The 72089-nt window shown below is 44.3% G+C and overlaps 1 protein-coding gene across 1 annotated transcript; it reads right to left on the bottom strand.

Annotated features, from left to right (window-relative positions):
• Positions 1 to 22871: 22871 nt before the first annotated feature.
• Positions 22872 to 60432, bottom strand: SNCG (synuclein gamma). The gene is made up of 5 exons (XM_040320530.1): positions 60119 to 60432; positions 49810 to 49851; positions 44924 to 45051; positions 25384 to 25455; positions 22872 to 23212 (listed from the first exon to the last, which is right to left on the bottom strand). Exons 1-5 carry the CDS (start codon positions 60237 to 60239, stop codon positions 23192 to 23194), a joined length of 384 nt encoding a protein of 127 aa, XP_040176464.1. The 5' UTR covers positions 60240 to 60432; the 3' UTR covers positions 22872 to 23191.
• Positions 60433 to 72089: the final 11657 nt, after the last annotated feature.

Genomic DNA, 72089 nt, shown 5'->3' with positions numbered 1-72089 from the left:
GGGTAACGATTCTTAATAGTAACAGCGTTTAACCCTCGATAATCAATACAGGGTCTCAAGGTGCCATCCTTCTTGGCAACAAAAAAGAACCCTGCTCCTGCAGGCGATGACGATTTCCGAATGAAACCTCTGTAAAGGTTTTCTGCGACATACTCAGACATGGCCTGGGTCTCTGGGATGGACAAAGGGTATGTGCGACCCCTGGGCAGAACTGCTCCAGGAACAAGGTCAATGGCACAGTCAAAAGTTCTGTGGGAAGGAAGCACCTCAGCTGATTTCTTACAGAACACATCCCGGTAATCGCTGTAAGCAGTGGGAAGATCCGAAGATACTGATGTGGTAGCAACTGGAAGTTCCCCCTTAGGAGTCACCTTGGAAAGACATGACGAGAAACATGAAGGGCCCCAAGCCAGAATCTGCCCAGAAGCCCAGTCCACATGGGGAGAGTGGAGCTGTAGCCAAGGAAGGCCCAATACAATGGGAGTGGAGGCTTTAGGTAGGATGAGAAAGGATATCCACTCCTGGTGGAGAATCCCTATCGACATCCTAATAGGTAGTGTCTGGAAGCGAATAGGACCCCCTGGGAGAATAGTGCCATCAATTGCCGAGACTACCAGCGGCGTAGTGAGGGGTGAAAGGGTAAGCTTCATAGAAGAAGCAGTTCTCCAGTCCATAAAGTTGCCGGCAGCCCCGGAATCCAGATATGCAGAGATCGATAGGGGAGAAGAGCTTACATGAAGGGACACCGGAAGGAGCAGACGGGAAGGTGATGTTTCTGAGTCCAATACTCCACCTTCTAAATGTATTAGACCTGAGCGTTTTCCGGGCGAAGCGGGCAGGAGGCACGAAGATGGCCCTTGCCTCCACAATAGAGGCACAAGCCCAGAGTTCTGCGTCTAGCACGTTCTTCGTGTGTTAGTCTGGTCCGGCCCAGCTGCATAGGTTCCTCAGCAGGCAGAGGATGGTCCACGGGACGAAGTGAGGGAAGCACAGACTGACCAAGACCTAGGGAGTGCTGGTGTCTTTTCTCAATGGACCTCTCCTGAAAACGAATATCGATCTGGTTGCACAGGGAGATGACATCGTCCAGACCGACAGGGATGGTTCTTCCCGCTAATTCGTCCTTCACTCGGTCAGAGAGGCCATGTTAAAAGGTAGCGACCAGGGCCTCATTGTTCCAGCTCAATTCAGCTGAGAGTATACGGAACTGAAGAGCATATTGACCCACTGAACGAGATTCTTGGCGGAGACGTAGCAGAGCACTGGCTGCTGAAGAGGCCCGAGCCGGCTCTTCAAAGATGTTCCGAAAGAGCTTTAGGAAGTTGAACAGGCTGGAAACTACCGGATCATTTCTCTCCCACATAGGGGCAGCCCAGGCTAAAGCTTCACCGGAAAGGAGGGAAATAATATAGGCTACCTTTGCCCGATCAGACAAGAAGTTTTGAGGCTGAAGTTCAAAATGGATGGTGCACTGGCTAAGAAACCCCCTGCAGGCCTTGGAGTCTCCAGAAAAACGGACTGGAGGTGGTAGCTTCAGCGAATGCGACTCTGCGACTGGTGCGACGGGCGCAGCCGCTGCCGCTGGTTGTACTTGGGGTTGTAGATTCGGGGCTCCCAACGAGGTCTGAAGCTGATCAAATCGGGAAGCCAGATCCTGAAGGAAACGCATCACCTGAGCCTGATTAGCTTCATGCGTCTCGAGTCTGTGAACAACGCCCTGTAATGGGTCATCTGCAGGAAGCGGCACGTCGGCCGGGTTCATGGCTGTTCAAACTGTCAGGTCACCTGTGGCCCGGTGACAAGTGCACCCTGTAGGGGTCAGGGATGCACCACAGGGAAGTGAACCCTATGGCCGACTACTGCTGGCAGGGAGGAAGCGTAACCCAAGATCACCCAGGGCGCGGAATCTAAGACCCAGTTTTGTATTCACCAGAGCCCTTGATGGTAGGGATGGTCTTTGCCGCAACTGGGTCCAGGTCGCGTTCCCGGGATTCCTTAAGTCACACTCCGCAGGGAGAAGGGGGAAGCAGCCAGCAGGACAAACAGTGGTGATGGACAGGCCGAGGTCAGGGCAACAGGCAGACAAGGATAACTGTGGAACATGCAAATAGTCAGGAGCACAGGCAGACGAGGAAGTTGGGGACAAGCCAAAACGGTACACGGAGAGATGATCGTAGCACTCTGCAAACAGGAACCAGCAATTACACTGCAGACAGGAACTAAGCATAGGAACACTGTTGAACAGCACTGCAGACCTGTAGAGCAAAGGTTAATATAGGCTTCCTGGGATGGACTAGGGTGGAGCCATACAGGAAGAGGAAGTGATAAAAAGGGAAACCTGAACAGGATCTGCCTTTAATGAACACATGGAGATCAGGTAGGCAGACAGACTTGATGCATATTCATGACATATACAGTAATTTCCTCCAAATTAGTTCCTGAAAGAGAGACTCTATCCTACTGAACCAAAACATTGCTATCCATATCAGGCTATTATGAAAGATATTCAATAATTGTGGAACCCAAATCATTTTATAAGGTTGGCTCTTCCAATCACAGTTAATGGGAGTTTGCACCAGCTCTGGCATTCGTCTTTAAACTTGAGTAATAATGGTCTGAGGTTCAAGTCTACATAGTCCCCCACATTTCGTGTTACCTCAATTCCTAAATACCTGACATTCCATCTTGTTTAAACCTGAAAGAGTAACTCAGGGGTTTACTTATTTTGCCTTTATTGTGCTTAGTGTTCCCATCAAGACCTTTCTATGGCTCTTCAATGTCCTTGAGTTTCTCTTTGTGACTTTTAGTAGAACCATGATTACCTGTGATGAATTTTCCCATTTGGTTTTGAAGTTTTTGGGGGGATTTGTGGTGACAGACCAATAGCATTCAGAGGGTCAGCCAAAGAGGGTATGCAGTAACTCTGGTCTCTGAGACAATGTGTTTTATAGCAGGGGTCATGAACCCCCGGGTCGCGGCCCACTGCCGGGCCGTGGCCTGTTTGCAGCTGGGCCGCAAAGGCTGCACTATCTGACGAGCGGCAGTGGAGCGAGCAGAGAGATGACATCATCTCTCACCGCCCACCCGAATCACAGCTGTTCCGTTCTCACAGTGGGGGCGCTATACTGAGGTGAACGAGCAGAGGGATGAGATCATCTCTCACTGCCTGCCCCCATCACTGCTCCTCCGCCGACACAGCATGGAAGAACACAGCGTGGAAGAAGCGAGCGAGCAGAGGGATGAGATCATCTCTCACTGCCCGCCCGCATCACTACTCCTCCGCCAACAACAACGTGGAACAACACAGCATGGAAGAACAGTGTATTACACTGCTGGAGGTTAAGCAGAGAGATGAGATCATCTCTCACCACCCACGCCCCCCCCACCCCCACAATTACCGCTGTTCTCACTACCCACTACTCCAGGTTTGCCTCTGAACATATGTGCACACCTGTGCTGCCACCACTGCAGTGACAATCTTCATGTGGTGGCAGGTGACAATCCACATCTGGTGGCAGACGATGTGGAAAATGACAAGCTGCATCTGGTGGCAGGTGACGTGGCAAGGGACAAAATACATCTGGTGGAAGGTGAAGTGGCAAATGACAATCCAAATCTGGTGGCATGTGACGCGTGGCAAGGGACAAAATGCATCTGGTGGCAGGCGACGTGGCAAGTGACAATCCGCAACTGACGGCAGGCGACGTGGCACGTGAAAATCCGCATCTGGTGGCAGGCGACGTGGCAAGTGAAAATCTGCATCTGGTGGCAGGCGACGTGGCAAGTGAAAATCCGCATCTGGTGGCAGGCGACGTGGCAAGTGAAAATCCGCATCTGGTGGCAGGCGACGTGGCAAGTGAAAATCCGCATCTGGTGGCAGGCGACAATCTGCATCTGATGGCAGGCGACGTGGCAAGTGACAATCCGTATCGTGACGTGGCATGTGACACTCTGGCACATTCTGCATTATGGTGAGTTTTCATAACTATTTCATTATATATTACAATGTAATAATATAAATAATGATCTTCAATCATCCTGACATCATATCAATGATGTGCCAGGATGATTGAAGCGCCAACACCAGCCATTTCCCTGATAAATTGCCCGCGAAAAGCACAATTTTCTTCAACAACGCCGATCCCCGATGCCAAAAAGGTTGGGGACCACTGTTTTATAGGGCCTAGCCCCCTTATCAAGTCTCATTTTGTTTTTGGACTTATCTTATTATTGAGTCACTTAACTCGATCATGTCACTTATAGCTGCAGGAACACTGAACATCAATGAATTATAACTATGCCATATGGACACTGTAACGGCACCCCAAATGCGAAAGGGGTTAAAGCCGTTTAGGATATTCCCTTTCTGAACACAAGGCAGCTACCGACATTCCACAGTCAGGCAAACAAGACCCATAAGGATAATTTCCCCCATTTAACGAGACACTGCTCTGTTTGAGGTTCAAGCAGGTCTGACAATCTTTATTGAGAAAGCAGGCTCTTATATACACCAGAAGAATACTGCAGTACCCAAATGAACAATGACCCAACTCCACCCACAACATCACACAATGGTTACATAACGAGCCCCCCAATACACATCATCCTCAACACATCTCTTAGCAGACACACTGACTCCGGGACCTGACCTAATTTACATGAGCTAATTAACTACAGCTGATGACTCAAACACATGACCTTAAAGCGGATGTGCCACTAAAACAATATATTAAAAGCTAGCAGCTACAAATACTGCAGCTGCTGACTTTTAATATAAGGACACTTACCTGTCCTGGAGTCCAGCGGTGATCGCAGCAGAGGATGAGCCGATCGCTCGTCACCCTGCTGCTCCCCCCTCCATCCACGGTGAGGGAACCAGGAAGTGAAGCGCTGCGGCTTCACTGCCCGGTTCCCTACGGCGCATGCGCGAGTCGCGCTGCGCCCGCCGATTGGCTCACACGCTGTGTGCTGGGAGCCGAGTGTTCCCAGCACACAACGGGCGACAGACGGGATGTGACGGAATGCCCGTCTTTCGCCCGTAGCGTGTGGCCGGAAGTGGGTGCAAATACCTGTCTTTAGACAGGTGTCTGCACCCCCCTCCCCCCTGAAAGGTGTCAAATGTGACACCGGAGGGGGGGAGGGTTCCGATCAGCGGGACTCCACTTTAGGGTGGAGGACCGCTTTAAGGTTTCCCAGTCTGGCTGTCTGCTAACTTACAATACACATTATCATCAATACACCTTCACACAATTACAGGGTCAATTAGCACAAGCCACAATTAGATGCAGAGCAGCCACACTAGAATGAGTCACTATTCTAATATGGCATATATCCTGGGAGATATTGTGAATTACAGACCCATTTTAAAGCAATCCAAGACATATTCTGAATTTCCATTATTTTCTGGCTCATACTTTTTAAGAGCTTCTGGGTTTCACGGGCCCTCCCGTTACAGACACCACTGATTTAATGTGTTATAATAAGCAAATAGACTTCTAATGCCTGACTTACTGCCGTTTTCAACACTTCAGGGGGCCTATTTTGAAAGGCATTTATTCTCATCAGAACTGCAGCCCCCTATGACATACTTCCGACAAATCACTTCCAGCACGTAAGTTCCTATGAGCCCACTGAAGACAGAGGGCCAGATTCAGATAGATTAGCGGATCTTTACGATCCGCCGGTCCAATTTAGCGAGGCTAGTGCATGATTCACCAAGCACTTACCTCGAAAATTGCACCGTCGGATCGTAACTCCCCCGGCGGAGTTCAAATTCCGCGGCTAGGGGGAGTGTACAATTTAAATCCGGCGTGCTCCCGCGCTGATTTAACTGCGCATGCGTCGCCGGCGAAATTTGCCAGTGCGCATGCTCCAAATGACGTCGCTAGGACATCAATGTTTTCGGCGGCTACGTAAATTCCGGCCATCCGTATTCCCGATCGACTTACGCAAACGATGTAAAAATTGGAATCCCGGCGCAGGAACGACGGCCATACTTAACATTAGCTACCCCTCATATAGCAGGGGTAACTATCCGCCGGAAAAAGCCGAAAAAATGCGACGGGCGGGCGTTCCGTCTTGAATCGGCGGTTCTCCTCATTTGCATATCCGACGCGTAGAAAACTGCGACGACACCTAGCGGCCGGCGGTAGATTGCAGCCTAAGATCCGACTGGTGTAAGTCACTTACACCAGTCGGATCTAAGGGAGATCTATGCGGAACTGATTCTTATGAATCAGTTGCATAGATCCGACCGGCTGGACTCAGAGATACAACGTCGTATCCCCTTGATGAATCTGCCCCAGAGTCTCCTTCTTGCGCTACAGTGCAAAGCAAGTCTTCCCACAGGATAAGCCACCGCATACAGCATTACCCCTTTTGCCCCTTCCACTAAGCTCCATATCCACACACCACATGGGTGGCACAGATGGTGTAAGTTTTTAATGTACTTAATGTATGCAGATTTACAAGCACAGCTCTTAATAAATTGGATTTCATTGACATCCTTATGCCTTGTGATCACATGGGGATACGACTGAACAAGAGGTACATTTATGTAACTCACATCATATCTTCCATTCCACCACCTAGCAGTTCATTATATATCCAATTTTTGACTTGTTATTTTAGATGTCTACACACAGGAGAAAGGACTCTTACTTTGTGCCTACACTAAGGACTTATTGTTATTGTTTCATCACTTAGGAGAGCTTTATTTGTGGTTGCTATATGTGTGTTTTAATTAAAACTGAACCGCACAAAGTAAAGTGTTTGATATTAGGTTTAAATATAGGGTTTGGGCTGCAAATAAAGTGACTGGTGAAATATATGCTTTTAACATCATCATTTTTTATTTATTTTGATGTAGCAGCATAGAGTTGTATTACAACAGTGCTATTTTGTGTTCATTTACCATAGCACTTGGGAAACAAGATGTGTGGATATTGCAAGGAGCTACCTCTGTAGGTTTCTGAAGACAGATAAATATAAATAAAAGTATATCTAAGGCCTTCATTTATCACTACATAGGCGGTGTCAAATAAGTATTAAGTACCCAGGGATCCCAAGAGCGGCAGAGAGAGAGAGAGAGACAGAGAGACAGAGTGGCAGAGAGAGAGACACAGAGAGAGAGAGACAGAGCGGCAGAGAGAGAGACACACAGAGAGAGACAGAGAGAGAGACAGAGCGGCAGAGAGAGAGACAAGGAGAGAGAGAGACAGAGCGGCAGAGAGAGAGAGACACACAGAGAGAGACAGAGAGAGAGACAGAGCGGCAGAGAGAGAGACAAGGAGAGAGAGAGACAGAGCGGCAGAGAGAGAGACACACAGAGAGAGACAGAGAGAGAGACAGAGCGGCAGAGAGAGAGAGAGAGACAGAGCAGCACACAGAGAGAGACAGAGCGGCACACAGAGAGAGACAGAGCGGCACATAGAGAGAGACAGAGAGGCAAACAGAGAGAGACACAGAGGCAGAGAGAGAGACTCAGAGACAGAGCAGCAGAGAGAGAGACATAGAGACAGAGTGGCAGAAAGAGAGACACACAGAGACAGAGTGGCAGAGAGAGAGAGAGACACAGAGAGAGAGACAGGGAGAGAGAGGGAGAGAGAGACACAGTGAGAGAGAGGGAGAGAGAGAGAGGCAGAGGCAAAGAGAGAGAGGCAGAGGCAAAGAGAGAGAGGCAGAGGCAAAGAGAGAGACAGAGGCAGAGAGAGACAGAGTCAAAGAGAGAGAGACAGAGGCAAAGAGAGAGAGAGACAAAGGCAAAGAGAGAGACAGAGGAAAATAGAGAGAGACACAGGGGCAGAGAGAGAGACAGAGGCAAAGAGAAAGAGACAGAGGCAGACAGAGAGAAAGACAGAGGCAGGGAGAGAGACAGAGACAGAGGCAAAGCGAGAGACAGAGGCAAAGCGAGAGAGAGAGGGAGAGGCAGAGAGAGAGGGGGCAGAGACAGAGGCAAAGAGAGAGAGAGGCAACGAGAGAGAGAGGCAACGAGAGAGAGAGACAGAGGCAGGGAGAGAGAGAGACAGAGGCAAAGCGAGAGAGAGACAGAGGCAAAGAGAGAGAGAGACAGAGAGAGGGAGAGGCAGAGAGAGAGTGGGGGAGAGGCAGAGAGAGAGAGGCAGAGAGAGGCAAAGGCAAAGAGAGAGAGACAGAGTCAAAGAGAGAGAGACAGAGGCAAAGACAAAGAGAGAGAGACAGAGGCAAAGGCAAAGAGAGAGAGACAGAGGCAAAGGCAAAGAGAGAGAGAGACAGAGGCAAAGGCAAAGAGAGTTAGACAGAGGCAAAGAGAGAGAGAGACAGATGGGCAAAGAGAGATGGGCAAAGAGAGAGACAGATGGGCAAAGAGAGAGACAGTTAGGCAGAGAGAGAGACAGATGGGCAGAGAGAGAGAGACAGATGGGCAGAGAGAGAGAGTTACTGTAGGCAGAATAGTATAGTGGTCAGTGTAGTGTAGTTCTCAGTTTAGTTCTCAGTGTAGTGTAGTTCTCAGTGTAGTGTAGTGGTCAGTATAGTATAGTGGTCAGTGTAGTGTAGTGGTCGGTGTAGTGGAAAAATAGTATAGTGTACTGTATAGTATAGTGGTCAGTGTAGTGGTCAGTGAAGTGTAGTGGATAGCATAGTATAGTGGTCAGGGTAGTGTAGTGGATAGTATAGTATAGTGGTCAGTGTAGTGTAGTGTAGTGGACAGTATAGTATAGTGGTCAGTGTAGTGTAGTGGACAGTATAGTATAGTGGTTAGTGTAGTGGACAGTATAGTATAGTGGTCAGTGTAGTGTAGTAGATAGTATAGTATAGTGGTCAGTGTAGTGGATCATATAGTATAGTGGTCAATGTAGTGGTTAGTGTAGTGTAGTGGTCAGTGTAGTGTAGTGGACAGTGTAGTGGACAGTGTAGTGTAGTGGACAGTGTAGTGTAGTGCACAGTGTAGTGTAGTGGTCAGTGTAGTGGACAGTATAGTGTAGTGGACAGTATAGTGTAGTGTAGTGGAAAGTATAGTACAGTAGTCAGTGTAGTGGATAGTATAGTGGTCAGTGTAGTGGATAGTATAGTATAGTGGTCAGTGTAGTATAGTGGTCAGTGTAGTGTAGTGGATAGTGTAGTGGACAGTATAGTATAGTGGTCAGTGTAGTGTAGTGGTCAGTGTAGTGGACAATATAGTATACTGGTTAGTGTAGTGGTCAGTGTAGTGGACAGTATAGTATAGTGGTTAATGTAGTGTAGTGGTCAGTGTCGTATAATGGTCAGTGTAGTATAATGGTCAGTGTAGTGTAGTGGACAGTGTAGTGTAGTGGTCAGTGTAGTGTAGAGAACAGTATAGTATAGTGGTCAGCGTAGTGTAGTGTAGTGGACAATATAGTATAGTGGTCAGTATAGGTACCAAGTTGGTCATTACTGGTCATTAATATTGTATTTGAAGGGACTCTGGGAGTGCTAAAAGTCTACATGTTGGGGGGCACGCAAATTACTTGCCTTGCCCCGGGTGCTGACAACCCACGCTACGCCACTGCCCTCATGATTAAGAGGCTGGTCTCAAACCATCCTGCATCCTGCTTACTGTGATGGGTGGCCCCACTGGTCAACAGTGAGGCACAGGAGGTGGCATGGTATGGACAATCCTTTTGTTTATGCAAAGAGGGAACCCATCAGGTTAACTTCAATAAATAAAAGGTGGATATGGACTTTAATAATATAACAGAGTACTTCTATCATATACTCTTTTCCATCAGAAAAATCCGTCGGAGTTTATCCCGACGGAAATTCCGATCATGCATTACAGTACACCCCTCACATTTTTGTAAATATGTTTTTATTTATTTTCATGTGACAACACTAAAGAAATTACACTTTGCTACAATGTAAAGAAGTGAGTAAACAGCCTGTATAACAGTGTAAATTTGCTGTCCCTGTAAAATATCGCATAGCCAATAATGTCTAAACCGCTGGCAACAAAAGTGAGTACACCTCTAAGTGAAAATGGCCAAATTGGGCCCAAAGTTTCAATATTTTTTGTGGCCACCAAATTTTTTTCCAGCACTGCCTTAACCCTCTTGGACATGGAGTTCATCAGAACTTCACAGGTTGCCACTGGAGTCCTCTTCCACTCCTCCATGACGACATCACAGAGCTGGTGGATGTTAGAGACCTTGTGCTCCTCCACCTTCCATTTCGAGATGCCCTACAGATGCTTAATAGGGTTTAGGTCTGGAGACATGCTTGGCCAGTTCATTACCTTTACCCTCAGCTTCTTTAGCAAGGCAGTGGTCATCTTGAAGGTGTGTTTGGGGTCATTGTCATGTTGGAATACTGCCCTGTGGCCCAATCTTCAAAGGGAGGGGATAATGCTTGGCTTTAGTATGTCACAGTACATGTTGGCATTCATGGTTCCCTCAATGAACTGTAGTTCCCCAGTGCTGGCAGCACTCATGCAGCCCCAGACAATGACACTCCCACCACCATGCTTGACTGTAGACTGTCTTTGTACTCCTCACCTGGTTGCCGCCATACACGCTTGACACCATCTGAACCAAATACGTTTTTCTTGGTCTCATCAGACCACAGGACATGATTCCAGTAATACATTTCCTTAGTCTGCTTGTCTTCAGCAAACTGTTTGCCGGCTTTCTTGTGCATCATCTTTAGGAGAATCTTCCTTATGTGATGACAGCCATGCAGACCAATTTGATGCAGTGTGCAGCGTATGGTCTGAGCACTGACAGGCTGACCCCCCCACTCCTTTGACCTCTGCAGCAATGCTGGCAGCACTCATATGTCTACTTCCCTCTGGATATGACGCTGAGCATGTGCACTCAACTTCTTTGGTTGACCATGGTAAAGCTTGTTCTGAGTGGAGAAAGGCAGAGACAATCCACGCTAACCCCTTAAACTGAGTGAATTTTTAAATAATAAATGACTGTGACATGAAAGAATTAAATGTAAAGTGCTGCACCTCAATACAAAGAAGCCTAATATTGGGCTCCAAACAACATATGGAAAAAAGAGGAAAAAAGTGCGCTACTTATAAATCAATAGTGAATGGTCCCATGCAGGAATCCGGCTGGGTAGTGAAATCATGTGTGAATAAATCCTATCAGGAAAACATCTATTCTTAGAAGCTTTGGCTCATCCCAGGGCTCTTGCTGCTACAGATGAATCAGCTGGCAAAACAACTTCAATCCCACACAGGAAAAAGATGGCAGCTTACCAGATAAATGGACCCACAAGGGGTCAGTCAGGCACTTAGTCTAGATATCATGTCTTTTGCCTGACGAAGAGGTCCTGTGCGACCTTGAAACGTTGCTGTTTTTGATCACTATTATGCATTAAAAATTTTGGATGTTTTTTTAAATGATCCTTGGTGTGCTGGCGAATATGTCTACATAGTGTAGATATCAGTCGCGGGGTCCCGTTGGCTGTTCAGGTGCTTCCCTTTCACGGACACTCAAGAACCAGGTTCAGGAATCCCACTTTCTGCTCCGGATTTGGCAACCGCAAACCGTGTGCTTAGACCGTATATGAAATTAAGATGGAAGGGAGGACTTCATAGTGCAGAGGTTACTTTTAAAAATGTTTATTCAGTAGATTGATGTACTGACAATCACTTAAAACAAATCCACACTGCACATGGTAAGTCCTCTGAATCAAAACAAGAGACAGCGTGCGTAAGTTCTACCCAGCTTCAGTTCAGACCGATCAGCTGGTGAGCGTGGTGACGTCAGCGATGCTAGGCTCCACGTCACCACGCTCACCAGCTGATCGGTCTGAACTGAAGCTGGGTAGAATGGCGTAGCGTGGCGAAAAGAAGCCAAGCTCCCCTGTCCTGGTGCCATATATGGCCCTCTGCTATGTGTGCAGCCACTGTAGCATTGCTAACGTTGAGTTCCACCTGGTGGGCATGTCACAAATGAGGCGGTTGGTGGGCAGGTTGCATTCCCTTTAAATTTTAGCAAGCCGAGCACTGGCATTGTATGACCGGTGGAAATTACCACAGACTTTTCAGGCTTGCCTCAGGAGATATAATAAACCTGGGTACCTGGTCAAGAACTACTGCGCTGCCAAATTCAGTTTGTGTGCCAAACATAGAACATGGGTCAAGTGTCCCTGTCGGAGGGCAGAGAGAAGGTTGGTGCCATTGTTGACGACAACCATTCCTGGCTAAAGCTGACATGGCGTCAACCACCTCTGAGCCTGCCCCTGCACAGCTGACAGAATCTCTGCCACAGTGTGGCTCCTGTCCCCTATGCAGAACAACTCAAGCACCACATGGCATCTTTTAGCCCAACTGCTTGCGTAGCCCCTTGAATGCTTACAGAGCACTTCTGGTTCAGAGGACAAATCTGCAGAAGAGGCCATAGAGAAAGAAGAAGAGGAGGAGTTGGAGGAGAGAGCTGTGGCAGAATCAACACTAGCATTTTGGAGGCGTGGTGACGGAATAAGCTCCAACAACACTGAACTTTGTCCTGCATCCTTCCCAGCTGCCAGCAGAATTACCCAGTGCACCGTGAAGGAATGGTAACTTCCCTGCCCATGTCTGCTGGACTATGAGTCAGTGGTGATATGAACCTTACTGCTGACCGCCCTGTCCAATGAGGCAAAAACATTGCCTTCCACATGCCGGTAAAAAGCCGTAATGGCCTTTCCGTGAAAATAAATGGTGTTTTGGAACCTGCCACTGAGGTACAGCACATTCCACAAATTCACAAAAGGGGGAAGAGTCTACCAGCTGAAAAGGCAGCAGTTGCAGTGCTAACAATTTGGCCAAGCTAGCATTTAGATGCTGAGCATGTGGGTGGCTGGGACCCAATTTCTTTTTATGGTTCAGCAATCTGCTAAAATCAATTGCTGCAAGTTCTTGGGACACCTATTACTATACCTTCATTCCTCTCAGTGCAGGTTTTTTGAGAGGACTGGAGGTATAGTAGGGTTGGAGATCCCAGGTGAGGAGCAAGGAGAAGTCCGCCTTTTTCTATGTTGTGGGTCTTTCAAGTGCTGTTGCCAAAGAAACTGTATGGCAGGTCGTCATATGTCTGGTCAAGCATGTGATGCCCAAGTGGCTGCTGTTCTGGCCAAGCTTGATCCACTGCATACAGGTTGCAAACAGCAATGGTGCGATCTGCTGCACACATGTTGAAAAAAGCCCAAACCAAGGAATTTTCTAAAATCAGCGGTGATTCAGCAGCGCCCTGCACCTGTGGAGCTCTGCGGTGTGATGCAATAGGGTGGCTGCCCTTAAGCTGCCCCCTAGAGGACAGTCTGCCTCATTGGAGTTGTGCCTCCTCTCTTATCTTAGGCACCCAAGTACAGTCAGTAACCTCATCATCCCCTCCCTCCCCGTCACTGGAGCAAACTTGGCAGTATGCTGCAGCTGGGGGAACATGACTGCCAGTTTTTTTGTCCTTTGTCCTGTGGCACCCCCTCTCTCTAGGATCACGCTACTTCCTTCCTCAAGGACAGCTTTGTTATCCCCTCCAACTCTTCTACATGTTGTGGCTCAATAACATGAACAGCAGCAGAATAAAAGGACAAGCTTGCTCCACGGCCACCTGCAGAGGATGCACCATGTCCACGAACCACCACTGTTGACTGTAGACACAGAGGTTGCTCACCCTCTTTTAGTGGCCTGTGAGCGTCTGCCTCTTCTTGGTGGCCTTCAAGACATGATGTATTTTTTGTTTTGCAACACCACACTACACTGTATTATATACTGTGTACACTGCCTGAAGTGTATTAGAAACTATACACCACTAAATGCACTGTATATATAGGCTGTACTGAATGCAAAGTATATATATGTAGCGCTTGGTTGCTACTAGCAACTAACATCCACCATATCACCCTGCTGCCAGACCTCCATCTATCACTTCAGAGATAATGAACAGTCATTTGCGTTGTTTTTGTTTTTGTTTATTGGGGGATATAACTTGATTGGGGTAAGGGGGATATGGGATGCCCATAGAACATGTTGCTTTGCCATCGTATTTAGTGAACATTGATGAATTGATTTAGCCTAGAGGAACAGATGTACTTCTAACATTTACAGTCTCTTCCCCTGCATATCACCATGCAGACTATTGCTCCTCCTTCTCTGCACGAACTCCTGCAGACTGTTGCTCCCAGGTAGGGATGAGCCGAACACCCCCCGTTCGGTTCGCATCAGAAGCTTCGAACGGACCGACCGTTCGTGCGAACATTTAGAACCCCATTGACGTCTATGGGACTCGAACGTTCGAATTCAAAAGTGCTCATTTTAAAGCCTAATATGCAAGTTATTGTGGTAAAACGTCTTTGAGAACCCGGGTCTTGCCCCAGGGAACATGTATCAAGGGAAAAAAAGTTTTAAAAATGGTCGTTTTTTCTGGAGCAGTGATTTTAATGATGCTTAAAGTGAAAAAAAAAATTCCTTTAAATATCGTACCTGCTTGGTGTCTATAGTATGCCTGTGAAGTGGCACATGTTTAGAACTGTCCCTGCACAAAATTAGATTACTATAAGAAAATGTAGTTTTAAACTGCTTGCAGGTATAATGTAATGTCTGGTCCCTGCAATATGGATGAAAATCATTGAGAAAAATAGCCCAGACACAGACAGTACACACACTACGTAGCTTTAGGTGCACACTGCAGAGGACACGGGCAGTACACATACCATGTAGCTTTAGGTGCACACTGCAGTGGACACAGGCAGCACACACCACGTAGCTTTAGGTGCACACTGCAGAGGACACAGGCAGTACATACCACGTAGCTTTAGATGCACACTGCAGAGGACACAGGCAGTACACCACGTGAGAATACTGCAGCTAGCACATTCACCTGCCTGCCAGTAAATTAGGAAGTGCAGATCTACTGTAGCTAAACTATACAGTGTATAAATATATATACAACACCTGGGATGCATATATATCCTCTACACACTGTAACTTTAACTGACTAGCCTTCCTGCCTGCTCTATCTACCTACTAAAAATGACACTCTCTCTCTTTCTCTGTCTTCTCTCTTTTAACCACCGCAACACACTACACAAGGCCGACCTGCAGGCGGCCTTTTATAGTGTGGGGCGTGTACTAAACCCCCTGGCTTTGGCCAATTATGGCTCTCCATTTTTTTTCAAGCTGTGATTGGCCAAGCATGCGGGTCATAGTGCATGCTTGGCCAATAATCAGCCAGCAATGCACTGTGAATACGAAGCTCATCCCTACTCCCAGGACTTCTCTCCTCCTGCACAAAGCTTCCACTGTAAAACTATTAGATCCTGTCCCATCATCTTCATTATGACAAAAGAGATCGCTCTGAATAATCCCAGATGCTGGCTGTGTTTGCTGCGTGGTTACTAGGCCAGAGGCCTGCAGTACCTCTCCCTGGAGGCCTGGTAATTTAACAGCTTGTATTGGTTGGTGAACTACTGATCCCAGCTAGCCCAACTTCCAAATCCTGCGCCCTCAGGCCGCATCAATTTGACACAATCCCCACCGTCTCTCTCCTCTGTTCCAGGACTCCTCATCTATGACTGTGTAAAGAGTGATGAGGACTTCATCCATGACCGTGTAAAGATGAAGTTCCCTTCCAGACTTCCTGGCATGCCTCATCCAGAACTCCACTGTGTTACACTCACCTACCTTTTCCTGCCCCTAGTCCATGATGGAGAACTTTAACTGGACAAACGTTCCGTCAGCCTCCAGCCCCTCTGCTCCAGGACTCCTCATCTATGACCGTGTAAAGATGAGGACATCACCAATGACTGTGTAAGGATGAAGTTCTTCCCTCACAGCTCTCCCGGCTCCTCTGTGATTGGCACCCCCCCCCCCCTCAGACGAGGATGGCCTCCTGCTGCTGCTTAGTTCTCCATTCTCCACTTCTCCCGGCCGACAACTCCTCCCCAGTGGTATGTCACCTCAGCTTATATGGGAGGCCTGCCCCCTACCAATACCAAGTGGGGATCTCACAAGAGCTGCCTGTCACTCCAATCCTAGGCCATGCCCCTCTTCCAGTACAATCTTCCAGGAAGCAGGGGAGGCGCCTCAAAACTAAAGCATGGGTGGTCACACCCACTTCTACACTAACCACTCCCTGCCCCCAGATCAAAACAAGCAGGCCTAGCCTGAAGCATAGGTCGGGCTAAATTTACCTGCACTGACAGTTTCCCTAGCAAAAAATTCTATGCTAGCCCCTACCTGCGGTAGAGGGCGCTATATATATATATATATATATATATATATATATATATATACATATATATATATATATATAGCGCCCTCTACCGCAGGTAGGTGTATATATATATACTAAACTGTATACAGTATATAAATGAATACACTGCCTGAAGTGTATTATAAACCGTACACCACTGAATGCACTGTAGATAGAGGACTAGATTCAGATAGCCCTGCGTAATGTTGTGCGGATGTAACGTATCTCCGATACGTTACGCCGCCGTAAATTAGGGCACAAGTTCCGTATTCAGAAAGAACTTGCACCCTAAGTTACGGCGGCGTAACGTATGTGCTCCGGCGTAAGCCCGCCTAATTCAAATTTGGATGATGTGGACGTGTTTTATCCAAACTTAGTGTGACCCCACATATTTGACGTGTTTTACGAACGGCGCATGCGCCGTTCGTGAAAGAGTCCCAGTCACAGCCCTATTTGCGAACGACTTATGCAAACAACGTAAAAATTTAAAAATTCGACGCGGGAACGATGTCCATACTTAACATTGCGTACGCCACATATAGCAGGAGTAACCTTACGCCGAAAAAAGCCTAACGTAAATGCGCCGGGCGTACGTACGTTTGTGAATCGGCGTATCTACCTAATTAGCATATTCCTTGCATAAATCGACGGAAGCCCCACCTAGCGGCCAGCGTAAAGCTGCAACTAAGATACGATGGCGTAAGAGACTTACGCCGGTCGGATCTTAGTCAAATCTATGCGTAACTGATTCTAAGAATCAGGCGCATAGATACGACGCCGCAACTCAGAAATACGACGGCGTATCTGGAGATACGCCGTCGTATCTCGTACCTGAATCTAGCCCATAGTCTACACTGGATGCAGAGTATATATATTGGAGAGAGCCAGGAAAAGTTCTGTTAAGGGTTTATATATCTCCCAGGCTCCTCTCATACACATTCAGGGATTTCTGATCCATGATCCAGCTCGGGTCTTGGTCCTCTCCCCCAGGCTAATTTAAACTCACCTGTGGTCGTGGACCGATTCCTGAGGTCACTACCAGTTCCCATGCAGAAGTGTGTGACTCAAAGAGACCCCGAGTCGGCAAACAACCTGGTGGAACTCATAGAGAGATACTTTGCTGCAGAGAGCCTGGTCACCACCCCTACCGCCGCACAGACTTTACACCCAAAGCCACAGTCTCCCCAGACAACCGGTAAGACTGTTCCAGGAGAAGTGGGTGGTAAGCATGGCAAGGAGATAGGGGGTACTGTATCGAAATCTCCCCTTTCAGTCACTAGGGTCAAGGGAGAAGAAGCCTTTCACCTTCAACCCCAGTATTTTCCCCTAAAGATATTGTAAAAAGTGTTGGACCACTGGGGTGTCCACTAAATCTAACACGGAGCTAGCATTTTGTTTCCCCGATGTACAGTTTCTTGCATGGACATTCCAAAGCATATAGCATATATTGATAAATTACTTGATTTCATATTCATGTTTTGCTCCTGAGTCTCTAAATACCTTGGAACTATCAACAAACTTGCATGTGTCACATTGGCCACACAGAAACATGCCCTTAATTTTGGGCATATCCGTGAGCCAATTCCTGTTCTGCGGTGTTTGAATTCAGATTGGACAAGTGTATAATCTAGATTCCTGGCCCTTTTTGCTACCATTAATGGTCTATCGCCTACTATCTCCTTCAGACCATCAGAATGGGGCAAAATATGACAATGGTTCGAAAGAATAGAATTGACCTGATGCCAATGTGTACCGTATAGAGTGATAAGTCTCACCGGCGCATCAGTTTGCTTTTGTATTCTGTCACAGGGTTGGAGTAAATCAACTCTTGATCTCTGTCCTGTGATTTTTTTAGCCCTTCAGAGTGAGCAGTGAGAGTATCCCCTCTCTCTAAATATAAGAATTCTGAGGAACTGTCCCACCGGGATTCCTCATAATAAAGATCTGGGGTGATGGCTGTCTGCTTGAAGCTGGGTGTTGGCGGCTGTTTCCTTTCTAAACGTCTTGGAAGTCAGTCGTCCATTTATAAGTTTAATGGAACGATGTTTCATGGGGTCGGCTACAAAGGTCAAGCGTATGTTACAGGTATTATTTCCTAACTCCCCCATGAAATCTACCAGTTCCGACATCGTCCCCGCCCACCCCATGAGGACATTGTCGATGTACCTTAGCCAGGTCCTAGTGTGGCCAAGGTACATCAACGAAGCGTAAACAACTGAGGAACTTTGCATTTACTTTTTCACTGCCACAATGAAGAACGGGGAAGGTGTGTTTACCTGTGTTTTGAATTGCTTTTCTCACAATCTTGCGAGCTGTTCTGTCTGATATTTTTCTTGGTCTTCCAGATCTTGCTTTAACTTCCACTGTTCCTGATGACTGCCATTTCTTAATTACATTCCGAACAGAGGATTTTGACATCTAAAAACGCTTTGCTATCTTCTTTTAGCCTTCTCCAGCTTTGTGAGCGTCAACTATTTTCAGTTTCAGTATTCTAGACAACTGCTTAGAAGAACCCATGGTGCTGATTGTTGGGGCAAGGTCAGATGAGTCTGGGTGTTTAAAACCTTTGAGATTGACATCACCTGGTCTTCCCAGACGATGATTGAGAACAATCCATGACACTGGCAGGTCTCAGCTTTGCAAAGGGGGCAGTACAAGATATTAACTCTGCAGGGTGCCCAAACTTTTGCAGATGCCATTTTTTTGTTTTCTGTAATTCTGAAAGTGTAAATGATGGAAATAAAATCTAACTTTTTTTGACATATTATAAGAATGTCTAATCTGTAATTTGATGACTTTTGGAGATTTTTCCATCTTTCCTTGGCTTCGTTATGCACATTAATACAAATTTTTACCTGGGGTGCCCAAACTTTCGATCCCCACTGTATATATATATATCAAATACACTGCCACTAACTGATTAACCAGCCTCCTTTATCTAAGTCAAGCTATCTCTCTATCTACGCCAGCAACACTACACACGACCACTATGTAAGCTGCCTTATTTGGTGTGGGGTGTGGACTTAGTCTTCCTGACCAATTATGTCTCTCTCAGCAGAGAAGCAGTATCACATGTTTAAGCCATGCCCCTGATGACGCCTTTTGGTGAAGAAACATGTAGGGAGGAGCAGGAGCATGTGACGCAGACGTGAACTGGGATGCAGTGGCCATTTTGTTGTTTTGAAAGGCTGGTCATTTCCATGTGCCTGCTTGTATCATTGACTTACTTAATACATTTGTATATTGGATGTCTGCTTAATGAGCGTTCATCTTTTGATTCCTGAGAGTACCACTGTTGATGTTGGGGTCCATCCATTGGTTCCCTTGATGATTGATGGTGGCTTTTGAGCATCGATATCCATACCTGTAAAGTGTGATCAATGTAACCCTGGTGGAGTTGATTAGTCTATGTATGAAGATAGATGGTGCTACCATGTGATTACCCACTGTGCATATCCCTTCTGTTGAAGGTAAGAGTCTGTATTTTTGGATGTTGGTTACGGCTGTTCTGTCCAGTATACCAAGATTCGCCTCCAAAAAATTGAACTTTTAACTATTTATGGACTACATTTAAATAAGCGTTGCACCTCTTTACTTATTCATTTTATTGTATCCAGCAATATTGTGTCAGCTGCTGTTTTGTTACTATTGAACTCTAAGCGCAACAGATTTGTATTTTCATAAATTACATTTGATACCAGGATACGTGTAATGACATTTTTTACTGTATGTATCATTTTAGTGGCTTGGCTATGATTCATGTTGTTTATGTTTGCAAGACAATTTTAATAAATTTTGAGATTGCATTTACTCAATTGTTGGCTAAAGAGAAAATGGCACGCAGCAAGCATAATGACATCACAGCTGGGGCTTTCTCCTCCTCCCTCGGTCGCCGGGCCAGTAGGAGAGAGGAATGGAGCCTCGTGCCTACGCAGTAGGGTTCCCGGCATGAACCCGAAAGGCTACACTGCCGGGTTCCCTTACTCGCAATGGAGGCGGCATGCACCCGACAGCTGATGGAAACATCAGCTGCGGTGCCGACATCGCTGGACTCCAGGACAGGTAAGTGTCCGATTATTAAAATTCAGCAGCTGCAGTATGTGCAGCTGCTGGCTTTTCATTTTTTGCAGCGGTGGGCGGACCTCTGCATTAATATATATGGTACAATAATATTGTTTTACAACACATTGACCACAGGTCACAAGCATATCTTTTGACACGTTTTTGCGCTTGCATAACGTGTGTTGAAAAGTTCACTCGTAGTCTTCATCAGAAGAGGGTGATAAAAAGTAAGAGTTAGAATAAAAGGACAAAGTATTGTCACCCTATCCTCATGGCAGAATTAGCAGATATTATTAAATCTTGTATACAATTTTTGTGATTGGGTGCACATTTCAATTTTACAGGTTTCTAAACTTACGTCAATAACTGGTCCATAAAACCATACCTAGTATGTACAGATCTAAATTCTCATCATTTTTGTTTTAATTTGATCTGCAGTAAGAATTACGCTCTAAACTTAGTTTTATTTATGTTGGTAAGAAATATAATTTACAAGAAAAAATAAAGTGCCAGTATGCCAAGAAAGAAACACAACAATGAAGATTCAATGGCAGACATAGTTTTGACACAGTTAGAAGACAGGCATACAACTGTGGGAAAAAGTGTATAAACCACTAGGAATTTATTTCAGTTTCTTTATGGATGGCTCTAAAAATGTGGTCTGATCTTTACTCATATGGTATATTCTTATGGTCTTAAAAAGAAGCGCATAGAGCACATTAAATTGCCATAACTTTGTTGAGCAAATAGTATCATCAATTAAGGTAATTGGGGGGAAAAGTATGTGAACTTTTAGATTAATAACATTCTAAAAAGAAGGTAAAATTCATGCATTCCACTCAATTCAGATATGGCTTTTACATTCATTTTTGGCAAACCGTTGTTCACAACAGAATTCTGTTGTAGTTTATATGCCTGGAAAAAGTTACAAAGAATTTCTGACAACATGAGACCCCCTTTGACCTACAGCTACAGTTTACAAATGTTGTAGCATTATATACAGTATCTACTCTTGTGTCTTAGATCTTTGTTATGTTACATGCCCCAGATTATTTGGAGCCCTTGCAGATATTCCTGTAGGACAGGGGTCTCCAAACCCCGGCCCGCGGGCCACATCCGGCCCGCTTGTGTGTTTTATCCGGCCCGCAGGCTGAAGTGTAAACAAAGCCGCCCATGCTGCCACTCCATTTTTTTTTTAAAACAAGAGAGGCCCAGGTACCTCCCCTCCTCCCGCCCGCTGTTTGAAGTTGCGATCCCATGAGTGATGTCACAGGCGCGGCACCTCCCCTCTTCCTGCCCGCTGCTACGCTTGTGGAATGATCATTAATTCAAACAGCTGGCGGGAAGAGGGGAGGTGCCGCGCCTGTGACGTCACTCGTGGAAGGCTCTTTACTTCAAACAGCGGGCGGGAAGAGGGGAGGTGCCGCGCCTGTGACGTCACTCGTGGAAGGCTCTTTACTTCAAACAGCGGGCGGGCAGAGGGGAGGTGCCGCGCCTGTGACGTCACTCGTGGGATCGCAACTTCAAACAGTGGGCGGGAAGAAGGGAGGTGCCGCGCCTCAGAGACCGTAGCTGCAGAAGACCAGAAGTCATCTAGTACGGAGGTCAGAGGCTGATCTTGTTATTGTGTTGCATTGCTGTGCTGATGGGAACATTACTGGGGACACCTCTGATGGGGACACCACTAATGGAGACACCGCTAATGGGGACACATCAGCGGCACCCCCATCAGCAGTGTCCTCATAAGCAATGATGGGGATGCTGTTAATGGGGTCACTGCTGATGGGGACACCGGCATCCCCATCAGCGGTGTCCCCATTAGCGTTGTCCCCATCATTGGTGTGCCCATCAGCAGTGTCCCCATCATTGGTGTGCCCATCAGCAATGATGGGGACACTGCTGATAGGGACACCGCTGATATGGACACCGCTGATGGGGACACCGCTGATGGGGACACCGCTGATAGGGACATAGGGTCACTTCTGATGGGGACACTGCTGATGGGGATTCCGGCGTCCCCATCATTGGTGTCCCCATCAACAATGATGGGGACACTGCTGATAGGGATGCTGTTGATGGGGACACCGCTGATGGGGACACTGCTGTGTCCCCATCAGCAGCGTCCTCATGATTGGTGTACCCATCAGCAGTGTCCCCATCAACAATGATGGGGACACTGCTGATGGGGACACCGCTGATGGGGACACCGCTGATGGGGACACCACTGATGGGGACACCGCTGATGGGGACACTGCTGATGGGGACACCAGTGTCCCCATCAGCGTCCCCATCATTGGTGTACCCATCAGCAGTGTCCCCATCAGCAAAGAGCAGCAATTGGAGAGACCTTCTGTTTGAAGCTATTTTCAGTTTTCACTAGTTACTAAAAGTAAAGGTATCCATTTACAGATTTATCTTCAAAGAAATTCATTGTTTAAAGCATTTGTTCAAAATAATATGGCAGTCTAAAATGTTTGTTTTTAGTAGCCTTAGATAAGGGTCAGATCACATTTGGAGAGCCATTTATGCATATATGTAGAAAATTCTAAAGGGTTCTCCAACTTTTTCTCACCAGAGAATATGAGAATGAAGGTGAAATCAAAACTGACAAGGTGAAAAAGCACATTAGACATCAAACTTCCCAGCATATAATTAAAGCCATTATTTGGTTTAAAAGACAATACAAACTTAATAGGATTTGAGTAACAAGACATTATGGGAAGTAAACTAAAATTAACTCAACATTTCAGAAAAAAAAACAATGTGTGGTGATTGAGGTATAAAGAGCTGACTCGTTTAGCTGAACACATAATGCTTTGAATCTTTACAGATACATGATGAACTGTACAATGGATAGTGGGTGCCTTTTGTTGCCTTTATGGCTTCCCTGCTGTGTTCATAAATAAAATCTTCAAGGATTTTCAGCAGAAAATATGGACAGTTGACTAATTTTCACCTTCAATGGCCTGAAAAAGACATAGTTGATTAAAGACCATGAATTAATACTTTGTTAGATACTGTTTCTTACTATCTTAATTCTGAGCATAACAGTTTAAAAAGTAATACAAAAGTAATCCTGTATTAAATCTATATCTGTATATCTGTTTGTACACCCAAACACTTGCAAACATGATAGATACGTAGAATGGAAACAAATGTGTACATTAATGAAAAAAATTGAATGTGTAGATGTTAAAGTTCAGTTGCAGTATTATGCTTTATTCTACTTTAAAGGCCACTGTATTTTATACATTTTTAGCCTATTTTCACTAGTCCCTTTACCCACTAAAAAAGATGACTTATGAGCATCCACCTGCTCATGACCCATGGTCCACCTTTTTTATGGATGTTTTAAATATATTACCATAGACAGTACATGCTTCTTTTTTAACCCTTTTTTTTACTTTTTTTATTGAAATCACAGAAATAGCTACCGTGTTTGCCCGAAAATAAGACGTAGTCCGAAAATAAGCCGTAGCGGGATTTCTACGCAAGATCGAAATATAAGCCATACCCCTGAAAATAAGACATAGTGATGGCGTGTTGAATCCCCGAAAATAAGACTTAGTGATGGCGTGTCGTATGCGTAGCGGCGCGGAGCGGTAAACAAGACGTGATAGGCGTACGGGTGCGGAGCTCAGGAGCTGTAAAGAAGTCGTGCAGCCCTTCTTATCTGCTCCACGGTATCTCTAAGTGACCGGAGAGGTGTCGGCGGCCCCATAAATACGGTAAGGTCGGCTCCCCCTGTCAGGTGAAAGTGAAAGTAAAAAGTCTCCTCAGTGAAGTGAGGAGAAGGACGCTCTGTACTCAGGGGAAGAAGTAAAGCTCCTCCCCAGCACTGACCAGCAACAGTCTCTCACCCCACACAAACACCAGGGGATAGTTGAATAAATGTAGATTGTTGTACCATACTGTTGTACCATACTTGCCGGTAATAAAAAAAAGACATCCCCCGAAAATAAGCCATAGTGTGATTTCTTGAGGAAAAATAAATATACGACAGTGTCTTATTTTCGGGGAAACACGGTATTGAGTCTAATGCCTGGTACACATGTACGGGTTTCCCGGCAGACTTTTTACCACCGGGAAACAAGAGGGGAAAGCCGAGAACCTGCTCAGTAGCTTTTTCCCCCTACACACGGCCGGTTTTACTTTGGCCAGGAAACCCGACCGTGTGTATGCTCCACCGCAGTTTTTCTCATAGGAAAACTGCCGGGAAAAAGACCGCCGGGAATCGCGGCAGGAAAAATTAGAACGTGTTCTCATTTTTCCCACCGGGATTCCCGGCGGTTTTCCTGTTGGGAAAACTGCCATGGAGCATACACACAGCTAGTTTTCCCGGCCAAAAGCTGTCATGGCAGTTTTCCTGACGGGAAAACTGGTCGTGTGTACGAGGCAAACATGCTCTCATTTCCCGGTGTTTTTTCTGTCGGGAAAACTGCCATGGAGCATACACACGGCCAGTTTTCCCAGCCAAAAGCTGTCATGATGGGAAAACTGGTCATGTGTACGAGGCATAAGACATGTCATAGTGACAACCTTCAATTTGATAATATTATCTCCACGTTCCTGTTATAGCAGCTGTGCAGTATGTATAAATTGACTACGACATCCAGAAGACACCAGAGTTTGACCGTGGTGGCCAGTGCACCCTATGAACTACCAGGCCTGATGAAACATAGCCGCTCTTTTCCTTAGCACTACAAGTCTATTTGTAATGAGAGGTTTGGCAATTACCTATTTATGCCAGCGTATTGCACTCAAATAGGAGGGCAAGAAATTTTTTTTTTGCTAGGAGAAAAAATATTGCTGTGCTTGGATGTGTGGATCATTAGTCAAGGGCAGGTTCTGATGGAAAATCATAGTGAAGTGTCATGTAATCGGTGGACATTATGCCCAGATAATTGAATGGCTCTTTTATTTCTTTAGTGGACTGCTCGAATATGGTGTTAGCACCATATTACTTTACAGAATTGTGGTGTTGTGCAATGCCAGCACTAAAATACATGAAATGTGAAAAGTATTTGGTTAGGAGAAGTGGATATGAAGGAAGTTCAAGCATACTCGGTACTCGGATGTCTGGATGTAAAGAAAGATGAGGAGGTGCAGAATATATGTGGTTTTTTTATTTATTTACCTGCTCAGCCTCTTCTGTGGCTTCCATAGATGGTTCTTCTGTAGCAGCTTCGCCTGGACGGGCAAGGTCGTCCTATAATTGTATAAAGTTAAACACAGATTAAGATCTACATATATTTACCTGTACTAAGATACATTTATCTTAATATCTGAAATGCTTCATGCAAGTTATTATAGCCTAATATAGTTTGCACTTTGAGGAACAGTTGCATGAAGTTATTGGGGGTGTTTAGCCTCATACACATGATTGGATTTTTTGAGGACAAAGCGTAGGACTTTTGTCCGAAGGGCGTTGGCCATGCACTTGTCTTGCATACAAAAAAGGCTAAGAATTAGCGGCCAACAAACACAAAACTACATGGTTTTTCAGCTATTTAGCGCTACCCTTTGGGCAACTTCTGCTAATGTTGTGTTATGGTGAGCATTGCTTCTGAGCATGCGTGTTTGTACTTTGGAGTTTTGTCCAGAGGACTTGTGTACACATGATCGGATAATCCGACAACACACATTTGTTTGGGGAAAATTTTAAAGCATGCTATCCAACATTTGTCCACGGAAAATCGGACAACAATTGTTCGATGGAGAATAAAAACAGTCGGAAAATCCGACAACAGCCTTTTGGCTCCATATGCAAGTGTTTCTCAACTTAAGTCTATACAGATCACCATCAGTTCATATTTTCCAGCCTTCTGGAAAACTGGAATGGTGTAATAGAAGATCAATGACATACAATTGTAGAAAAATTATTTTCAGTGGACTGCTTTGTGAATGACTTGTTTAATTGACAACAAAACCCTTACTGGTTATAGCAACCTAAAGAGAGCAATCAGCATTATTTTTATGTAAGTTTAGTCTGGTAAATGAAAGTATAGTTAATATCTAAAGTGGAACTTCCGCTTTAAGCACTCCTCACCCCTTTACATGCCACATTTGGCATGTCATTTTTTCGGGGGGGGGGGGGGCTTCGGTAGGAGTGGGACTTCCTGTCCCACTTCCTACTTCCACCTACGGGCCGCCTAGGCGACTCCTCCTCTTGCCTTAGGCGGCCCCTCCCTCTAGGCGATCTCCTGGGACACGTGACAGGTCCCAGGAGATCGCCTGTTTACTCCTAGAGTGCAACACGACCTGCGCATGCGCAGTGAGTGCCCGGCCGTGAAACACAAAGCTGTCACGGCCGGGTGCCCACAGTGTGAATGGAGGCGCTGGCGGAGAGGGGGTGAGAGGAGCGACGCTCCAGGCGGCCGCATCGCTGGACCGTAAAGCAGGTAAGTGTCTGTTTATTAAAAGTCAGCAGCTACACTTTTTTGTGGCAGTGGCGATAGATTTCCAAAAGGTTGAATAGCAGCGGTTGACAGGCATACAGGAGGTGATCCTCCTTTTTTTTCCAAAATTCCAAAGAGGATTTTGTAGTTAAAAAAATCAGATGTCTCGCAGTTGGCATTCACTCTCATTGAGCTCAGTGGGTAAGTCTGTCAAACTCTGCAACTTGAGTTAAAAATGCTGCAGCATATGTACAGTCCTGTCAGGCTGTAATGTTAGCATTTGAGTGGGCCATCAGGGGAAAAGGTAAAACCACTGCTCAGCCTGCTGTTTTTACTGCCCCCCCTTTCTCCTGGGTGCCCTTGTGAAAGAAACCTTAGTAGGGGATTTTATCATCTGCAAGTAACTGCCCATATTGGCTAAATCTACTGTTCTTAATAAACATTTTAGTACAATAAAAAGGTTAAAGAAAACAATTGATTTCCTAGTGCAATACCCTGCCAGGGTCCAAACAGTAGTTATAACCCAGGATTCTCAACCAAGCAGGTTGAGGGGCTCCAAAGGGTTGGCTTAATGGAGAGGAAACTGGCTTTTCAGTTTCCTCATTGTTTTGTAGAATTCGTTTTGGAACCCCTTGCCTGGAAATTTCTTAGAGAGCCTGGTGGTTGGAAATCTACAATCTAGGATCCAGGTTTTTGGAACCACTAGCACACTGACTGGGGCTATTAATAGTGACATGCAAATTATCTTGGGCTCCACCCTCCTGAGAAATACATATGTGCAAGTTGGAAGCCAGAGGAGTGCATGTGTGCACTGGAAAAGACAGAGGCCCAAGCCCGAGAGCCAGAGCAGTGGGGGGCTGCTATCTATGTGGACAGCGTGTGCAAGGTAATAGTCTGTGGGAGACAGACCAGCAGGGCTCAAGTCCTGCGGGAACGCTTGGGAACGGAGTTCCTGCACTTTTTTCACAGCAGGAACGCAGTCTGCAAATGGTGGCTTCACATGTGGACTCTCTGATCAGAAGTGCATTCTTTGATCAAAAGTGCGAGTTAAAAACCAGGATTTGGCTATCATTTGCTTCTGCTTGCAGATTTTTTTTCCCCTCTTTTTCTCTGACACTTTTTAAACAGCTTTTTTTTCTTTTTCCTTTCTGCTAATTAAGGGGAGGGTTTAATTGTTCACAGGTGAGTATAAAGTGGCTGTACAAGCTCCCAGAGGAGCTGGCTCCCAGTTGATGGTGGCTTCACATGTGGACTCTCTGATCAGAAGTGCATTCTTTGATCAAAAGTGCGAGTTAAAAACCAGGAGTTTGAAACAGGAGGTAAGACAGGAGTCTTCATTATTTTTTTCAATCACTGATCCAGAACAAGCTTGCAGCTAATAAAGTTGGAACTCTTGCTATATAGATTCAGCGGTGCAGCAGACGCTCTCATCTTAGTCTGCTCACCCCAGGGATAGTGAGAGCAGGACGCTCTCAAACGAGTCGGCTCTCCCCAGGGATAGTGCAGCCAGGCAGGGTCCACCACACCCCCCTAGCCAATTGATCCAGGGTTGCACCGATCGCCGTTAAGGGGTCAGGAAGGAATTTTTTCCCCCGATCGCTGCAGATTGGCACAGCACGCCTGGGGTTTTTCGCCTTCCTCTGGACCAATCGGGGAGAGAAGACTCAACGAGTGACGGCTCACTTGGACAGTCTTCCACCCATCACGTCCGGCGTCTCGCGGCTCTTCCCGCATCCGCGCCAGACCAGGCCTCATTCGCGGCCGCCGCAATTAGGAAAGACTGACGACAATGTGACTGGCGACAATGGCTAATCTGCGATACTCTGCGCACTCTATTCGGGGTCTGAGACAATTCGCAACAGCATTACCAGCCGTCACCAAAAAGGCCTTAAAAATAGAGCAACTTTTGAGATTCGATCGACGATCGACCATCAAAAATTTTAACTATTTAACCCAGCTCGAGCACATATCATGTGCTTTGATCAACACAAGATCGGCAGTAAAACACCGATTAGAAATCCACGATTTCTTACTACAAAACGATCTAGACTGCCTCTTTATTACAGAAAGCTGGCTCTCAGACGACTGCAACACCATTCTCGGAGAATTGGTGCCAGAAAACTATCGCATTATAACGGAAAACAGAATAGGGCAAAGAGGAGGAGGCCTGGCGGTGATTCACAAGAATCGCATTACAATCACTAAGCCAGCCCTTCAAAATCCTCTTCCATTCATGGAAACCCTTACTCTTCAACTTCAAACTTCCCCCCAGGAGACTGTTCACATTCTCCTCTGCTATAGGCCACCTGGGCCAAAATCGCAGTTTTTGCCATCATTAACGGAGTTTATATCCACTTATACCCTTAACAGCAAACACCTTTTGCTGCTCGGGGACTTTAATCTGTGGGCCAACTCCGCACAGGATCCCATTGCGGACGCCTGCATTGATCACCTGGAGGGATTAGGGCTACAGCAACTTATATGCGGGCCAACACATGCTTCAGGTCACACACTCGACCTAATTTTCAGACAAAATCTGAAAATAAGCATTTTAGAAAATGAACCATTGCCATGGACAGACCACCATGCAATTAATTTCATAATCTCCAAAATTCCCCCAGTGATAAAAGCACCCAAGCCGGTGACAATACACTGGGCTAGATCTCAGAAGAAGCTCCATTCGGAACTCTTCAAATCTACCTTGGGAAACAGAATCAAAACAATCCAGCCTCAGCAAACAGCCGCAGATACACTGGATGCCATAAACGCAGCCCTGCTACAGTCAGCCGATTTAGTAGCACCGAAACGCAAAGCCTGCATCCGAAAAAGAAAGTCTGGCTGGTTCAACAACCAGCTGTCGCTTCTGAAGCAAGAGCGCAGAAGGGCGGAAGCCGCCTGGAAAAGAAGCCCTGCAGAGGATAACCTCATCATCTACAAGGCAATAACAACACGATATCATAAAGAAATCTTCAAAGCCAAGAAACATCATTTTTCTATGGCGATTAACAGCGCCCTAAACCGCCCCCGCGAACTCTTCAAGATGGTCACCCAGACCATGAATCCAGGATGTCTTGAAGTCCCCAACTCAGACACCCAAGAGTTCTGTAATGAACTATCGGATTTCTTCATCAACAAAATTGAAAGAATCCGGGAAAGCATCTTGCAAAACAATACCCCCCTCAACCCCACCGTCAATCAACCACAAAACACCCACAGAAACGCTCTACAATCAACAAAGTTCACTCTGGAACCGATCTCCATCGATACCACAAAAAATATCATTGGTGCTTTGCGGAACAGCACATCGCCCAATGATATCATCCCCACCAAACTGCTGAAGGAATGTGCTGACATCCTGGCACCACCCATCACACAGCTTATAAACCAGTCATTTAAGGAAGGCACAGTGCCATCCCTGTTGAAAGAGGGCACAATCCAGCCCATCTTGAAAAAACCTAACCTGGATCCCAAGGACCCAACTCACCGCCGTCCCATAACAGGCCTAAATGTTCTCTCCAAGATAATGGAGAAAGTAGTGGTACAACAGCTGCAACAGCATCTAGATACCCACAATCTACTGGATCCATTACAATCAGGCTTCCGTCCCGGACACGGGACAGAAACGGCCTTACTCAAAATATGGGACGATGCCCTCGAGGCCGCAGACGAAGGAGAATCTTGTCTCCTGGTTCTGCTGGACCTAAGCGCAGCCTTTGACACGGTAGACCACAAACTGTTACTGATGCGACTAGCCAAGGTAGCAGAAGTCGCAGAAGGTGATTTACCATGGTTTTCTTCCTTTCTTGAAAACCGATCACAAACAGTTAAATTGGGTTGTTTCACGTCGGAAAAGCGCACGGTGTCATGTGGAGTCCCCCAAGGATCCCCCCTGTCACCGGTGCTTTTCAACATCTATCTTCGCCCTCTCTTTGATATTATCAGTAGCCAAGAACTACTCTATCACTCTTATGCAGACGATACGCAACTGTATTTTCGCATCTGCAACAAAAAGGATCATCATCTCAGTTTAGAGAAATGTCTCTCTTTGATAGAAAACTGGATGACTAAGAGTTATCTTAAACTCAACAGTTCAAAAACAGAACTCCTTATGTTTCACGCCAGCCGAAAGAGTCAACTGGCAACAACCTGGACACCCCCGCCCATTCTGGGCCAAATCATCACCCCTAGCTCCAAAGTCAAAAGTCTCGGGGTCATCTTCGACACCTTCATGACAATGGACGCACAAATTGGGTCAGTAGTCAGCGGAGCGCACCATCTGTTGCGCCTACTACGCAGACTTATTCCATTTATCCCCAAAGAAGACGTAGCAGTCGTGGTGGGAACAATCGTGAATTCCAGACTGGACTATGCTAACGCCCTGTACCTCGGACTCCCAAAGTACCAAATCTCCCGTCTGCAAGTCGTTCAGAATACGGCCGCCAGACTGGTGACTGGGAAAAAAAAATGGGAATCAATCTCACCTACGTTGAGAACCCTTCACTGGCTGCCAGTAAAAGACAGAATTGCATTTAAAGCACTCTGCCTGACACATAAGTGCATCCATAGGAAGGCTCCGCAATATCTTTGCGACAAGATAGAACCTCACAATTCGAATCGCGTTCTGCGATCCACCGACCAAAATCTGGTCAGGGTACCAAAAACCAAATACAAGTCCAAAGGAGAAAGAAGGTTTGCTTTTCAGGGTCCTAGACTATGGAACGCTTTACCAACCAGCATTCGGTTGGAGGAAAACCACCTGACTTTCAGAAGACGAATCAAAACTCTGCTCTTTTGATGTCATGAGACACGAACAACTAGCGCCCAGAAGCGATTCAGTTCGCATGCGCCGCGCTTTATAAGTTTTTCATTCATTCATTCATTCAGGACTAGAGCAGCCGAGAGAAGTCGAGCCGCCCGAGCCAATCCTTCACTAATCGGCTATGCCCAGTTCGAGTCACTGTCAGGGACAGGCGAACCTTAGTAATCCTTTATGTTACTGGCCGCTTCCTGTATATAGATTCATCGATGCCACAATGTCTCCTGGGAGCTTTTGTCATTGTTCCCAGGTGACATTGCTGAGGTCTGCCATGAGTTATCGCGGGATTTAGAAAGAACTTCCTTCTTTCTAAATCCCGCAATAACTTGCGGCAGACCTCCGCAATGTCTCCTGGGAACAATGACAAAAGCTCCCAGGAGATATTACGACATCGAGGAAGTGACGGAATACACTACCCGATGAATCCTTATACAGGAAGCAGCCAGTAACATAAAGGATTACTAAGGTACAGTGGATCGGAAAAAAAAAAACATGCGGTTTAGTAATTATGCATATGAGCGTATCATTTTTTTGGTGGGGGAGTGGATCTTGGGTGGGAGTTCCCACACTTTTTTCCCCAGGACTTGACCCCTGCACACCAGGGTCTAAATTGGAAAGCATGAGCAGAACTGTGGTATGTCTAAGCCAGGAGGCTGTATAATTATTCCTTTACTAATGCCAAGAGGCTGAATATTTAGTTTTTGTGTTAATGGGGAAGCCCCCTGCGTGGGAAAACCATGCATTACGCTTTCTGGAACTTTGTGTAAACTTACCTTTAAAGGGGTTCTAAACCCTCAAGTATCCTATGCATTAAGGTGTCACCCCCCCCCTCCCGAGCCCCCGTTTTAGTTACCTGAGCCCTCGAACTTGACCCGGTGGACACAAGCTCTTCCTCATCTCGGGGTCCTCGGCTCTTGATTGGATAAATTGATAGCAGCGCACCCATTAGCTCCCGCTGCTGTCAATCAAATACAATGACAAGGGCGTCGAGGGGTGGGGCCGAGTCATACATTCAGCGGCTATTGATGCCGAATGAATGACTTGGGAGTGCGCCCGCAAAGTAACACCCCAGAAGAGTGCTTCTCCTAGGGGGTTAACTGATGAGAGGAGGTGCCGCGACAGCCGTCGGGGGGACCCCAGAAGTCGCGGATCAGGGCCACACTGTGCAAAACTAACTGCACAGTGGAGGTAAGTATGACATGTTTGTTATTTTAAAAAAAAACTAAGCTTTACAACCACTTTAAATAAAAGTGGACCAACGAGCCCTTAAATGGAAATATTGCATGGACTGTAGCCGCTAGTGGGCGCTACACTTGAGTTATACAACTCCAAACTTTGCACTTATCTACCACAATCCTAAGCAGTCAGGGCTCCCATAAGCCGCTCCACATATCCAGAAATTTGAAATCCCCGCTGCTTTCTGTCCTCTTTGTCCAGTACTGCCAGAACAGACCAGACAGATTCGAATTGGTCAGCATTGTCACATGGTCTAAGCCCTAGTTCACATTTGTTTGGGTGGTTCATGCTGCGGGTCTGCAGTCATTCCAGCCACAACAGGACAGGAAATACAGGAGATGTGTGTGGGTGCCATTAATCCTAATGGAACCAGTACACACTGTAAATCCATGGTTTCCATGTGAGCTGCGATTTCAAAAATAGACAAGCGACATTTTCCCTGTGTTTACAGGAGGCATGGCAGCCTATTAAAATGAATGGGCTGCTGTGCCTGCGTGAAAAGTGGCCCGTAGAGCGACAAAAGTGTTAACCAGACCCAACAGTGTAACAAAAAGAGATATTTGTCAGCATCTCTGGTGTTTATACCGTGTTCTCATTTATGCACACATTACCACATGTCTTTAACCACTTCCCGCCTGGTCAATATACAATTGACGTCCGGGAAGTAGTTGTGAAATGCTGACGGGACATCTTTTGATCTCCTGCAGGATTTCATGCCAGCGCGCGCGCCCATGGTGGCGCACAGCGTGGCGATCGGTGATGCGCGGTGTCAGTCTGACACCCTGCATCTCCGATCTCGGTAAAGAGCCTCCGGCAGAGGCTCTTTACCACGTGATCAGCCGCGTCCAATCACGCTGACAGACGCGAGGAGAGGAGAGCCGATCGGCGGCTCTCCTGACAGGGGGGGTTCACGCTGATTGTTTATCAGCGCAGCCCCCCCTCGGATGCCCACACTGGACCACCAGGGAAGCCCACACTGGACCACCAGGGAAGGGGCAGGAAAAAAATAAATAAATGAGAAAGATGCCAATCAGTGCCCACAAATGGGCACTGACTGGCAACATGTGCACAAGTGATGCCCAGCAATGCCATCAGTGCCACCCCTCAGTGTCCATCAGTGCCACTCCTTAGTGTCCATCAGTGCCACCCCTCAGTGTCCATCAGTGCCACCTCTCAGTGCCCATCCATGCCCAGTGCCCACCCATGCCCAGTGCCCACCTATCAGTGTCCATCTGTGCCACCCATAAGTACCCATCAGTGCCACCCATGAGTGCCCATCAGTGTTGCCTATGAGTGCCCAGTGCAGCCTATGAGTGCCCATCAGTGCCGCCTATCAGTGTCCATCAGTGCCGCCTATCAGTGCCGCCTATCAGTGCCCATCAGTGCCACCTCACCGGTGCCCATCAGTGCCGCCATATCAGTGTCCGTAATCGAAGAAGAAAACTTACTTATTCACAAAAAAATAACAGAAAAGAATAAAAACTTAATTTTTTTCTACATTTTCGGTATTTTTTTAGTTGTTGCGCAAACAATAAAAATCGCAGAGGTGATCAAATACCACCAAAAGAAATCTCTATTTGTGGGAACAAAATGATAAAAAAATAGTTTGGATACAGTGTAGCCGACCGTGCAATTGTCATTCAAAGTGTGACAGCGCTGAAAGCTGAAAATTGGCTTGGGCGGGAAGGTGCGTAAGTGCCTGGTATGGAAGTGGTTAATAAACAAGGAATTGCTGTATACTGTGAACTATTCATAATCCATGTCATCGTCCTATACATTTCCAATATACCAGTGATACTGTGTTGTCTCCTGTTCTTGTCCCCCTAGTACAGACTTGTTTAACTGAAACCTGAAATTCCTTAAAGCAGGTTTTCAGAAACTGACAGAAATCCCACAGGATTTCATCATGGTACAAATTAGTATGCCATTTACGCAATATTATATCCACATGACTCTGGGATACCTTTCATTGTATGTATCATCTTAGAATATTTTATGAGTGCCATGTGATTTATCACTGAGATTTGTTTTCTATTCAATTATAAACTACAACTATATCATTACTCTTTCTGCAAGACTTCTCAAAGCTGAGGCATTTTCTATAGAAACCAGCCTCTTTTCGATTATTTAGGGCTTGTAAACACTAGGTGGCGAATTTCTGGTGATACACATTGCCTTGAAAAAGTATTCATACCCCTTGAGATTTTTCCACATTTTGTCATGTTACAACCAGAAACATAAATGTATTTTATTGGGATTTTATGTGATAGACCAACACAAAATAGCACATAATTGTGAAGTGGAAGGAAAATGATAAATGGTTTTAAGCATTTTTTTTTTTTTATAAATATGTGAAAAGTGTGGTGTGCATTTGTATTCAGTCAATGCTTTGTAGAATCACCTTTTGCTGCATTTACAGCTGCAAGTCTTTTTGGGGATGTTTCTACCAGCTTTGCACATCTAAAGAGTGACATTTTTGCCCTTGTAAAATAGATCAAGCTCCGTCAGATTGGATGGAGAGCAAATTGTCAACGCTTGCCACAGATTCCCTATTGGATTCAGGTTTAAACTGTGACTGGGCCATTCTAACACATGAATATTCTTTGATTTAAACCATTGCATTGTAGCTCTGGCTGTATGTTTGGGGTCATTGTCCTGCTGGAAGGTGAACCTTTGCCCCAGTCTCAAGTCTTTTGCAGACTCTAATGCCCTGTACACACGATCGGTCTATCCGATGAGAAAGGTCTGATGGACCGTTTTCATCGGTTAACCGATGAAGCTGACTGATGGTCAGTCGTGCCTACACACCATCGGTTAAAAAAACGATCGTGTCAGAACGCGGTGACGTAAAACACAACGGTGAGCTGAAAAAAACGAAGTTCAATGCTTCCAAGCATGCGTCGACTTGATTCTGAGCATGCGTGGATTTTTAACCGTTGGTCGTGCCAACTAACGATCGTTTTTGTCATATCGGTTAGGAATCCATCAGTTAATTTTAAAACAAGTTGGCTTTTTTTTAACCGATGGTTAAATAACCTATGGGGCCCACACACGATCGGTTTTGACCAATGAAACCGGTCCATCAGACCGTTGTCCTCTGTTTAACCTATCGTGTGTACAAGGCCTAACAGGTTTTCCTCTAGGATTGCCCTGTATTTGGCTCCATCCATCTTCCCATCAACTCTGACCAGCTTCCCTGTCCCTGCGGAATGTTTGCTGTGTCCCCCACATGGCTTCTCGCAAACTGCAAACATGACTTATGGCTTTTTTACAACAATGGCTTTCTTCTTGCCACGATTCCATAAAGGCCAGATTTGTAGACTTTTTTTTATATAACTTAACCCTGCTTTAAACGTCTCTACAACTTTATCCCTGACCTGTCTGATGTGTTCCTTTGCCTTCATGATGCTGTCTGTTCACTAATGTTCTCTAACAAACCTCGGAGGGCTTCACAGAACAGCTGCATTTATACTGAGATTAAATTACACACAGGTGGACTCTATTCGGTAGATAACTATTTACTAATTAGGTGACTTCTGAAGGCAATTGGTTCCACTGTATTTTAGTTAGGGGTATCGGAGTAAAGGGGGCTGAATATAAATGCACGCCAGACTTTTCAGATATTTATTTGTAAAAAAAAAATCAAAACCATGTATTATTTTCCTTCCACTTCACAATTATGTGCCACTTTGTTTTGGTCTATCACATACAATCCCAATAAAATACATTTACGTTTTTGGTTGTAACATAAACAAATTTAGAAAATTGCTAGAGGTATGAATATGTTTTAAGGCACTGTATATAATCAATCCCCTACTGGGGATCAATAAACATTACAAAGATTTTAACAAACTTTTTTTGCAGATTCCTACCTGTTTCTGTCCTGAATAAAAAACTATTTGTTGCGTGTGGAGTGAATATGAATTGGCAGTGAATGTTTCATTGATATTCAGTTGATGCACTTGCATTGTTAAAATGAGGAAAGTTGCAGGGTCTACATCCCTTTGAAGGTAATTTAAAAATAACGTTGTTTGCGTAAGCCGTCCGGGAATACAGAATTACGCTATGCGCGTCGCCGTTCGAAAAAAAGACGTCACTTCGCGCAAAGCACGGCGGGAGTTCTGAAATGGAGCATGTGCGGTAGGTCCGGCGCAGGAGCGCGCCTAATTTAAATGGCACACGCCCATTTAAATTGGCCCGCCTTGCGCTGGAGGCCGCGGGCGTAGTTTTCATCGCAAGTGCTCTGTGAATCAGGCACTTGCGATGAAAACTTGCGGCGGTGTAACGTATCTACGATACGTTAAGCCACCGCTCCCCTACGTGAATCTGGCCTATTGTCTCTCACTCTAATATGAGCTTGCTGTGTAACATGAAGGGGAGAGATAAGTTCACATCACAACCAGTGTTTATACTTGTACAGTGCCAATAAAAATTGGTTCTGTACCGTGTGATTGTTGTGACCAACCACAGCAATCACAAGGTAGAGTCACTCTCATGCTCTGTATGTAAAGCGTGTGATCACAGGTATTGTTTAAATTTAGGATCGCTGTGATTGGTCACAGTGATCATGTGTTACAAAGCCATTTTCATTAGTTCTGCACTTTCTTTCTGCAGTCTGCACTTTACCTATTGCCAATTAAACCAAAATGGTTGTGTACACTCTAATGCCGCGTACACACGATCAGTCCATCCGATGAGAACGGACCGATGGACCATTTTCATCGGTTAACCGATGAAGCTGACTGATGGTCCGGCACGCCTACACACCATCGGTTAAAAAAACGATCGCGTCAGAACGCGGTGACGTAAAACACAACGACGTGCTGAAAAAAACGACGTTCAATGCTTCCAAGCATGCGTGGACTTGATTCTGAGCATGCGTGGATTTTTAACCGATGGTCGTGCCTACTAATGATCGGTTTTGTCCTATCGGTTAGGAATCCATCGGTTAATTTTAAAACCAATGGTTAACTAACCTATGGCGCCCACACACAGTCCATCAGACCATTCTCATCGGTTTAACCGATCGTGTGTACGCGGCATAAGGGGTAACCTGGGCAAAAAAAAAAAGATATATAAAAAGGTTTTATATATAGGGCAGCACAGTGGTGCAGTGAGTAGCACTTTCGCCTAGCAGCAAAAGGTTCGCTGGTTCGAATCCCAACCACGACACCATCTGCCTGGAGTTTGCATGTTCTCCCTGTGTCTGCGTGGGTTTCCTCCGGGTACTCTGGTTTCCTCCCACACTCCAAAGACATGCTGGTAGGTAAATTGGATCTCGTCCAAATTGGCACCGTATATATGTGTGTGTGACTGTGTGTCCTTAGCGTGTCATGATCATACGGGGTATAAACGACCGCACCAGCCAAGCAGATACTGGCTGGAAAAAGCGCCCAGAGGCGATTCAGTTTGCATGCGTTGCGCTATACAAGTCATTCATTCATTCAAAAAGGACCACTCAGAACAGTAAGTGGACCACACAGCTGTCTCATTACAATGAGCAGTCTGAAACTGGCTAAGGGAAAGCCTTGGCCCAAAAAAAAAGCTGTTAAACCTAAAATAAAGACCCCCCAGCAACACAAAATAAAAAGAATGTACCCCCCAAATAAATGAAAAACCTCCTGAAGCAAACATCCACTTTGTTTCAAAAGGAAGCCTTGTACAAAAAAAGTGTACTATGGACGAGACCCAAAAAGTTACCAATAAAAAATAAAAAATAGAGTGTATGATTTGAAAACATCTGTAACTACTGTTAATGTGAAAATTCATGCTATATACAAAATGTTTGTGCATTTTTCTTTGTTTAGTGTTACATAGGATGCTTTTTTCCTTTGAATTGAAAGCGCTTTACATTATATTGATGTATACTGCCCTCTATTGTTCATAAAGAATAATACTAAGCCTTACATTTCTGTTCAAGATATTCACTTCAGCTGCTGCTTAAGCTGGCCAAAGATGGATTGAGTGAAATAATAAGAATAAAAAAAAAAGATTCCTCAATCCACACAAGCGAGGTGGATGAAGGCGTTCCCTCCACCAGTGCATTGTATTTTAATAGCGGAAACTTTGAAATGTCTGTTTGAAGTCTAAAAGTCCTGCATGAAACATAAAACATAACAAAATCAGATATGTGTGTATGTATGTATGTATGTATATATATACTGATCATACCAGCACCATAACAATATGACCACTGACAGGTAAAGTGAAGAACATTATCTTGTTACAATGGCATCTAAAAGTGGGTGGGATATATATGACAGCAAGTGAACGTGTCCCTGATGTGTTGAAAGGGACTGCAATGAACACAGGCTGGGAGCCCTAGACCATCCAAGTGAGAAATGTCATCAGTACACCAGGGATTCCTCAAGAAGCTTTGGACCCTTCTTGAGGAATCATTGGTGAGCCGATGACATTTCTTCATTTGGATAGCCATACAAGAGAATTGTGTTACATTAAAAATAAATGGGCATTCCGAAAGAATTAGTTTCCGGGACAAAAAAAAAATGATATTTTTGCTTCCGCTTCACATAAAACTCAGATCTATGAAAAATGTAGTGAAAGCGATGAGCAAGGGAGGGTTTTGATAGTTAACCACTTAAGACCCGGACCAAAATGCAGCTAAAGGACCCGGCCAGTTATTGTGATTCGGCACTGCGTCGCTTTAACTGACAATTGCACGGTCGTGCGACGTGTCTCCCAAACAAAATTGGCGTCCTTTTTTTCCCACAAATAGAGCTTTATTTTGGTGGTACTTGATCACCTCTGCAGTTTTTATTTTTTGCGCTATAAACAAAAAAAGAGCGACAATTTTGAAAAAAAAAACAATATTTTTTACTTTTTTCTATAATAAATATCCCCCAAAAATATCTAAAACATTGTTTTTTTTCCTCCGTTTAGGCCGATACGTATTCTTCTACCTATTTTTGGTAAAAAAATCGCAATAAGTGTTTATCGGTTGGTTTACGCAAAATTGATAGCGTTTACAAAATGTGGGATAGTTTTATTGCATTTATATTATTTTTTATTTTTTTTACTACTAATGGCGGTGATCAGCGATTTTTTTTCGTGACTGCGACATTATGACGGACACTTCAGACAATTTTGACACATTTTTGGGACCATTGTCATTTTCACAGCAAAAATTGCATTTAAAATGCATTGTTTACTGTGAAAATGACAATTGCAGTTTGGGAGTTAACCACAGGGGGCGCTGATGGGGTTATGTGTGACCTCAAGTGTGTTTACAACTGTAGGGGGTGTGGCTGTAGGTGTGACGTCATCGATTGTGTATCCCTATAAAAGGGATCACACGATCGATGACGCCGCCACAGTGAAGAACGGGGGAAGCTGTGTTTACACACAGCTCTCCCTGTTCTTCAGCTCCGGGGACCGAACGCGCGCGCGACCCCACGGGTGGGCTTAAAGAGCCACGTACATGTATGTGGATGCGCTGCATTTACACTTGGACTTCTTTCCCAAAAATCTAGGTGCAGTCATTGACGCACATAGTGAATGGTTTCACCAGGATATTTCCACAATGAAAAACTGAAATCAGGGCAACTGGAGTCCATTAGTGTTGGCTGACTGTTGTTGGACACTGAAGTGAGACGCACCGGACACTGAGTACAAATAGAAATCAGCTGCAAAACACTTTTAGCCCTGCTGAATTCATGAAGCACGACAGAAACATTATGGGGATTAAATACATTATAGCCATAACAATCATACACAGACAGGGGCGGACTGACCATTGAGTCACTCGGGCACTGCCCGAGGGCCCCATGCCACTAGGGGGCCCCATCAGGGTTGCCAGGCTCAGTAAAACCAGGGACAGTATGTAAAAATCTATGTTTTTTTTTTACATCTGTCCCTGATATGTCCGAAACCGACATGCTTTTGATGTGAAAATCCCGAGATCTCAAAAGAAGGCTCTAGAATAAAGCAGAACTGTTCTGCTTTATTCTAGAGCCTTCTTTTGAGACGATCAAGTCCTAAAACCCCTGAGGAAGCCTAAGGGCGAAACTAGTAGGGTAGACTTGCTCAAGAAAAACTGTCTCTACATATAGCTCCCACCATTGAATGTTGTAAAGCTGATTTTAATCTTTGTATGAATTGAATAATAAATATTTTCTATTTTTTTGATATAACAATACGTCTGGTTTCTATAATTGGCACCGCAATAATCCTCCATCCTCTCAAACCCTCTATTTAACCTATTTGGGATGAGGTGCCATATGCTTAAGAGGACCTTCGATCACTAACCCCTCACCAATTGACATACATATAGTGACAAAATGATATGATATTTCATGATATGGCCAAAACAATTTGTTGGCCAGTGTTAGCAAAGTTTTCGACTCTGAAGCCCCCCCGTACAGCGCGACTTCAAAACGACTTTTGTATAGAAGTCAATGCAAGCTGCCTCGAAGTCGCCCCAAAGTAGTACGGGAACCTTTTTTTAAGTCGGAGAGACCTGAGTCGCTTCTATTAGAACAGTTTCATTGCAATGCATGGAGCGCGACTTGTCAGGCGGCTAAGTCACCTGACAGGTCGCCCCTGTGTGAACCGGCACTTCATTTAAAAATACCTTCTATTGCTGTCAGCCTCATCCAAATCTCCAGATTCCTTTTTTTTTAGCTACTGTGATCTGATTTCCTGTTAGAGGGTGGCTATGTTAACTCTTTAAAGTGTTACACTACTCACAACAGAAAAATCTGTATATGCAGTAAAGCATGCTTGTTATACTCACTGTGGAACCTAAGGGGTTAATCCTCTGCATTATGTAAAAAGGCTGTTTGATCCAGTCTTCTCTGATCCTCCCCTTCTTCCACAGTCCCCAAACCATCTCCTGATAGAACGGAGCCTTGGGAGCACTCTGCATATGCTCAGTTTGGTGTGTATTGCTAGAGAGTTTTTTTTTTTAATTGTGCATGTGATCAGCACAGGGCGAATCAGCAATGTCCAGACAGAGGGTCAGGGGTCCTGCATCCTGATAGGACAATTAGGGGAGAATGAAAACTCCTCCGACAAGCTTTAACCAGTGTTCAGTCACAAGACTGCTGTAACTGCTGATGAGAAAAGATATTTAGCAGTTTATATTTACTTAAACTATTGCATGTCTATGTTCTGTGTATGGTGGGGGACCAGATATAGTGAGTGAAGGCTCCTGGGTTTAGTAACACTTTAAGGTCCCACTGTATGTAGGAATATATCCTCCCTCCCTCACTTGCTTGCTCCCCAGATAGACTAAGGACTATGGCCTATGGGCATTGCAGAATGCTCAGAGCAGTGCATATGACCACAACTAATGTGCTAATCACATGCACACTCCCAAGAAAAAAGAAAAACTCTCTAGCAATACACATAAAACTGAGCATGTGCAGAGTGCACATGACCACAACTAATGTGCACTGCTTGTCCCAAACAAATGGAAATGAGGGGGAAAAAGAAGAGGTTCAGGAGTTCACAAGGGGTATTACAAGGAGGCAGAAAAACAGCAGATGCATATGGATTATTTTTGGCAAGTAAGGATAGTGCTTAATGTCACTTTAATGGCCATGTAATCTACGACTGTTATTCATGTCATGGAAAAAAATTAAGTTTTTCTCGACGTGATTCCTCTAAAGCCTGCCTTGCATACACATGATTGTGAAAAAAAATGCTCAAGCAAAGCGCGGTGACGTACAACACGTACGACGGGACTATAAAGGGGAATTTCAATTCGAATGGCGCCACCCTTTGGGCTGCTTATGCTAATTTCCCCATCTCATAACTTGCTTCTGTGCATGCGCGTTTTTTTCCCCCTCATTAAAGCGTACACAAGACTGTTTTTCACACCGTGAAAAGACGACGACATGAAAAACGACGAGAAAAAATATAGCAAGTTCTACATTTTTTATGGACATTTTTCTCGTTGAGAAAAATGCTCTGGAGCCTACACACGACCGTTTTTCACGACCAATTTAAAAAATTGCATTTTTCTCATCATGAAAAACGGTCGTGTGTATGCGGTATTTTTCTGCCTCTGCGTTAGGTCTTATGTGAGCTCTCAGACCTCTCCTTTTTCCCTCACGATGTTATTTGTTTATTTGAGCATCCTGCAAATCCCATAGGCCAGGAGTAGGCAACCTCGGCCCTCTAGCTGTGGTAAAACTACAAATCCCATCATGTCTCTGCCTCTAGGAGTCATGCCTGTGATTGTTAGGGTCTTGCAATGTCTCATGGGACAATGCCACAGCTGGAGGGCCAAGGTTGCCTACCCCTGCCATAGACCATAGTCCTTAGTCCATCTTTGAAGCAAGCAAGAGAGAGTGGATATCAGGGCTCAAGTCCTGTGGGAACGGCGTCCCTGCACTTTTTTCACATTAGGAACGCAGTTCCCTTTGCAGGACTAGAGCAGCCGAGACGCCCGAGCCGCCCGAGCCAATCCTTCACTAAGCGGCGATGCCCAGCTCGAGTCACTGTCAGGGGCAGGCGAACCTTAGTAATTCTTTATGTTACTGGCCGCTTCCTGTATATCAATTCATTGGGTATTCCGTCACTTCCTCGATGCCGCATGGTCTCCTGGGAGCTTTTGTCATTATTCACAGGAGACATTGCGGAGGTCTGCCGTGAGTTATCGTGGGATTTAGAAAGAACTTGCTTAAAGAAAAAAAATTCAAAACATGTGGTTTAATAATTATGCATATGAGCGTATCATTTTTTTTTTTTTGGTGGGGGAGTGGGCAGGGCCGGATTTGCCACAAGGCCACCGAGGCCAGGCCTCGGGGCGGCAGTGGTGCAGGGGCGGCACCGCTCCTGCGGCGACTTCACAGCTTTCGCGGCCGCCCCCCGCATTTACACAGGCACCTGCTGTTAAGCCGTGGTGAAAGACAGGCGCGTGGTGCGCAATTACTTCCTGGCGGAGAAAAAAAGGATCTGGCGGAGGCGGAGCCTAAAGCTCTGCCTACCCTCCTCTGCGCCGACTGCGCGGCCCAGGAGCAGGGGGACTCTGAGTGACCGTGACTTGTGCCTGATCGCCAGCTCTATGGTGCCTGTGTGGGCGGTGGGATCTCTCCGAGGCTTGTAGTACTCTCGAGTGTTAGTGTATACAGTGGAGAGAAGAGGGGAGGGGCCTCTGACCCGGCTGGTATCACTTTCACTTTTACTCTGCTTGTACACTGTTGCTGATGCCTGGGTCAGAGGCACCTCCCCTCTCTGCTGTATACATTCAGAGAAGAACTACAAGCCCCATAGAGCTGCCGATTGCCCACCTCCACCTGCCAGGTACAGGGGAACCTCTGCAAGGGGGGAGTCAGCCCTCTGGGGACAGTAATGCAAGAGGGGGGGGCCTCTCTGGGGACAATAATGCAAGAGGGGGGCCTCTCTGGGGACAGTAATGCAAGAGGGGGGCCCTCTGGGGACAGTAATGCAAGGGGGCCCTCTGGGGACAGTAATGTAAGGGGGGGCCTCTGGGGACAGTAATGCAAGGGGGGGCCTCTCTGGGGACAGTGGTACAAAGGGGGGCCCTCTGGGGACCCTGGTGCAATGGGGGGCTCTCTGGGGACCCTGGTGCAAGGGGGCTCTCTGGGGACCCTGGTGCAAGGGAGGGCTCTCTGGGGACCCTGGTGCAATGGGGGGAGGCTCTCTGGGGACCCTGATGTAAGGGGGGCTCTCTGGGGATTCCCCCATTTGATGTGTGTGTGGGGGGGCGGCATTGAAGGACCCGGCCATGGGGCGGCAAAGTGAGTAAATCCGGGCCTGGGAGTGGGTCTTGGGTGGGAGTTCCCACACTTTTTTCCCAGGACTTGACCCCTGGTGAATATGTTCCTACATACAGTGAGACCTTAAAGTGTTAGTCAACTCAGGACCCTGCATTCACTATATCTGGTCTCCCCCCATACACAAAACTTGGAAATGCAATATGCACACGACAAATCCCATAGTCCATCTCTAGACAAGAGAGGATGACTATGTTTCTACCTACAGTGAGATTATAAAGAAAGAACAAGAAGTCACCTTCCAACAGGAAGCCAATCACACCAGAAAAAAAAAGGAATTTGGAGATTTGGAAGAGGCTAAGTACCTTTTGTGCAAGAATACATACAACAATTGTATTTTTTAAACCTGGCTTTAGTGTCACTGATATTGGCAATACACAGTATTGAGGTATAGTACCCACCTCACTATCCTAATATTTAGAGTAGGATGCTTGTGTATGTAAGGGAACACTATGACAGAATTACCTTGCTTACAACACCGGTTGCAGTTACAACATTTTCTGCTCCTTCTACCGTCTTCGTGGCAACTTGATTTACGCCAGTAACCACAGCTCCTCCCACTACATGAGCCTGCTCTTTGGTCTTTTCGGCAACTAAAAATGACAACAAAGCAAGCAAAAAGTAAATATTTCAGAAATGACTTCCTCCGCCCTCAGCGGGTTTCATCCTCGAACAATATGTTTTGACTGACACAGATTTCCCTTACTATTTTGTGCATGGTGTTGTAAAATTGTGTTATTCTTACAACAAGGACAGAAATAGTGAAATGACATTTGGAAAACTTTTACAGAATGTCACAGTTGCCTTTTAACTTTTAATATCAAATAGATTTTGCTAATGACTAACTCTAATCAAAACCAATTTTTTACTTTTGCTGGCAACATACATTTTTTAAAGTTTTTTTTTTTTATCTTGTCACTTCCTGTGCTCTTAGGCCCCGTACACACGAGAGGATCCATCCGCTGGAATTGATCTGCGGATCAGTTCCAGCGGATAGATCCGCTGGTGTGTACAACCCAGCGGATCTGTTTCCGTGGATTTTTATCCCCTGGGATGGATTTCAAGCGGATAAAAATTTGAAGACATGCTTTCAAATCTATCCGCTTGAATCCATCCCAACGGATTGATCCGCTGGTCTGTACAGACTCACCGGATCAATCTGTCCGAATGGATCCCCCGCATGCGTCGTAATTCCTTATATGACCGCGTCGCGCACGTCGCCGCATCATCATCGCGGCGACGGCGCGACACGTCATCGCGATGGGATTTCGGCGCGGATTTCGATCCTATGGTGAGTACACTCCATCGGATCCAAATCCGCGGAAATCTTCGAGAGGATTTATCCGCGGAAACGGTCCGTTGGACCGTATCCGCGGATAAATCCTCTCGTGTGTACTAGGCCTCAGGCTGCATTCACACCTTGGCGTACAAAATCGCAGCATTTTGTCCCGCTAATCGCGGCGACAAATTGCGGTGTTTTGTACCGCGATTTGCGGCGACAAAACGCCACGATTGTGAATGCAGCCTTACCCCCTCTATGGAGATGGTTCACATCTCCTATGCCGAAAGCCGCCTGAAAAAAAGGTCCGGGACTTGTTTTCAGGCGGCAGGCATACAGCGTTTGGCGTTCAGTGTGGAGATGTGAACCATCTCCATAGAGGGCAATGTGAAATCATCCCTCCAGTGTCTCAGGGGCGGCTGCGGCGTCACACTACGGGTGTATATACGCCTAGGAGTGAACGGGGGCTTAGCCTGTGCCGCATTCTTATGTTACATTGTCTCAACCAAAATTCCTAGTTCTGTGCAGCTAATGTGTTCATTACCAAGCCAAATAGTGGTATTAAAATAGTGGTATTAAAAGTTTTAACATATACTTTATAACCAAAAGTATTGAGACACCTGCCTTTACTGGCACATGAACTTTATTGGCAGCCCAGTCTTAGTCCGTAGGGTTCAATATGGGGTTGGCACACCCTTTGCAGCTATAACAGCTTCAACTATTCTGGGAAGGCTGTCCACAAGGTTTAGGAGTGTGTCTATAGGAATGTTTGACCATTCTTCCATTAGCGCTTTTTTGAGGTCAGGCACTGAAGTTGGATAAGAAGGCCTGGCTCGCAGTCTCCACTCCAATTCATCCCAAAGTGGTTCTATTGGGTTGAGGTCAGGGCTTTGTGCAGGCCAGTCAAGTTCCTACACCCCAAACTCGCTCATCCTTGTCTTTATGGACTTTGCTTTGTCCACTGGTGCATAGTCATGTTGGAACAGGAAGGGGACATCCCCAAACTGTCTTGGTATGATGACGCCTTAAGAGTTCCCTTCGCTGGAACTAAGGGGCCAAGCCAACCCCTCAAAAACAACCCCACTCCATAATCCCACTAAATGATTTGGACCAGTGCACAAAGCAAGGTCTATAAAGACATGGATAATCAAGTTTGGGGTGGGGGAACTTGACTGGCCTGCATGCGTTTCTGGAAGAGTGGTCTAAGGCCGCGTACCTATCGGTCCGTTGTCCTTCGGTCAAAAATTTTAGAACTTGCTTTAAAATCGAACCGATGGACCACTGCCCGATAGGTCCAAACCGATGGTTAGTACACAAAAGCATCGGTTCAAAACCCGCGCATGCTCAGAATCAAGTCGACGCATGCTTGGAAGCATTGAACTTCGTTTTTTTCAGCACGTCGTGTGTTTTACGTCACCGCGTTCTGACCAGATCGGTTTTTGAACTGATGGTGTGTACGCACATCAGACCATCAGGCCACTTCAGCGGTAAACCGATGAAAACGGTCCGTCGGACCATTCTCATCGGTTTGGACCGACCGTGTGTACGCGGCCTAACATTCCCATAGACACACTCCTAAACCTTGTGGACAGCCTTCCCAGAAGAGTAAAAGCTGTTATAGCTGCAAAGGGTGGGCCGACTCAATATTGAACCCTATGGACTTCGATCAGAAATTCTGACAGCAAAAGTCCGATGTGAGCTCTTGAATGAAAATTCCAACCGTGTGTATGCTCCATCGGACTTTTGCTGTCGGAATTTCCACCAACAAAAGATTGAGAGCTGGTTCTCAAATTTTCAGACGGAAAAAATTCCTAACGGAAAATCCGATCGTCTGTAGCAATACCAACGCGCAAAATTCTGACGCATGCTCGGAAACAATTCGACGCATGCTCGGAAGCATTGAACTCAATTTTCTTGGTTCGTCGTAGTGTTGTACGTCACTGTGTGCTTGACGGTCGAAAGTTCAGAGAGCTTTTGTGTGACCATGTGTATGCAAGCCAAGCATGAGTGGAATTCTGTCAGAAAAACCTTGGTGTGTACGGGGGCATAAGACCGAGACTCCATTAAAGTTCTTGTGCGTGTAAAGGCAGGTGTCCCAAAACTTTTGGTAATATAGTGTATATAACAGGACTGACCTGACATAATACAGGTCCTAAAGGTGCCTATTAATAATTGTTTATTCTGACCATTTATGATCAGATCAGACAATGTTAACATGTCTGCAGTAGGCCCTGCTGATCTGACAAGTCAGATTTGTATTTCCCTATTGTTTTTCCTCAAGAAAGAAGCCATGGCTCTGAATGTCTGCTCATCCCCTACATGCATGCTTGCCAGAAACCAAAACTAGTTAGATCCAGTAATCAATTCAAGGTCTGCAATGTAACGCCAATAGTAAATTATGTATAGGCCTTATATCTATAGCTTGGTGCTTGAAAATTACATTGATGCAGGCTTCTTTAGCTTTTGATCTAGGGCAATTGTTTCAATGACCTGATTTGTTTTTTTGTTAGATTGGGTGAGGAATAGTTAAAACACCTGTCATTTTTTTCATCTGTGTGTCATTTGTGAGATTTTCCCTCACTTCCCTTCCTGTAGACAAAATGAGAAGTGAACGGAAATCTCTCCAGACTGAGGAAAATCCCCACAAACAGTTGTCACCAGAACAAGTGTCCCCATCGGACCTTTTCTTCTCTATTCTTGCCCTGATAACTTGGAATCCTGGCATACTGCTTGCTTTCTGTCCCAGTTACATTGGTTGCAAGAACAACAGGGAGGAAATCCCTAATGCCCCGTACACATGATCGTATTTCCCGTCGGAAAAACTCCCATGAGAGCTTTTCGTCTGGAATCCCGACCGTGTGTATGCTCCATCGGACTTTTTCCCACAAAAAAACTACCGGAAAAAAAAAAGAGAGCAGGAAAAATCCTAGCGGTAAAACCGCTCGTTTGTATGCAATTTTAATGTGCAAAAATCAAGAATCAAGTCGATGCATGCTCGGAAGCATTGAACTTAATTTTTCTTGGCTCGTTGCAGTATTGTACATCACCGCGTTTTTGACTGTCGGAATTTGGTGTGACCATGTGTACGCAAGACAAGCTTGAGTGAGTGAGTGAGTGAAAAACTTATATAGCGCAACACATGCGAACTGAATCGCCTCGGGTCGCTTGGTATCCATTTCCTCCTACACGTTGCTTTCAGAATAGATTGGTTTTGAGTTTTCTTCTGAAGGCCTCGTGATTCACTTCCGTTCGGATGCTGGTTGGTAAAGCGTTCCACAGTCTAGGTCCTTGGACTGAAAATCTCCGTTCTCCTTTGGACTTGTATCTGGCCTTGGGTATCTGAAGTAGATTTTGGTTGGTAGAACGGAGGACGCGATTGGGGTTGTGACCTTTTAATTTGTCACGTATATATTGGGGCGCACTTCCTTGAACACACTTATGCGTCAGACAAAGTGCCTTAAATGTTATTCTGTATTTTACTGGCATCCAATGAAGAGATCTAAGGGAGGGGAGATTGATTCCCAGGGTGTTTTTCCTGTTACAAGTCATGCTGCCGTATTCTGGACGACTTGTAGACGATCAAGCTTGAGCTGAATCTCGTCGGGAAAACCATCTTTTTTTTTTTCGACTGGAAAACGGTCGTGTGTACATAACAAATGAGGGTGTAGGTCAGGGATATGCAATTAGCGGACCGCTAGCTGTTTCAAAACTACAAGTCCCGTCATGCCTCTGCCTCTGAGTGTCATGCTTGTGGCTCTCAGTCTTGCTATGCCTCATGGGAATTGTAGTTCTGCAACAGCTGGAGGTCTGCTAATTGCATATCCCTGGTGTAGGTGATGGATTCATATATCCATTGTACAAATCTGTGCAGTGACGAGACGCCCCCCTCTGGAAGAACACAATGGCTTCTCAGGAGGGATTCCCATGTCAACACTGACTCTGTTGATGGGGAAATGGAGCAGGTGGCAGAAAAGAAAATAGCTTTGCCTATGGCCAGCCTAAGACTTATGCAGTAAGTTAGCTACACCTTGCGACTGTACCTTAGAAAAGCTATACAAGATGCATGCTTTACCTGTGCTGACACTGTGCACCACACCTTCCTTGGTCTTGGCACCTGTGAAACAAAATTGATATATTGTGTCATCATTGTTGTGTAAGATGTTCTGAATTCTGAAACATGAATTACATCTAATTGGTGGTGACAACCCAAACTGAAAAAGGGCTGAGCATGCAACAATATTCATTATTTACACGTTTGCCACATACACTTAGCAAGATGCATTCAGTTACACACCTTAGTGCTTATTCATCTTTACTCCCATAACATAGTATAGGAAAACATTGCCTATTATTTTTAATATTTAGTCTTTTTGTCTTCTTTGTTTTTGCAAACAGAAAATTAAAGGTTTCACTCACATTTATATTCTGGTTGCACACTGCTTCCGTTAACACAATAAATCTGGATAATTTACAGAAATAATAATGGAAAACCATAATACATTTCTTTTATACAAAACAACCCCCTTATACCTCAAGTCATGGGCGTAGCATAAGGGGTTGCAGGGGTCACAATCGCAACCCCACCCCTAGCTCCAGGGGGCCCCTGCAGCCTCCATGTCATATTATCAGGTCAACTTTTGCATTGGGGCCCACAAGCTCCAATCTACGCCTCTGCCTCAAGTATTTAAAGATATGTTGTACAAAGATATAACTACAGCCATAGCAGACCATACAATTGCTAAGGAGCCAAGAAGCAAAAAGTTTATGCTTATACACTACACGCAAGTAAATGCAAACTATGTATTTCAAAAAGTTGTGAGATCTTTGTTGGAAATATGAGTTTCTGTAATTTAAATAGATTGTAAGCTCTAACGAGCAGGGCCCTCTGATTCCTCCTGTATTGAATTGTGTTGTAACTGTTCTGTCTGAACTAATTTTGTAAAGCGCTGCACCAACTGTTAGCGCTATATAAATACTGTATAATAATAATAACAATAATAATAGACACAATGACAAAAAAATATTTATCTATTTAAATAAATTCCTGAATTTGGTGTCAACAAATATTATAAATTAAATCAAATTTAAATGAGATAATCACTAAAAGTCTCCATCTCATGGTTGTATACCTTTCTCTAGTAAACCCCAGTTTCAACACCAACACCATGAATTTATTCCCTTGGCTAGCAAATTGCACAGCAGAAGGTGGCTTCTTTCAGTGTTTCACCCCTGAACAGTATCTACTTCAACCAGGGAATTACAACCAGGGTGCCCATTCAAGGATCGAAATTCAATTTAATAAAGAGTTGTTAGAGAAGGAAGGGGGAAGAAGGGAAGCGGTGATTTAAGGAAAGGCATGGACAAAAGGTGAATGAATGGAGATGGATGAGAGGCTGGGGTGGATGAGTTGGATAGTGGAGGGAAGTCTTAATAGTGATGTGAAGAGAAAGGTGGGGTTGTTGGCAGGGATGGACTGGCCATTGGGACTACAGGGAGTTTCCCAGTGGGCCGGCTTCAGTGACAGCGGACCGCTGCCCCCCTCTGCTCCTCTGTCTATCCCTTCCCACAGCGCTCACCTCCTCTCCATCCCCGCAGCACTCACCTGGGGGGAACAAAGAGGTAGGGGGAGGACCAGAGGAGCAGGGGGGACAACAGAGGAGCATGGGGGAGGAGACAGACAGCTGACTCAACAGCTATGGCCTGGGAGTTTCTCACTTCTGCCTAATCTTGTCCCATAAGGGGGGGGCACCGAACTGATTCTTTGCCCCGGGTAAAATAATGTCTAGCTTCCCCACTGGTACTGCCTATAAGAGTACCAGCACCAGCCGTTCTACTCTAATAAAGTAGAACGGCTAGTGAAGGGGGAGAGGGGGCTTTGGTGGCCGGGGGGGGGGGGTGCAGGTGTTGCCCATGGGAGAGACCTGTCAAAGTGGGCCAGTCTGGATGAAGTCCAGGGCCAAATTTCTGTCCCAGTCCAGCCTTGGTTGTTGGAAGTAAATAGACTAAGTTATTAGGGATAAGGGACCCTTTTTGTAATCTTAATGAAACATTTTGATTATGTTCCTTTCTTTTTTAGAATTAAGGGGAGGGCTGGGCGGGGAAAATTGGAAATTAATATTAACTTGTATAATGGAAAATGGTTTAATAAAGATCTGAAGTATAAAAAAGGATTGAAATTCGGCCAAGTCCCAGCTGAAGGCGCACACTGTAGCTGCTCTCATGCCACTGGGTCCTGATCCGTAGTAACAACCAGGCAGCAGGGAAGTGATGTATGACATTGTATTCCTGTCTGCACTCCTCTATAGCAGCCACAATGGCTCCTGAGCCTAACAACATTTTAGACCATTCTGTGAATTGCTGTGCATCCCCACCCCTGCCTACAAAGCTCCCTTTATATGTAATGACATATGTATATTTTCCACCATTACACATTTATTCTCAACTCCATACATATAACTCTGCTTCCTGAGAGCAAAAAACACTCTACCACAAAGTTATACAGTAAAACCTTGGTTTGAGAGCGTTTTGCAAGACAAGCAACATTTTTTAATACATTTTGACTTGATATACAAGCGATGTCTTTATATAAGAGTAACATCATGTCACAACTGAGTATAAAAGAGAAACGAGGCGCCTCTAATGCCCCGTACACACAATCGGACCTTTGTCAATAGAATTCCATTGGTGTAAAAGAGAACATGTTCTCTATGTAAACTCCTATGGAATTCATTGGCATTTACGATGGGGCATACACACAGTCAGAATTTCCGATAGAAAAAGTCCATATATGGTTACATTTAATAAAGGTACAACATTTAGCAACATAATGCTACACTTAGAGGCGCCTCTCTTCTCTTTTATACTCTGTAGCTCCTGCTGGATTTTGCTTCTAATCCCCTTGTGGAGGCTTCCATTTTGGATGGACATTTTATGGTTACACAACCTATTAAGTTGCTATAATCATTTTATATGGACTATAAACTGAAGGACCTATGAATAAATGGTTGTGGAACGAATCATCTGAGTTTCCATTATTTCTTATGGGAAAATTTGCTTTGATATAGAAGTGCTTTGGATTACAAGCATGTTTCTGGAATGAATTATGCTTGCAATCCAAGGTTTTACTGTATATATATATATTTTTGCTTATAGATAAAGGAGAGTTAGAGCATGTGTCAGGTGTTTATTGCTTTGTTGCTATTATGTCCCTGTAACAGAGGACCAAATGGGTAGGAAATGGTGGGAAATTGTTCCAATGGGGACAAAGGCATCAACAAAAGTACTTTTAAGTGGAGTGAGGAAAAGATAATATGTGAGGTTTTATTACTGTCTGCCTTCCTGTCTAGGTGAATAGTTGATGAGTTTGGATGTGTCTGTATCCTAGTCTGAACCCACCTGAGCAAGCCCACCAGGAAACTGCCACCTGTATTGTGCCAATCATCCCTACTGGTGAACCCATTTCCTCTCACTTCTTGTCCTGATGTCTTAGGGATAAAACATTACAAAAAAGGGGGGCATTTGGGACTTTGAATAAGGCAAATGAATGGAAGCTAGTGTAGAAAAAAAACACAGTTTTATTATTCAGGTACACATGACATAATACAAGGTACAGCAAAGCTAAAAATGTATCATATGGTTGATCATCAATATATCAGTAGTCCACAAAGGGGGCACCAGTATATGAAAGTCAGCATAAATGAACATAAAGAATCAGTAAACTCCATAAAATAATCATAGCAAGGCAAGGGTAAGCATATAATGAACATGTAATAAACCATATCTTTGTTGGAGACATACTGTATGTGTGTAAGTGTGTGTGTGTAAGTAAGGGGATAGATATCTTCTTTCCTCCTACTCCTATTGTTCCCTCTCCTTCTGTCCAATTTCTCCACTATTGGGGTCCATTAGTAGATCATATTGGCCTTTTTTTTTTACATATATACATTTTTTCTACAGATACTCTATATGCATCCTCTCCTGATGAGGGAGTACAGTCCCCAAAATGCGTCAAGCCTACTTGATGATTATATGTTTTTACATATGATATGGTTCACTACATGTTCATTATATGTTACAGTATGTCCTGTTATGCCCTATTATGATCACTTCATGGAGTTTACTGATTCTTTATATTCGTTTATGCTGACACTTTCACATACTGGTACCCCATGTGGAATACTGATATATTGATGATCAACCATAAATATGATACATTTTTAGCTTTGCTGTACTTTGTATTATGTCATGTGTACCTGATTAATACAACTCAGTTTTTTATTCTACATTAGCTTCCATTCATTTGCATCATTCAAAGTCCCAAATTCCCCCCTTTTTTGCAATTGAATGGGATGGAGGCACCTATTCCCCAGGTGTTTCATTTAAAGTGCCAATTTCTCCTTTTTTACTAGGGATAAAAAATTAGGGGAAAACTCCTATATGGAGCCCCATAAGGCAGGGGTCTTTAAACTTTTTATTTTAAGGGCCAAAATAAGAAAATTTTTACCATAATGAGCAGTGCCATCTTAAAAGCATTATAGTCCGCCGGCCAATACAGTGCACTGGGGCCCTGTCTACACAATCACGCACCATGGCTGCGTTTGAATGGCATAGTGGCTGTGTTTGAATGGCATAGTGGCTGTGTTTGAATGGCACAGCAAATTACTTACAGGGTGAGGCCGAGGGTCAGGTCAGGTGCAGTGCAGTCACTCACACTCACAGCAAGGTAGGCTCAGGACAGGCTCAGCTTAGTCAGGCAGCTCTTCTCAGAAGTGCTCTGCTGTCCGCTTGCTCCCCTCCCTCTGAGCCACGCTGAGTCTGAAGATGGCAGAGGTGGGTGGAATGCTGGGGAGGCCAGGGCACGCTCTGAATGCTGTGGCGGCCATGGCCTCTGATATCACCGGTTGCTAGGCGCCGGGCAGCCGGCGATTTTAGCAACCAGTGCAGTCGAGTGAGCGGCGTGCCACAGCTTCGGTGCCCCTTCTCTTAGCCCCCCAGGCAAGTGGGGCCCCCGGACAACTGCCCAGCATGCCCATGCGAAAATACGGCCCTGATAATGGGACCCAAGAGGAGAATCATTACAAGAATGTCTGAAAAGCTAAAAACATATAACAATGGTCATATAAAGCATGTATTTTGGATGCTGTTCACTATTCCTGTAAGCTTTAGTAACATTTTTGAACTAACATCAACTTCTCTTCACCTACCAACCTTGCCTATGTAATCCCCCTTGCCTCTATCTTGAGTGTGTTCTAGTTTCCCATATGTGTCTATGTATTCAAAGATATTAAATTGTTTTAACAGGTTTCAAGAGTGATGGCTATGTTGTGGATGTAAAACCATTTTAAATTTTTAACCCATACATGCTTATAGGTTTGTATGCTGTATCACTCGCCACTGATTTTGTGCTAGGACAAACTAAGTTCTGATACAAGCTTGTACAGGGCATATGCTGACATGTGATCCAGTCAAGCTTGCACCAAAAATGTCTGCAGGAATCTTATTATCAGCCCCTGTTGCCCTTTCCTCTTTGGTTCTGGTGAAAGCTTGACTAAGGCCTAGGCTAACATGAAATGCAAGCTGTATGATTGTTGTATATTTTTTAATGTATTGGCTTTTGTGACATGGTTATGAGGTGTAGATAAGCTATGAGGTCATTATGACACACATTTTTTATTACATTTAATTGGTTATCCATTCTTTGAACAATTGCCACGTGATCCAGTCAAGCTTGTACCAAAAATGTCTGCAGGAATCCCATTATCAGCCACTGGTGCCCTTTCCTCTATGTGGTTCTGGTGAAGGCTTGACTGAGGCCTAGACTAAAATGTATGCAAGTTGTACGATTGTTGTATATCTTTTTATGTATTGGCTTTTGTGACATGGTTGTGAGGTTTAGATAAGCTATAATGTCATCATGACACACATTTTTCATCGCATTTCATTGGATATCCATTCTTTGATCATTTGCCACTGTTTATGTGGCTTGCAGTGTGAAACAGTGATCATGCAAGGACCTGAGACACAGGTGATGATCAAAACACAAATCACATACGTCGTTTTTCTCAGGGTTGTGCTGTTTCTAAATGTATGAATATATAAGAAAAATAGAATATCCATTGTGATCAAGATTCTTGCTCAGGGCACCCTGACTGGTTTATTGCACCCTATCCACACTTGGCCTACATGTGGTGTAGGCCTAAAAAGTAATTTTTAATCCAGATATCAATACTAATTTTACACAGTCTATTAAAGATAAATAAGAAACACTTTTTAATGTGAAAAAAAAACAATACTGACTGCTGGCTTGCCTTCATCTCATCTATTGGAAGTGCATCTTATTGGTGGAATAGTGCAAAATCAAAGATGTATCGTAATTTCAATTAATTTCTTATATGGGCACATGTTCTATTAAATTTAAAATACCACATGATAACAATATACGCTTCACCGGGATTTTTTGTGCATTTATTTAATCTAAATTTTAATGAGGACAGTCTGATTATAAAATTATTGTCCAAAAGTATCAGCAGGATATCCCAGAGGTGTAACTAGTTTCTGGATTTAATTCTCATCCATTCTGGCCCTTCCCTGCATTGCTATACTTTCCCAGACTAATGAGATTTTCTTAAGGTGTGGGGATAATTGAACTGAGCAGGGCATGGTAGCCACACCCAAATCTCTGCAGTATACTCTGACAAGCCAACACCAAGACGCCTGAACTGGCTTGTCCGGTCATGAAGCATATTTTGAAATGAATTGATTTGGGGATTTAAGCTACAAATAAAGCAAGGAGTAGAGCCCAACTAGCAATTATTCAAGACAAAGTCACCGAATAGTTAGTTTAGTTCATTCTCTATCAGTAGATCAGATTTTTGATGATTGCTTAACTGTCTGCCCTATCGAGCAGAAGAGTGTCACTTGATATCAGACACTACATCTGGTTAGTGCGTACCTCTATATATGTGGAAAATTGAAAAAGCATTCTGAACACAATGTTACCAATTTCATACAGCATTCATTAACTTGTGTAACTCTTAATAAAAAAAATTATGACATTTTACTTGAGGGTTGTTTTTTCTTATGAATGATTTTTTAACTGTCATACTTACAATAATATATTGAAAATACACTACAACCATCTAGGAGGAATTTGAAGCTAATAAATATGAACCTTATTTTAGTAATCTACCACAATTACTACTAATGGATAAGCTTTATTGAATTTTTGGCAATGTGACTATACTCATTGCATGGATTCCTTGGGGCATTACTCAGCACAAATCATTCTTGTGGTTTAGCATTGCTGACATAGTCCTTGGGGCTAACAAGATAAACCTTCCAAGGCCTCTCAGGAATCTTCAGTAATCCTTGTATTGATAATAATCAATAATGTATATTGGGGCAGATGTGGCATCACTTTCTTTAGAGTTTGTAGTATTATTTTACCACCAGCAGAGTTATATGACTATTTCACTGAATTTTACACTTGTTTATTTTGTTTCACTACATAAATTATATTGATTTTTAAACTTGCTAATTAAATTGGTGATATTAAATGCTATCATCATCATCCACCCAATATTTTTTTTCAGTAGTATCACTCATTAGGAATAGTGATAGTAAAACGCATGCCTATAAAATAGGCATAGAAACTGCTAGTATTTTAAATGTTCACATACACACCCCAATGTCTTATATATGTCAATCAGCAATCTTGAGCCTCCCTGTGTGTAGTTATAAAGAGCTAAGGTTAAAAAATATATTAAATTACCCCTGTACTGTCCATATTGCTGCTTTGAACATCTTAAATGTTCACATACACACCCCGATGTCTTATATATGTTTTTCCGCAATCTTGGGGCCTCCCTGTACGTAGTTATAAAGAGCTAAGGTTAAAAATATATTAAATTACCCCTGTACTGTCCATATTGCTGCTTTGAACATCTTAAATGTTCACATACACACCCCGATGTCTTATATATGTCTTTCCGCAATCTTGGGGCCTCCCTGTACGTAGTTATAAAGAGCAAAGGTTAAAAATATATTAAATTACCCCTGTACTGGCCATATTGCCTCTTTGAATAAATTCTTGAATTATGACCTCATAATTCTGGTTATATTTATGTACAATCTCATCGTCGAACTCAATGCAAAATAATAAAGTAGTCAGAAAAAATAATCTTGTTTGGTACATGCAATATAGAGAATGGTTTTATCTACGTAAGTGATACCTTGCAATAGATTTGTACTGATGAGGAAAAAGCACACTTAAACTTTATGATTGAATATATGACTGCACATTGAAAGCATTGCTGTTTTCTTCCTTAGTTGATGCATATTAAATGTACTTTCAATGGGATGGCAGTGTGTTTGGCCTTTAGATGTCCCTGAGCAAGTACTAGCTATGATGTATTGAGTTCAGATAAGGGTCTTATCACAGTGGAAAATTTCCGATGACAAAAAAAAAAGAATATTATTACTGCAGTGATGCAGACACACCTAGCTTTACACACATCGGCCATTGTTTCAATCTGAGCCCCACCCAACAACAGATACGAACCTGCCTGTATGATGTACAGCACAGGACTTGATGCATAGTCTTTGTAAAAAGTATATATTACTTTATTCTATACAAAACAAGACACCTGCAGATTCCTTGGTCTTATCTTTTTTAACACTATTGTAGGTAAAGTGTAGCTACCGTACTTAATAGTGTTAACCGAGAATACAAATTGTCAGACAATAAAAATGAAAAGGGCAAAGATTCACATAGCAGTGAAAACTCTTGCAAAATTGTATTTACTTTATAGGCATAGATACAATTTTCCCCTGCAGTTAATATACAGTTGTGGATCAACTTATACTATTTTTATCTTGATATGTTTTTTTTTATAGCGTACCAAGCAGCGTGCAGCTTGTTAACTGTAAAAAGACATTGCCACCAAGTGTTAAAACACTGTATATTCATGCTGTGCAGTATGAATTCTAGCAAAATCCTTCAACTATATATTTCCTTGTAGAAAGTGCCAAAACAGTAGTTGATGGCAACTATTAGGATGAAGCTAGCGAATTAGAGAGTAAAGGAAATATGCTGAGTTATTTAGAAGAAATAAAGGAGCACAGTTGCAAGATCAAAGTAACCTGAGAAAAATACAAAGGCCACTGTGGCTGACTTTGCTGTCATTCTGATGAAATTATTTTAATGCCGACAAGAACAAGCCTGCACCCAGTGCAACCAAAACACCTATCTGCATTTTGGTTCTGGGTCAGTGAACCTGTTGAAGTCATGGGGTCAGCCAGACGACTAATATTTTCAGTAGGAGAAAATAAATTTTTCTGCCATTGCAGCTTTTCTTTAAGAAACTAGTTGGCCATTCCTTTGGGAAATGTTAGTTGCCTGGTTTTAATACTGATACAATGCTTATAGATCTGGAGCAAGTACTGTATGTAGATTAGGAGATTTGACTTTACTGTTAGTTTATTGGTTGCATACTTGTCCCTAGGTCAATGACTCTACTACTACTGAAGCCAGAGATAGAATAAAAATAATGATAATAATAATAATGGCTACCTACATATAAATGTTAGTAGAGGCCCTCTTTAAGTTGAACATGCCTGGTATTATGGTAGAGATCAGCACTATGGACAGCTCATATTATAACAAATAATAATAGGCCCGATCTATAAGATCTAGATCTGACTATAAGCTTTGTGCTGGGAAATTCCATTTAAGTATTGATCTATTCGTGTCAATGAAGCATCTTCTCTAATCTCTCCAGAACACTAAAAGGATGTGCAGGGCTGTCTTCAATTACCAGCATTTCATTTAACCTCGGCTGTCCTCTTGTACAAGTATCTAATCACGGTACATTGTGACCTTATTCATATTGTATAAGTCTTTTTGTTAACTAAATGTATCATTTATCACTTACTGCACTAAGTTTGTAATTTAAACAATGGAACAACTGATCTATGTGCCCTATTTTTACTAGCATCTCTGTTAAATATCAGTCTTGATTGGTGCCAGCCAGTGCCAGCCAGTACGTATATGAAAAATAATAAAGAATTGAACTATCACAGAACAGTGATCTACTATATTCATATGATTTCTTGTATTTTCATTCTTTTTGATCATGCCAACCTTATAATTTGTCACATTAAACATTATTATGCAATTAATTAATCATATGGACATTTTTCAGCAAATTATTACTATCACTGTGCTTTGTACAGTCATGCCCTATATATGAACTCTGTAGGTGGGTTATGGCATGCTTGGGCAAAGTAAAGCAGAGGAAGTGAGATAAATGTTAATTAAGCTCAGTATGTAAAATTGTTAATTTTTTTTTTTCTGTGCATTTATCCAACTTTTATTCACTCACCTACGTACATGACCCCCTCCTTGGTCTTCTCTGCAGCCTCAGTCACACCCTGCTTGGTTTTCTCTGCGGCAGCCACCACACCTTCCTTAGCCATGGAGAAACCTTTCTTGAAGACATCCATGCTAGTTGTGTAAAAATGGGGAAGTTTCAGAGACCCTTTTCGCCTTTCCTGCGTCCCACCTGAGCTGCTCTGCTGATCTTCAGTAGGGCGGTGGCAGTGTGATAGTTTTCTGAGATTTCGTCAGCTTCTTATCAAAGTGCTGCACTGCAGTCTGACCAATGACCATGAGTATCCGGTTCTAAAATATTAATGATATGTGCTGGAGTGGTACAGTGTGATGGGTTAGGGGGACTGTAGGGGAGGAGCAGGCTGCTGGAAAAAAAAAAGGATGGGTAAGTGCAGAGCAAGAGGGGGGAGATCTGTAAATGGAAAGGACCACTGGAACATTTCCAGACACTTCTGAAGCTGGAGATGTGCTGTGCTGCAGTATGCTACATTCATTCAAGGGCAAGCTGCGGATACAGAGAGAGATGCTGTACAGGCACATCTTGCAAGCTGCTTGAAGATTCAGCTCCTGTTTTGCAGTAGTGTTGCTTTTAACCTATTGCATCCAGGATTCATATGTTATTGCACTAGCGTAAAAAGGAGCATCAGAAATTTAATTAGAGAAAAGTTATCTGAGACACACTTGCATATTAAGTACCCTGTCTGAGAAAGGTTTATTACATTAATAGTCAGGCAGAGAAGGGCTTTTACTCTTCCTCAATCTTGTAATTCACAAGGCCAAAGTGAGTTGTTGGTAAAACTGCATAATAGCTCAAAGGAAATGGCCAATAGTCAACTGACCAGTGGATGATTATGCAATTCCTACAAGAGGATAAAGCGGTAAACGCCCACTTAGCACAGTTACCGCCCCCTCTGCAGATCCAATTTATACAGTGAATGCTATACTCATTATACATATTTTTGGAAAATAAAGCGGGGTCCCTCGCTTTTAATTATAAACTGGTTTGACATCATTAGTAACTATTATAAATTACTAGCTATACTTTTGCTTTTACGTGGACACCAGTAAATTTAGTGTCAGTACAATACATGCTGCAGTTATATATGCATGTCATAATATATCCTTCTTCCAAAAGTGAATGTATAAGCATGTATCATATAGATTTGCAAAGTCAGATACATTTTTGCTGCATAATGATGTCATATATGCATGCTGCAAGAAAATTGAGCCTCCCATTGGTGCACAAATTTGCTTTTAATTGAACGGAGGTTAAAAGCACGTGCTAGATATAAACTGATTATTGAAAGAATGTCTTAAAAAAAATATTTTACCTTATTTCGAGGACAATGGGAATCCTGAACAGTGAAAAACAACCCTTATTCTTTCAGCCTTGTGAATCGTGCCCTTAAATTGCCTAAAGAGAACATTTTGCATATGCAAAGGAAAAATTCACTGCTGTTTTAGGAAATGTTTGGAAAAAAAAATAGAGAGGGAGAGACGTAATCATTTGCCAGTGATCTGTTCAAATCTATTCCTAAAATAAACACCAGCCTAATGCCGCGTTCACGCGATCGGTTAAACCGATGAGAATGGTCTGATGGACCATTTTCATTGGTCAAAACCGATCGTGTGTGGGCGGAATCGGTTATTTAACCATCGGTTAAAAAAATGCCAACTTGTTTTAAATTTAACCGATGGATTCCTAACCGATAGGACAAAACCAATCGTTAGTAGGCACGACCATCGGTTAAAAATCCACGCATGCTCAGAATCAAGTCGACGCATGCTTGGAAGCATTGAACTTTGCTTTTTTCAGCACGTCGTGTTTTACGTCACCGCGTTCTGACACAATCATTTTTTTAACCGATGGTGTGTAGGCGCAACGGACCATCAGTCAGCTTCATCGGTAAACCGATGAAAACGGTCCATCGGTCCGTCTTCATCAGATGGACCGATCGTGTGTACGTGGCATAAGGCCCCTTTCACACCAGCGGACCGATCTGGACCTCCTATCAGTTTTTCAGGTGGACCCAATCGGATCACCCATTATTCTCTATGGGGCGGCGGATGCCAGCGGACATGTGTCAGCTGATACCCGCCAGGCATCCGATCTGACAAAGTATGCTGAAAACAGATGTATGGCATTACGTTCGCCATCCGTCCAGCAGATCGGATTGAAAGACAATTGGTTTAAAATGAACATGCCGTCCATTTCCATCCAATCGCCCCATAGAGGAGAGTGGGCTGTGTCCATGTCCACTCTACATAGCGGGTAGACACCAACCTGTCATCCGCCTGCTCAGCAGGGATCAGCAGACAGATCCGCTTGGATGGATCCACCCCATGTGAAAGGGGCCTAAGGAAGGTTTATGTGAATAGTAATTGAATCTAGGTTTTCCTAAATCTATGTTTCTAAAGCATATCCAAACACAATTTAACATTTATGTGAACCCCAACAATGGCTATTTTCTTTGCTCCCTTTTAGTCTGTTGAAAGACCATTAAAATAATTTGTTTTATAAGTGTTGATCCTGGCAGAAATACAGCAAGCTGGTAACTTTCTGTGCAGTCTGCCTGTGCTACATTGTTATCAGTTAGCATTGTTCCCAGGCCTCTCAGTAAAATATAGGACATGGGAAGAGAAGAGGGGAAGATGTTCTGTAGTCCTAACATACTTCCTGTCCTAGGCTAAGAACAATGGGCCAGATTCACCGCGGAGATACGACGGAGTATCTTAGATACTCCGTCGTATCTCTCAGAGTATCTATGCGACTGATTCATAGAATCAGTTACGCATAGATAGCCCTAAGATCCGACAGGTGTAATTGTTTTACACTGTCGGATCTTAGGATGCAGTACCGCGGCCGCCGCTGGGGGGAGTTTGCGTCGTATTCCAGCGTCGGGTATGCAAATTAGCAGTTACGGCGATCCACTACGGATTTTCGCGTTCGGTACGTCGTCGCTAGTATAGTTTCCCGTCGCATTTTTAGGCGTCGCTTGACCTGCCCTAACTTTAGACGCCCCCCTGATGACGTGGTTACCCACGAAACATATGTCGGAGGCAGTCTGACATCCCCGCTCACCAGCTGACCCCGCGCTCTTACTCTACAGCTACGGACCCACTGTCTGCACACAGATATCGGTGAGAGTTCAATCAGGTCCTGTCAGAGACGCATGCAATCCTAGTGCCGGGCAGGCACTCACAAAAGTAAGGGGCCATCAGCGTTTTTTATGGTTTTAAATTTTAATAAATAGTAATGCACTATTAGCTTCTCCTGTTTGTTTTGGGTGATGGAATCCTGGATATTAAAGGCCGCATGATAGCAGCAGTCTGAACGGTGGTGTACAGTGTGCAGGCACTTAGACCTGCTCAGCTTTAACGACCCACTTTTTAATTAAAGGGGCCACTGCATCTGGTAAGCATATTCCTTGTCAAGAGCACATTGGGTGAAGCCTCAGTACATGGTGGTGGCTGCAGTATCACATAGACTCTTTTGCATGATTTTGGATTGAATTCACCTGCGAAGGCAATCACCTATGGACTTTGTTTTTTCACTTGATGCATCCTTTTAAAGGTGTCATTTAAGAGACACGTCATTGTTGACTTTGCTCATTGGACACATTTTATATCACTTAGTTGTTGTATTTAATAACTCACCTGTGTATGGTAAATCACTGTATAGTAACAGTAGAGACATAATTAATTCTATATTGTTATATTTGTATTTTGTCCACTGGAGTGTTTAAATCAATTTATTTACTTTAATCATACCATTGCGATCCTCCCACTGAGAGGTATCGCATCCTCCCACTGAGAGGTATCGCAATATTGGTATTAATATTAATAGCGCCCTCTTCCACTGTTTTCAGCACACGTATGTGCTGTTTAAAGTATGGCCGTCGTTCCCGCGTCGAAATTGAAAAAAAAATTTGTCTTGCGTAAAACGTCCGGGAATACGAAAGTACGCGTCGCACGTCGTCGCCTTTTCGAAAAAATGACGTCACTTCGCGCAAAGCACGGCGGGAATTTCGAAACGGAGCATGCGCAGTAGGTCTGGCGCGGGAGCGCGCCTAATTTAAATGGTACACGCCCATTTGAATTACGCAGGCTTACGCTGAAGGCCGCCAGCGTAGGTTTTCATTGCAAGTGCTTTGTGAATCAGGCACTTGCGATGAAAACTTGCGGCGGTGTAACGTATCTACGATACGTTACGCCGCCGCTAGTCTACGTGAATCTGGCCCACTGCTCCCCCACAGATGCAGTACAGTGATTGTTGTCACCTTAGTAAAGGGAGTATTTTACTGTTCTGATCATCAGGTAAAAATAAAAGTAAAAAAACCTGAAAAAAGATAACCAATGCAGCGACCATGTCAGGACTAGTTATCTTGGTTTTAGATATACTTTAATACACAGTATATGCAGATCGATAAGGTATTCTATAATCCTAACACAATTTCTGTGCTAGCTTGAGAAAGGGATCATGCCCTAAAAAACGTAACCATGTCAATTTACATCACATGACATCATCACGGCATCTTGTGGGCCTACAACACTTTCTTGCTGTCCATGGTGGTTCTCATCCTTGTGTTATACACATCCAGTCTGCTGCTTCTGTTGGCTCTTCCTGGTGTTTCCTAGGTTAACTTCTTGGTTCCAAGCACCTTACATCATATCCACCCAGACGGGCTTGCTCCCTAATGACCACCTGGAAGGTCGCCACCTGCTGGAGACTTATCAATACAATTTTTAATATATTGTGAATGTGAGTGCCTATTTATTGTTTAATTTCACAAATATGTTTTAATAAATGCTACACTTAGGTAGTGGTGCTTTTCTCTCTTCTTTTTGTTTTTACATAGCTTGAAAACATCATAGATACTGTCACCCTAGGACAGGAAATATGTTATTAGCACAATCATCAGGTGAAGATAAGAGCATGGAAAAAAATGCAGCCACCACATCTAAAGATAGATTAGTAAGCTGAAATATCATAAATGCATGAGCTCCGTAGGAGGCATCGTTGTGTCAATGAGATGCCAATCTGAACTCAGTATGGTTTATAACTTGACTGTGAGATCAATCTATTTATGGATTCAGTGCCTCCTACCTCAATCTCTCGCAGGTTTATATTGTCGCCTGTGTTACCCTAGGTCAGATCTTTCCTTACTTTCTGTACTTTCAGCCACAAACAATCTAGAAAAACATTATATTCTTTCTTATCCCTCTCTATCCAAAAACATTGGGCTCTACATTTGACACTACCTATGCCAAGAATGCACACAAAATAGACCCTTGCTTCTTCAAATCAAGAGGTATCTTGTCTTCCTTGAAGTGTACCACACTTGGCACTTGGTGACTCTCCATGCACACTGATTATGTGGGTACAGCAGCATTGGTATTGATATTAATATTATGATATTATTTTATGAACTATGCTTACTAAACATTTATGAAACTAAACCTGTGTGTAAGAAAAATGGAGGTTACTACAGCTGATCTATTCTGAAAATACTGGTTGCCTGGCTGTCATGCTGATCCAAGAGTTCTGACATCACTCTAATAGCCAGATTCATAGAGAGTTACGCCGGCGTATCAGTAGATACGCCATCGTAACTCTGTATCTGCGCCGTCGTAAATTTAAGCGTATTCTGGAAACCAGATACGCTTAAATTAGGCTAAGATACGAGCGGCGTTAGTCTCCTATGCCGTCGTATCTTAAAGTGTCATTTTTAGGCTGGCCGCTAGGTGGCGCTTCCGTTGAGTTTGCCGTAGAATATGTAAATGACTAGTTACGCCGATTCACGAACGTACGTGCGCCCTACGCAGTAAAGATACGCCGTTTCCGTAAGAGATACGCCGCGTAAAGATAAAGCTGCCCCCTAGGTGGCATAGCCAATGTTAAGTATGGCCCGTTCCCGCGTCTAAATTTCGTAAATTTTACGTCGTTTGCGTAAGTCGTCCGTGAATGGGGCTGGACGTAATTTACGTTCACGTCGAAACCAATACGTCCTTGCGGCATACTTTGGAGCAATGCACACTGGGATATGTACACGGACGGCGCATGCGCCGTTCGTAAAAAAGGTCAATCACGTCGGGTCACGAGTAATTTACATAAAACACGCCCCCCATCCTCATTTGAATTAGGTGCGCTTACGCCGGCCACATTTACGCTACGACGCCGTAAGTTAGGAGGCAAGTGCTTTGTGAATACAGTACTTGCCTCTCTGACTTAAGGCGGCATTGCGTAAATACGATACGCTACGCCGGCTTAAAGATACGCGCCCCTACCCGAATCCGGCTATAAATGTACTTGTTGCATGTTTGCTCAAATTCAGACATTATTGAAGGCAGTGATGGGCTGGTAACTTGCATTCTTAGAAAGATAAAGGAAAAGAGGGTGCACCAGACTTGTGCAATATCCCAAGTAAATGAGTTTTGTATAAAAAAAAAAAAGATAAAAACTACTCACAAGCATGTGAAAATAAATACGCATAAAAATGGTCTTCCAGTGGTTAAACAGTCCTGGAACCTGTACTCTCCAGGTCATAGGGGAGACCATGTAGTGGGTCTTCCTCAGAAGCTCTGAGGAAGAAGGTTAACCTTTGAAATGCATTAGCCAGCAAGGACCCCTACATGGTCTCCCCTATGATCTGGAGAGTACAGGTCCCAGGACTGTTTAACCACAGGATAGAAGCCCATTGATGTGTATTTATTTTCACATGCTTGTGAGTAGTTTTTATCTTTTTTTTAATACAAAATAAATTTACTTGGGATAATGTACAAGACTGGTTAGCCCTCTTATCCTTTATCTTTGTAGTGCAATAAGGACATCCTGGTCCTAGAGGGCAGCAAAGGCAGGAAACATTGTTCATTGAGCCATTATTCATTATTGGGCTCGCCACTATACTCATGTACAGGGGTATTTGTTTATTTTTCTGCTGTATAACTAGTATTCTTAGTAGGAGGTCAGGAATGGCTGCCCACATGTTTCTCTCTGTAGAGATTTCCTTTAACAGTGGTGGGCCTACTGTAGCAGTAGGTCCTAAACCTAGGCAAAGGTTTTCTTAACTGTTTATCAAAATAGATCACTTCTGATGTCTTAGGCCGTGTACAGACGACCAAACAAGTACGATGAAAGCGGTCCTCCGGCCCGTTTTCACAGTACATGTCTGGCCGGGGCTTTCTGTACGATGGCTGTACTAACCATCGTACAGAAATCCGCGGGTAAACAATGCGCGTGGCGTGTCCGCGGTGTCGCCGCGTCGATGACGCGGCGACGTGGGCGGGCATGCCAGTTAAATGCTTCCACGCATGCGTCAAAGTCATTCGACGCATGCGAGGGATGGCGGGCGCTCGGACATGTACGGTAGGTCTGTACAGACGACCGAACATGTCCGAGTGGGCAGGATTCCAGCGGACTGTTTTAAAACAAGTCCAGGAATATTTGCCCGCTGGGAAAAGGCCCGGCGGGCAAATGTTTGCTGGAATCCTGCACGCTCGGGCCTACACACGACCGAACATGTCTGCTGAAACTGGCCCGCGGACCAGTTTCAGCAGACATGTTTGGTCGTGTGTATGGGGCATTAAGCTAGAACATGGACTTAGGTCTCGTACACACGACCGAGTTTCTCGGCAAAAACCAGCAAGAAACTTGCTGGGAGATATTTTTTTGCCGAGGAAACCGGTCGTGTGTACATTTTCGTTGAGGAAACTGCCGAGAAACTCGAGCCAAAAAGAGAGCAAGTTCTCTATTTCCTTGACGGGAATGGAGAAACTTGCCTCGTCGAGTTCCTCGACAGCCTAACAAGGAACTCGACGAGGAAAACGATGTGTTTCGCCCATCGAGTTCCTCGGTCGTGTGTACGAGGCTGGACAGTATCTGTTATGCTTGTTGAAGTGGGTCTAGGTTTAAAGCTGAACTCTGGTAAAACAAATAGCCCCCTTTGCAGCAGGGCTGCGCCCACAATGCAAGGGTTAATTGCTTGTTTATTATGTCTGGGGGACTAGATACAGCAGTTTAACTAACTGATCCTTTGTTCCCACAGGCTTCTTTGCTCTGCTCCATTCCCTGCAACCTGTTCTCCCCTATGCTCTGGCAGTCTAAGGTCCTCTGACATCATCAAGAGTGATGCAGTGTCGATACCCATAGACAGAAACAAGCAGTTAACCCTTGCAGTGTAGGGGACTTGCAAGGGGGAGTTTTCGTTTTCCCAGAGTTGGGGTTTAAAGTGCAATTACTTCGAGGTGCCTGCACATATCTGCAGTAATAATGCAGGGCAAAGATCATCTTTAGGTATTTTATAAAGTTATATATTTTTTTTTCAAAATCAAAATAATGGATAAATTGTCTAAATTGTTTCTCTTTGAGCCCCAGTGAGTTGTAAGAAACGAGTGACTGCATCAGTCCACGGTCCAGCAGCTTTTACATAACAATGAAATGCTATTTTTAAATGGATGTTTTATGTAAACTTGCATTTAATTAATATGAAGGCAGTTTTAAATTTACTGTGTTCTTGCAATAAAATATTACAATATTACAACTTTTATTTGTGTGCTTTTATAATGTTTGTGAGCAAAACGAAATGAAACGTTTGAATACATTGTGCATATGCAGCTTCCAAAGCAGGCTTTGCATGCATGGTGACGTGATTTAGGTAAGATCCCCCATAAGGGAGTTCATTTCCTCACTCTGTCATTAGTCAGTAGCATCAGTATAAGACTATTGACGTTCTCAAGGTCAGATCATCTAAGCTTTCACAACTCCAGATGTTCCAGCAATATTGATTACCTACTGACTGCACTGAAAGGAGCTGTATCTTTGTTGCATCTTTATCTCTTACATAAAACCTTTGTGACTAAGCAAATCCTTCAGAAGATGTGGTTAAAATCCATTTCCAGCAATAGTGCGGTAACCTTCTCCATGCAAGCGGTTGTCTATTGGTTCAGGTGGCTACATGTATTAGTAGAATATCTGAAAATGACATCCTTGCTAAAGGCTTTTTTTTAAAGGTCCTATAAATGTGGATTTTTTAAAAATTTTAGATTAAAAAAATTGTGATACTTTTTTTTGATGATACATAAGTCATTATTAAACTAATGATATATGGTTAATACATATAATACATCACAGTAGTTAATATTGAAAACTGAACCCACCATCATTAATTACAAGCCAGCAATTAGAGTATTCAATCAACTCAGCAGTGTTGTTTGACCCTTCAGTTTCCATTGTGATGATTAAAGCAAACCTGTACTTTATCCAGGAAGAGGATAAATTATCTAAATAAAAAAATCCTAATCCAGCCCTGGAAACAAGGAAAAGGAAGCCTGTTTAAGCCCAGAATCGCTTTTGTTGGAATTTAAACAGGGCTGAGCACTCTCTTCCCGCCCCCATGTGACAGTGCTGGGTAGGGGCGGACTGACCATTGAGGCTCTCGGGCACTGCCCGAGGGCTCCATGCCACTAGCGGGCCCCATCAGGGTTGCCAGGCTCAATAAAACCAGAGACAGTATGTAAAAATCTGTGTTTTTTTTACATCTGTCCCTGATATGTCCGAAACCGACATGCTTTTGATGTGAAAATCCTGAGATTTTAGCTGCCCTGCCTCTGCACTGCCTCCTGGCGTGGTGGCCATCTGTAAGCCCGGGGGGCCCCCATAATCTTCTATTCCCCGGGGGCCCCATGAGTTGTCAGTCCGCCCCTGCTGATGGGCCTATCACACATTTTATCACATGGCGGAGATAGGACTTTTCTCCCATATACTTAGTATTACCAGTTTTTTTTTTGTAGTTTGTTTTTTGTCCTCTATCAATCCATTTAGCGCCCATAACAAAGGAAATTAGTAAAAGGGACCCGTTTTTTTTTTTTCTTGCATGGGCAATGCACGCACTGGTGCAAGTTAAAAAGGGAGCTCAAGTGAAAATTACTCTAGTACACATATATAATAAAAAAACAACACTTCTTTGTGGAATATTGAGTTCCAAAAATTAATCCGTTATTAGATCAATCATAACAGGAAAGTAGTCCCAACTTGTCCCAACTTGATAAAATTGCATATAAGTGCTGAGGGGCAGATCCACAGAGCGAGTACGCCAGTGTATCTACTGATACGCCGGCGTACTTTCAAATTTCCAGCGTCGTATCGTTGTTTTGAATCCTCAAAACAAGATACGACGGCTTCTGGGTTAGATCCGACAGGTGTACGCCTTCGGATCTAAGCTGCAATTCTTCGGCATCCGCAGTGTGGCGTTCACGTCGTTTTCCGCGTCGGGTATGCAAATGAGCTATTTTCGACGATCCACGAATGTACGAGCGGCCGTCGCATTTTTTTACGGTGTCTCTAGTCGGCTTTTTCCTGCGTATAGTTAAAACCGGTATTTCGTCGCGTATAGTTAGACTTGCCATGTTAAGTATGGCCGTCGTTCCGGCATTTGATTTTTTTTTTTTGCGTAAGTCGTCCGTGAATCGGGATGGACGTAATTCACTTCTATGTTAAAAAAAAATGACGTCCTTGCGACGTCATTTAGCGCAATGCACGGCGGGAAATTTAGGGACGGCGCATGCGCAGTTCATTCGGCGTGGGGACGCGCTTCATTTAAATGAAACACGCCCCCTAATCGCCGATTTGAATTCCGCGCCCTTACGCCGCCAGAGATAGACTACGCCGCCGTAACGTAGGGCGCAAAATCTTTCAGGATTCGATTTAAAGCCAGGTAAGATACGGCGGCGTAGTGTATCTCTGATACGCTGCGCGGGTGCAGATCTCTGTGGATCTGCCCCTTAAAGTCCAATCTTGCTGGGAGAGGAAAAATCACTTCTCCAATTGTGCAATATATATTCCTTCACCAAACAAATATTTGATATGACACCCAAAGTGTACAGCATATAGATTGTGCTTACCAGACCTAGTTGACCTCTTTATTTAAAAAGATAGTCAAATGCGCTTGTGCAGGATAATGCCGGCAGGCATATCAATAGACGGGCGGCGGTACCTGGTCAAGTGTATTATGCCCTACGCCACTTCCAGTTCATCTGGTCAGCGCTAAACGGTCGGTGGAACGTACGCCACCACGGAGGTGGGGGAACATTTGTTTCCAGATAAGCCTGCAGCCCCCACTTTTTATGTAAGTAGCCATTTGGCTCGTGTTTTTTATATCAGATTTTAATAAAACAGTGTTGCACCATGGAAGCATTTTGTTTGTGTTACATTTCCTACCCTTAAACACTCCGAGTAAAAGGTATCATACATACTCCTGTCTATCAATCCTGTTATGATTGATCTAATCATGGATTAATTTTTGGAACTCAATATTCCACAAAAAATGTATGTTTTTTTTTATTATATATGTGTACTAGAGTAATTTTCACTTGAGCTCCCTCTACAACTTGCACCAATCTCTAGATAAAAGATATTCACTTCATCATTGGGGGAGCAGCTTAGCACTATAGTGTGTTTTTTGATTTTATTTCATTTTTTAATAATGCACAAATTGGCTTTATGTCATCATTTAGTTTCAGGAAGTGAGTGGCCAAAGATGTTGACCAGAAGTCAGGAGCTCGGGATCCTTCCTAGTGTCAGGCTTAAAGGACGACTTTGTCATTACACAGCATCAGTCTGGAAAACAAAAATGTTTGGCTGCCCACCCACACATCTCCCACCAGCTAGTTTATGTAGTTCATAAAAGCAGGAACTGAATACCTATCGCCTAGGAAGAGGGGTGGTTTGGGAGGTGGCGGTAGTTGAGGGTGGGGTGAAATAGGGATTGTGGGGTGGGAGAGTTGGAACGGAAAAAGCTGTGATCGCTGGGGGGAAGAGGATGGGGACAGGAGGGTTATTGGGAAACATGGGGCAGGGGTGACAGCTGGTAGAGGGAAGGAGGAGGCAACAGGCAGAAGTGACTGCAAGCATGGTACAGGAGACAGTCAGAGACTGCAGGCATGGTACAGGAGACAGTCAGGGACTG

Source organism: Rana temporaria, chromosome 8 (genome assembly GCF_905171775.1).
Source record: "Rana temporaria chromosome 8, aRanTem1.1, whole genome shotgun sequence".
NCBI lineage: Eukaryota > Metazoa > Chordata > Amphibia > Anura > Ranidae > Rana > Rana temporaria.
The sequence above is the reverse complement of the archived record's forward strand: the minus strand, read 5'-3'. Positions and strand labels throughout refer to the sequence as shown.

Coding starts and splice junctions, on each gene's coding strand:
- SNCG (XM_040320530.1), bottom strand. CDS start 60,239: ATGGATGTCTTCAAGAAAGGTTTCTCCATGGCTAAGGAAGGTGTGGTG. Junction 25,456..44,923: donor CAACCGGTGTTGTAAGCAAG/GTAATTCTGTCA, acceptor ATACAATTATAG/GACGACCTTGCCCGTCCAGG. Junction 23,213..25,383: donor CCACAGAAGAGGCTGAGCAG/GTAAATAAATAA, acceptor TGTCTTTTTCAG/GCCATTGAAGGTGAAAATTA.